We start from the raw sequence: 72,089 nt of genomic DNA, 5'->3' as shown, positions 1-72,089 counted from the left end.
AAAAATCGAATGGACCCATTTTGTGGAGCCAATATATAATCTTATCATAGTACAGTAGAAGAAGGGCTGTAAAGCTACAACCCTTTCGGTTCTAGGAAACACAACATTATCCAGATATATTTGTTTTAAAGTTCCTTAACATATGCACAACTACCATAATAGAAATGCTGCAAGAATGATGAATTTTAAATATGAGAAAAGGAAATATTCTAATCATCATTTTTATGGTATGGCAAAGTAGAGAATAGTTCAAACAGATTGGAATCGGAGCAGCTTCTAGCCACCATACGCATTTAACGTATAGTATAATACTATGAATCTACTTGAACATTTCTTCTATCTACTAAATTGTTAGTCGTACCGTATACTTTTCGGGTTGGGTAAACTAGCCGATAATCGTTTTGAGAATAGTAGGAAATTTGCTATCTTTTCAATATTAGTTCTAAATATAGTACATCACAACAAATTACTACTTGATATAATGACGATATCGGAAGAAGAAATGTGATGCTTGAAGGCATTCTATGAAGTAGAATTAAATGCATCAAATAGAAAGGAAATAAGATGACAACATGGTAGTATACATATATCAGAGAATTTTTATTCAATGTTATAACCAGTTCATAAGGAGTATAGCAGTGCAATCATGATGTAGAATAGTTCATACAGCTGTCACTTGACGTGGTAGTATCATTAGAGTAAAGGCTACATATTTTTTAGCCAATAATATTCTCGACAGCTTATGACGTCTTTAAAATAACTCGATTAGTAACACATGAGCACTAGGATGAGTGGAATGGAAAAATATCTTTAGGGTATCAATAGACATCTATTTTTATATTATATATGAATCATAAATGAAAGTATTTTTTTTAAATGTTATTAGTACTATTATTGTTATTTTTTTATTTTAATAATTACTTTTAGTAAAAAGACGATTAGAATATTATTAGATTACAAATTATAGACTATTTTTCTTCTTCTTTCTTTCTATTTTGTTCATGTTGAGCCTAGTAGAGTAATATGCTTGCACAGCAATCTCTACTACCTTCTGTTAATATTATAACTTTCAATACCATCAGGTGGCATAGGTATTTTTTTCAATTTTATGATGCCTTTTTTTCTCCTCGTAAGCCAATTTTGAGTTAAACTATTAACTATATCATTTATATTTATAGCGTGACTGCAATAACTTATTGGTAGTAGATAATAACTTCATCTAAATTCTATTTTTCATAATAGCCATGATGTCATCCATTTTTAAGGCTATGCCTCTTGCTAAGAAAATGAGAATTCATCCTATTACTTTAGTTCAGTATGTTGTATTCTAATCCTAGTACAGTAGTTATAGAATGGTTCTTCATTGGAAAAAAATTAAAATCGAAACAATACTTGTTTATCTCCAATCAATATCACAACTAATCTCAGTATTTTATAGTATCCAAAGAGCACTAAAAGTGGAAAGAAATAGCTAGTCTAGGTCTTATGTAGATGTATTTTTTAAAAAGAGCAAAACACTGATTGCTCAACAATAAGATGCTACAAGAGAATTCTATTCTTGCCTTAAAAAGCAATATGGTGTCCAATTACATAGGTATTATTAAACAAAATAAAATGGATATCAAGTTACAATGATGAAAAGAAAGGGCTGTAAACCCTTTCAGTCTAAAAGTAAGTCATACCAACTCAATATTACTGGCTTGATAGTTGAGATAGTATTGTTTGTGCTAATTGTCATATTCCTTGACAACGACTAGATTATGTTTCCTATTTACAAGCAGATGATGAACAAGGAAGATAGTGTTCAAAGATGCCAAAATAGAATCAATGGATGCGTTTAATTGCCATTAGCGTAGGCGTCCTTCTCCAAGTAATATTGTCTAATATAGTCATTGTCCTTAAAAGATGACTTATGCTCATGGCCAATTTCCAGTAAATTGTGAAGTAACTTGTTGTCATATTATCTTTCTAGTTATTGATAACAGAATTGTCAACAGCGAGGTGTCAATTCATTACTCTTTTCTTCTTTCTAGTCTAGCGTCGTCTATGGTCATTAAATATCTTCCGTAGAAGAGTAAAATGTTAATTTCCGTATGCGTATGATATCGACACTAGCAGGGCGATTTCAATACATGAATGAGGTCATTTCCAAGTTCCTAGTCGTCATTATAAATTATACTTGGTCAATATCAATTAGTTATTTGATTTATTGAAATAGAAGATAACATTCTCGTCTTATAAATTATTTTTAAGTTGATGATGGTAGTTATTCGCTTAAGATGATAATGTTTTTCAAGCCTACTAGCTTAAGTTTAGGTTGATTAACATTCATATCAAAGAGTAAATAAGCAATATCATGCTCTACTTCATCCAGTTGCGTCTAAAACTACAAATTCTTTCTATTTCCAACGTTTTATGTGCATAATTGATTGTTTTTTACGAAATGAAAGTAATTCAATTGAGTAATATGTTAGTACATATGATAAAATAATTAGATAGAAACTCATTTTATTTTATTTATTTATTTTATGAATAAATCTCTTGATTGTTCAGGTTGTCTAAGTAGAGTCTACGCGCTGTATTATTTCAAGTAATCATATGAATAAACACCATCAATACGACATATTCTCTATTATGTCATAAATGATTTGAAGAATGATTCATTAATGTTACTTTCGATCCGTACGGTATATAGAATAAGCTATGAATTACCTTTACTTATTATATAATGTTACTTGTACATCGAATTTATTTACTTTTGCCTGAGATTGGTTATCTATATATAAATCCATAGTATTAATTGGTCATTGCCCTGGCTAGAATGAAATTATTCCATTAGTATTATGCAATATTGATATATTGATATGGGGGGGGGAACAAGCAAAAAGTTCCAAGAGATCTACCGAAATAACATCATACTAATTAAATCTATTGATAATGTAATTTTATGGTAAAATATCATAAATACCTATTGATTAGTTATTTCATCATTATACGACATTGTTTCTAAAGCATGAATATTACGGGTATATTGCGATCATGTATCGCATGATTAATTCTCAATGAGATGTTTTAGCGCTTTACTCTAATTAAAATTACAATAACATGTGAAACTCCTTCAAGCAATATGTTCGTTATGATTAAGATGACTTTGTTGATTGTTCAAATAGGGCAAGCATCTCATAAATTTTATTTTTTTAAATGTGATAGTACTATATGAGAAATGGTGGATACGTATTTATGCACAGAAATACAGTAGTATCGTCACATAAATACAAAAGAATAGGCTACCTATGTTTACTAATATGAAAATAATAGTCTGTTGACCTCTAAGAATCGCTATTCATAGGCAAACTTTGATATACGATAGTACCATTATCAATATAAAATGTTCTAATATTACATTAACAATGTATGAATTACATCGATCATCAGCTGTTTTCATCGTTACTCCTGCCAATATACCATCAATGAAGAGTAACCACTAACTACTTTTATTGATATTGCTTCATTATAACTGCGATAATATAAAAATGTACGTTCCGTTATCGTTTAAATTGGTTAACTTATTTGTTGTTACTTACGCAGAAAATGAAAAAGTATACCGTCTATATTATCCTTTAATGACTGATGAAGAATTGGTGTTTACATTTTTATTGATTTTCGTCGCTACTGTTCTCGACATCTTGTAAAAAAACGTTGTCTATAGAACAGCTAATGAATTATTAAATTGAAAGAATAGATAATTAGTTAATTGATTCTTTCTATGCTTAATTTTACTCAAGTATCGTTGGTGCGGCAACGTTCAATTGTCCATATTCAGTTAGTTAATAGCAGTTTGATCTATTATTCATTTATTTAGTTCTGTAAATGCGATTGTTGTTGACTGACTTATTAATCAGCAAGTGCCGACATATTATTAATAGACCTTGCTTATTAATACAAGTAGCAATCGATTCAATAGTCAATGATGACTTTATTCTACTTGCTATCCGATAGATTATATTGAATGAAAGAGTGTCGCATATGGTTCATAGAAGTTGCATATGCATATTACAGTATATAAGCAATAACAGTGGTTCATTTTAAAGTTGATTTTTTATAAAATAGGACAGTGATATCGTGTCTGACTGTATCTCTATTAGAAGCAATCCGATAACATTAGATCATTCTCGCAAGAACTATGCTGATAACAGCAACATTGAACTAATTATAAATCAACAAAATTGTTACGTTAATAAAATAGTTACGTGTATGATCATAGAAGAGCTTTCACTTACCACCACTGACTACAGCTATAACTTATACGGCTAGTACCAAAACAACAAGGATTCATAAATGTAGATATAAAGGGAAATAATGATTCATTTCTTAAATGAGATTAAATTACATTTACGTTAAATTATACTTATAGCAATGACTCTGATTTATGTTTTAATTAACGATCCAATGAAATTTTCTTTTTTTTTTCCATCAAAGATACAAAGAATATCCTGATCTAGATTTTTCCTCTGTTGGTAGTATTTTTATAAATTTGCTTGTTTATTTTCTATACTTCATTGAGTGCATAGATTGCCATAATTAATAGGATAAATTTGTATAAAAAGTATGCCCTGATTGTAGTCCATTAACTTTCATATAATCAAAGTCATGTTCACTTTTTTCTATTTACTCGGTTTGTAACGAAGTTAGTAGTGTTGATTCCTAAAATTTTATCTTAGCGATCTTAACATGGATAATCTGTAGCATTAATGAATAATATTCTGTTGAATTACGATAAAAGGAGTGAAAGAAAACATATGATCAGTTAGCCCTTAATAATTTAATGACCTAATAGAAACTGGTAACATGTACTAAATACAATGTCGTTGCGATTATGATATGATTATAATAATTCATTATTGTCCAACTTTTATCATAACAATAAATGATTGTATTATTGTAATCCATATTAACGTCACCGGACGAATTTTTTTATAACTAGTCAATCTATTTATTGTGAAAGAATTAATGAATCATTTTTCTCTGAATATGAATATCGTTGATTGTATCATTTAATTAAAATAGACTATTGCTAATATCCAATAGTCGAGTAAATGATTGTGCGATACTTCATATCATGTATCTTTACATCATACGTACTATTCACTATTTCCCCTGGTTCAATCGAAGGATAATGGATTATTATTATATTCACTTTCACTTTCGTGGTCTTGCTTTAGAATATGGTTAGAGACTTTATCAAGATAGTGCTACAGCAATAAATCGATATTATATTGAGTATAGAGAGGTGTAGTCATGATATTTTACTTTTTAGCCTTAATATGCTTTTAAAAATAGACAAGATCTTATGATCAAAATCAATTTTGATCTATTTACCGCAATAACAACGTAATAAATGAACTGAAAAACAAAAAAATTCAAATTATTTTTTATTAGGAAGGAGAAACTGCCGCATTATTTTATAGATGTCGATTGCATAAAAATCAATAGAATAAGAAAGCTACAATAGCAAATTAAATTACTGTAAAAGTAAAATAGATTTATCTACATATACGTGTGTTTGTATATTTATACGCTACACAGTATATGTTTAGACTTAAATATTGGATATTCTATCTAGTTTTACTGGTTATTGTTTTGACGATTATCACCATGGTAGCAAAATTATCGTCAACTGTGCATCTTTAGTTCTGAAATATAACTAACTGATAAAATACTATCCTGTTGTAATATTCGGCTCTAGCCATAGCATCAATTCAAATCAATACCTTCGTTTTATTTAACAATTGAATAAGCATCCTATCATTATCAGCAATGCTAAAAAAATGACGGTATTTTCCGGCAAGCAAGATAGATGGACTCAGATGATTTACTTCCACAGTGATTTTAAATTCTTTTGATTTTTCTCTCTCAAGTACTGTTATTATCGATATTTCTTTCTTCTCAGTATTCATTGTCTTAGCTAGTAGTATCCTACAACTGCAATCAAGCCATTAATTTATAATATCTGGATAATACCTTCAATATTGACAGAAACTGCTATAAAAATAAATTAATTGATGATTACAAGAATGGTGAGGGTAGTAGCATTTTAACTTTATCGTATATAGTACTGTAGCAAATAGATCGTTCTGTGTGATCAGCACATACTCTTAACAGATGTAATTGATAATAATGAATTCAAATATGTACGGTAGACTTATCATATTTGTTATCCTTAATTAGAAACGCTATCTTCACTTACTCCTCTCTTAATTAGAAATAACAATGGTTATATTACGTCTACATCGACGTAGTACTATTGAAATAGCTTTGTTTTGCATATTATTTATTTCTCTGATAGAAGACTGCAGCTATAACTTTTAATTTTGTTGATGACAATCTGTCTATTGTTAGACACGATTGACTTTTTTATTTTCTCTCAGTTGAAATTTATCCCATTTTCTTCTTAATTTCTTTTTCTAATAAAGGCAAATTTTTTCAAGTAAAGAAAGATATATTAATGTGCGTTATTGTAGCTATTATATTTTACGTAACATTAAGGTAGTACATTATCTTCATTTACATTGTATGGTTTGATAATAATATAATAATAATAGTAATAGCCAATTCTTAGATTTGAGTATAAAATTACTACGTCGTCGGTTTGCAAGCATCATTGCTCAACTGATCTCAGCGTTTCTTATTCGTATCATCTTGACAGCTAGGACCAACTAAGATAGGTATTTTACTAACAGTAAGCAACTTTGCATAGTAATGATATCCTTGACTTGACTTATTTATAGTCATGCTTGTGTATATTATTTTTAGTTCCTATTTTTGGCATGGTAGTAGCTTCTTTCATGTTATTATTGACGCGATCTGCTCGTTTTGCGTTATTATTCCACTGTAAGTTATACATATGTCAAATGCACCAAGTTCGATGCATATGATGTCATTTCCAGCGTCTTGTTACCATTATTGATCACAGGATATATTTCCTCTTATACGCGTATCTACCAGTAGAATATAGTAGAATGATAAACGATTTGATATATTCATCTTGACCATTAATTGATGATTTACAATTCTATGCTACAGTACTGTTTGCTATTCATTCATTGATGCGACTGTTGTATATATACATTTTTAAGTATTCTCTTAACCTATACAAAACATACATGATAAGAGCACATTTGTACCAAGCCTTAGCTATATTTATAATGTAAATTTTGTAATTATTCCTTTGTCAGCAGTAAAGACGCCCACAATATTATTATTTTTAAAAAGCTTGGCATCGTTTTTAGGCTATTTTGCACTGAAATTAACTTTCTATCACTCTGTGTATATCAATATGCAACATTCTATATACGTGTTTGCTTTACATATGCTGCATATCTAGTATTTCTTTAGGTCGATAGCGCTCTATAAGATTGAAAGATACAGTATCACCAAAGAATGGATGATCTCATGTTGCTTCGTTTAGCTAATTGCTGTAGGGATACAGTATAAATTAAGTGAAATATCCTATATGACGTAGTTACTTCTTGTTATTTCAAGATATTCATTGCGTAATAGACAGTTGGACACGTCCACACTTTCTCTTATTCAAAGACACAAAAATACAAATATCACCGTCCATGTCCATCTACTAGTCTAATATACATAATTATTCTGTTTTGATGCCACTGGCCAATGAATGATTGCTACGTATTACTCACATGTGCAAGTTATTTGCACACTAGATCAAAAACAAGCCTTTGACCTACCATTGAGACATCGAGTTTGGGATAGTAATAGATCTGATCTCTATAAATTTTTATTATTTTACTGACACGATCCATTACATCGTACCGTAGACATGGAGTTGTTGAACGTGTATTGATAGCGTCGTCATGACAAAGTAGAGTGGAGGAGGAACGAGTATCTATAATGGAATTAAAAATAGTAACCTCCGCTATCTCGACCATTTGGCATGCTAATCATTTATCTCATCAAGAGATAGAATATTACGTATATTTGCTATTTTTATAGTGTTGTTTCATTTTACTAAATCAATATGATTTGCATTAGGCGAATTGGAAATCAATTAAATTCCGACCTTATTACAGGAAACGTAAATTGCTATAGGTCTAGTCATTTTCCATCTAAGCAAGTTAAAAAAAATTGACCTGTTTGGCAATACGTTGCTCTACTAACACCTAGAATAGCAAGAATAGGGATATAATAGTATAGATCAACATTGTATAATGAGTTTGTGACGTTATTAAGCTATCATTAAACCGAAAGATAATCACTGGTATTGCTATATTTGCCTTTCATGTAAAAATATATCACAAACTTGAAGGTATTCTCAGTAATATGGGTTCCCGATTTACTGCGTAGATTGCTTTTGCTCGGTAATACAGCGGTATAAAATGTAAAACAGTGCGATGACCATTGGTTGGAAGGAAAGTTAAAATTACACGTATGTAACTCTATTAACCAGTGTTGTACTGTATATTAGTTGAACGAGCTCACTAAGCTGTCTAAACTTTTGCTACTCATTAACTTAAGAGATGAGGTCCATGATCGACATGCGACAATTAGAAGCTTTCAATAAGAACAAAAATAAGTTCAATCACTGCAATGTGCAGTGAACTCGGATATCAGTATCCACTTTTGGTAAATCAATAATTAATTTCTGTGTTTTTAAATCGCAAATTATACTAATTAATGATACAGAGTCAAAGTAATCACTAATCACAAATTGGGAGGCTATGCAGTAATTATTATCCTGTCCACTGTCGTTATGGATTCAGTAGTGAGGTTCTATTCATTTTTTTACAATTTCATCAATAATATTGTATGGAGACAAATACTGTACTGTAGAGTTTATTACTGCATGGATGTTGATAAAAGAATTACAGCATAAAAAGTTAGTTGTTGATCGATTTGTAAAAAGTGTCATCAGTGAATTCTTCATTACTGTTTTGATTGGCGATAGCTATTTATGTGCTGATGCATTTTTACTTCCAGCGGAGCTACAACATCTAGGCAGAAAAACGTACACATAGATCTACTCTGAGCACTGCTGTGTAGCACGGTGCTGTAGCGTTCGATTGCACTAAATGAAATGCAAGTTCATATCATAGTTTAGTTCATTCACGGCAGAAAGATCCATTTAGTTATAGCGAATCACGAATCGATTGAACAATCACGATACGAATTGGACGCGCACGCTGCATACTTCACAGACATGTTTCACGAGAAGAAAACCTCTGCTCTACTGTCATAGTGTACAGTACAGTATGTAGACTGTACATTATACAAATTCTGTCAACGGATTCTTGTAATTTAACTCTTCCTCTATCGATTGACTTGTACTGTATTTTATTGAAAATCGACAGAAATTTCATTGTTTTATTTTCAAAGTTTTTCGGGATTGGGACAAACTGTACAGTACTGTACTGCAAAACTGAAAGTACAGTACAATACAGTACTGTAGAGTATGGATACTGCCGAATACTGTACTGTACAGTAAAGGCAGGGGGACTTATACTGTAAATAGAAAGAGAAAAGTTTTTTTTCTTCAAAAGTCCTCCGTATAACGACCGTAGTCTTTATTCTATTTCCTCCGTATGATAGGGATAGACCAAGGTTTGAAGGAGGACAGTTTTATGGCTGTTGACAGTATTGTACCGTATCAAGCATCATGACGCTTTAGCTGTTTACCTATCAGAATCTTCTATACTTTCCCTAACCACAGAGTATTTTTTTCTTGGATACCTTGATAACACAAGGTGCATTGAGTTGACTAAACTGTAAAAAAAGACAATGAAAGAAATTTTCTAATTATGGCGTATATTGTCATCACACGATCCCTAGTGACCGGACCTGTAAACTATGATAGACAGTAATTTGAAGAGAGTAACTCATGCTGATTGCTATGATGTTACAACAAGCAAAGAAGAAGAAGAAAAAAATAATAAATCCATGTCGGGAAATAGAAGTATGAGTAGAGTTCAAGGGTGATGGTTATCACGGAAAGTGGAATATACAATTAGTCAGTTGATGGATTAGAATAGTCTACTAGAATAGTGCGATGGTGATATTTTGGCGTATTGTGGATAATGGTAGTCTACTATTGGGCTCATTGATTTCTTTCTTTGATAAACTGTTGCTGATAAAGGGGAAGCAGTAGGCTAGAAGGCGGATAAAACAGTCCATGAAGTGGTCTACTTATAGTCAATTAGGTCTACGTCTTGGGCGTTGAGAATAGAATTAAGGGAAAAATGCAATTCTGTTGATTGATTGAAAGAAGAAGCGATACAGTAGTTGAATTGTACCATATGCATCATCCTTAGGACGTCAATCGGCTGGGGTGGGGGGAATGATGACATTGGATCAGTAGCCCCTGCAGGCTAATACCTACTACGTACACACGCTACTAGGAAAAGTCATTGATTGATTTGACTGCTTTCAGTCTCAGGAAAAAAGTATTGACTATGTAATGATAACGAATTGTATCGTCAAATGATGGAGCTTTGTTCATGTTGATTCTCTTTTTATTTGCTTCATTGCTCTTGCTATCGTTCATTCATTGAACTTAGAAAAAAATGGTAAATCTCTTTCATCATTGTAATTTGAATTGATTCCTATTTTTGCCCGTTTATTGTCTGCTTGGCTGAGTGTTATGTATTGCATTTCCTTGACGTCGATACTATGCTCTACTGATGCCACCAACGCATTTCATAATACCTCAAGTGGGTAGTAAACAGCCTGGCTACAATCAATCGGTTTACGTTTTCATTATCATGATTGTAATTAAGTTTTCAATTTCAGTAATTACGTCATTACGTCAATCGGCACGTGCCACCGCCCAGGACGCGTCAACGAAAGGATCCGTCGCTCGCTTGTAGTACAGTACACTGTACTGTACAGCACAGTCGGGCCCAACTGATTGCTTGCATTGTACAGTAATTTGTACTGTACTGTACAGTACCAAAGTTACTTTTAGTCGTTGTTGACTATTGTTGCTTGTTTGTCGGTAATCTATACAATACATTAGTATGAACAATCGTCAAGGGAGTAGGTGTTTTGTTGCTTATTCAGTCAACAATAGATGCCATGGGTATATAGTAACTACCATCGGCTGCAGCAGATATAAATATGTATGTTTACAATCGGATGGCTCCATTACTTTGGAGACAAAATACTACTAGGAGCAACAAAATCGGAACTAAACCAATTTTGACCCATCGCTTCAAGTCCTACATTGATTGCTATCGTTTGATTTCGAAAATTAATTCATCCAAACCAGTTATCGATTGCTAGACTTTCATTTCTCCACCTTATTAATTAATTAATTAATTAGTACAAGCCCTCCCTTGTTCAAAACATCGATCGATCGACCGACAGCAACAAGAATTGTTCCAATACATTCTACGTACACTGTAAGTACATCATCGCATAAGAACCAGTTCAGATTCAAGATAGGAACATCAAGAAAGTGCAGTACTAAAGTGGGCTTAGTTGACTTTGACAGCCTCTATTGGGTGCACTAATTCGATCTCATTTTCTGTTCTACCGCTGCCTTGGCACTACCGTCGATTACACACAGCATTTGGTACAAGTGACTTCATCATTTGACCAGGTATACAACAACGTATTCGTTATATTATTATTTTCCAAGACGAAAATGAATGCTATCGGTCAATTCTATTTGAGTATTGTTGACTACTGAAAGTAGGATCCCAACAACTATTTCTTTATAATGTACTATATGATAGGATGAGTGGAGTATTAGCTTGATAGGCAAATTTCATTTCCATTGGATCGTACTCTTCTGCCATTGGATGCAGTTGTCTATGTATATGAATGTAGACGAGTAGAATCGATTCAATTACGTCTACCACTTGATAGTAGCTCAATGCAGAATGATTTTGTACATACAGTACATACTGTAGGCGATAATAACGATGATCATGGTGATATCCTATTTATTTTGAACTTCATCATTTTTTGCAGTTCTCTTTCCCTAATTTATTGATTGATATCATTCATTATTATTATTATTTATACTGTACATCGACGAGTGTGTTGTAGTTAACTGTACGTCCAACCTAGCAGGTTTGTTACAGAACTTGTGTATTGCTTGACGTGCAACGTATCTTTAGTGATGATAGTTTAAATTTTTTGAAACTGTCAGTAATTATCATGTTATTAACTTAATAACAACAGTCGAGTAAAAATTGTATTTCTCATCTTACACAACAACACGGTGGTATCGCACTGTACACAAGAGATCCTTTGGTCTCTACTCTCTCTACTAATCCTGTACTGTATGGAGAAAAGAGAGACTACTCTACTCTACTTCTGACTATCGCGTTATCCCAGTTACTGTGATACTATCGGCCATCATCATCAGTCTCTTCTCTGTCTAGACTAGAATGCCAGTTGCAGTCCTACTGCATACCACAAACTCTAGCCTAATGACTACAGTAGTGGTACTGTATCAAGTCATCACTTACTCTCGCCCACACCTTTTTACGCTACATTTTACTATCATCTCCAAATGCCGGATCTTGATGTCATAGACAAGCCTACGGATGCACGAATTTTCTATTGTAGGGCGTAAACATGGTAGTTGGCCTGCCATTCATTCCATCAACACATAATAAAAGCATCAAATGAAATGAATGCATCCAAAGTGCATCTACTCTAGACAGTAGTACAGTATAGTTACTAACCAATTATTTATTTATTTCAATTCTGGCGTACATCTACGCCTACGGTCATGATTTTACTTTAAAATTGCATCCAGGCAGCGTATCTTGCAAAATAACACTTACAAGGTGCCGATGTTGTCAATGCTTTACTAAAGGCGTCTTGGATGGTATTGACAGCATAGCTCAATTTTACCAATAGCTTGCAAAATAATAACGAACCCATTCCATCGCCTAGACGCCCTATCTACAGACAACTATTCACAAAGTAGACGGACAGGGTAAATAGATTGATCATCGATCTTGACTTCAAAACCATCGCTTAGACAAATATCTTACTATGATGTTAATATACAGTATGTGTACAATACTTTACTCCAGTCAAATGGATAGCCCTTTACCCCCCAAAAAATAAAAAAAAAATAAATGAAAAATAATGCTATTATTGTCTAGAATTTTAAATACTATAAATAATCTCGTAATCTACTAGAACACGATATCGCATTAAAAGTTACAAATCGGTGTGGTGATGACTCATAGGTAGATACAAATTGACATCCTTTATCGTATGTGCTGTTTATCGATTGCTGATAACGTGTATTGTATATCGAGTTTGTACGATAATCTTATCTAGGTATCATTGATAGTAGTATACAAGGTAATATTGGCTAACGAAATTGATAATCAGGCTACAGCCGCCGATCATCTTGTTATTAAAACATGCAAAAAAAAAAATGAATTTTTTGCTCTGAAATACTGTCGATAGTACGCTAATAAGATAATAGTAATCGTTACTATCGTTATCATGGTCTATCGTTTTCTACAATATACTGTGCAAGTTTTCATTTTCAAAAATGCCGAATTCAATTTTGATCAATTGTATTTATTATTATTTTTTTCTTTTTAACTTAAGTTAATTATACAGTATAATTACAATACGTTAAATTCAAGACATGCTTATATTAACTAGTTAGGCAAAGTTTTACCTTATACATACACCTTGTAAACTTGATCGGACTTGCTAACAGCTATAATTACCTTCACTTTAATTGATAATAATATAATAATTTTGACATCGTATGAAATTCAATATCCATTTCAGACTGGATAATTAGTGTTGTTGTTGTTGTTGCTGCTGCTACTACTACGACTACCGTTGGTCAAAAAAGAAAGCAAGAGAGATTGATCCAGTCCTCACGTCGATAGCTTCAATTCAGCCTGTTAAACCAAATTTAAACCTGACTATTACAACCAACATGATTGATCCAACAAGCAGTGAAACCAGCAGTTGTAGCGCTGCTACTCCTGCAGCCGATATTTCATCTACATCGACAGATGCTTTACCCAGATATAAGAAAAATAAATGTAATCAAAAGATACGTCTGGTTATTTTATCCACTTCTGGAGCACGACTACCATTCCACGTCAGTTGTCGTGAAACTGTAGATGATTTAAAAGGAAGAATTGCTTCACGCATTGGCTTGCCTATCGATAAAATCTCCCTCGTCTACAAGGAAAGGTAAGCCCGATATCACAGCAACCTATATTATCATCAATATTCTAGTAAAGTAAAAGAAAATTGAATGTTATAGATTCAGTTTTTATCATTTTATTACTTTACTGCTTGTTTAAAAGTTTTTTTCAATGGATGATCAACATTTTAACACTTTGTAACATAGAGCTAACTATCTATCCCATCTATCGATATCTTAACAATAATTAGAAATCTGACAAAAGGATTACTGTTAGCAAATGGTGTCGGTTCTGGATCATCAATAAAGTTATTAACAACTATAGAAACTGGTTTCAAGGTAAGTCTGAGGGTTTCTTTTATTTGAAGAATTCGTTTTGGACTTCTTGCACTTGTACCGATAAATATTGCCTTACGTACGTTAGCACACAATCATACAAAATTGATTTAAACAAAGTATCTACGCCATCGGTGGCTACCTGGAAACTATAATATACGATGTAGTGGATCAAATATTTTTGTCATGTAAATAGTAATAGTGAACTAAGGTGTTAACCATGAAATAGAGCGTCAGTCTAGACGTGGATGGGATTTGTATACGAAATTCACTCTTTCCCTATCAATTCTTCATTCAGTCATTTTTGAATAATATGCCATAATACGAGTTGAATTCATTTTAAATTTAGTCAACTCCATATAATTTCTACATTTAAATTAAATTGAATATGTGCCCTAACTTAACAATTACGTGAAGCAAAGTAGTATTGATAGCAACTACTGCTGGAGTACAGTTGATTGTTGAAGAGATTATTGCTAGTAGTTTTTATGAACGTAAAATGTTGGTACAGTCTTGTAGATTCAATTGGGTATACGAGTATTTCATATACCATCTAGTTGTACTTTACATTTATTCGAACATGATCGACCAAAGCTGTATCCCGTAGTAAGTTATAATTATTTCATCAATTGGAATGTATCTTTCTACAGTATAACACCGTAGAATTTGATCGAATCAACGTACCGATACATTGAGATAACCTCCTAGATTAATTACAATAATTACAATTTGCTCTCTTGAAAATGCTTATAATTTCATTGTTGCTTTTTTTTTTGTAAAATAGTATGATATTGCTGCTTGGTTAAATTTTTTCAACTTAATTGAAAAACATTCTAATTATAAAATTAATCTACCCAGGGTACAGTGCAATCTCCCATCTCTCACTAATTTGTTGTCAACTAGAATAAAATGACCAATATGCTAGCATGCTTGCTTTACCAGATATGATCATATACTCGTCATGCAAAATGATAGCTTAAAACGTTCTGCACCTTTTCTGCTGTAGTTCATAAATGCGTTCTATTGCTTTCATTCTTTTTGGTACCTTCACACTAGCAGAATTTTAATAGTCATCATTCAAATTGCGTATTACCTAGTTGTATGGTATTAATATGATCATTTTTTTATTAAACGATTAGAATTGGCACAGCCCTTGTAGTACAACACCAGTAAGAAGCCTGGATTGCTTATCAGATGCACAAGTAAGTAATCGTATAATCTAATATTATCCTATCATCTTTTATTTGCTGGACAACATTGAAATACAGTGTTGTTGTTCGAGATTTCATTCATAAACCATAGTATTAATGTAACCTTATCATAGCCGCATCTTTGATCATTTTATTTAATGACAGGGTTGTACTGTGAAATGAGAGTCAAATTTGCAATCTATTTTGAGATTTTTATGCAATCTTACATCTTGTTTTTTGTTTTCATGTCATTGTTAGTCGGGTTTCCTTCTTTCCTCCGGCTCGTTTTAAAGTTATTCTATTTTAGTCATGCTCTTTGTTTTCTATGTATTTATTCTTTGCTCTTTCACACATTTTTGATACCTCCATATTCGAGAACAGAACGCATCTATCTCGACCACCACGAAACCTACCTAGTTGTCAATGTATAAAAATATCTGCTTTATTATTGTCTGTTGTTGAAATACGGGGGGGGGGAGAATTTTATTCTTTGGTATATCAAATCAATAATTTACCCTTCCTTCATCCTGTATTGTTGCAATCATTTCCCTACTTCAACATTTTTAATTGCTACGCTAGTTTTTATAGTAATACCTTTTTGATATTGAATCTACTTATACGATATCAAATTTGTAAGATAACAAATGGAGTTTTTTCCATACTGCAAATTGTCATCATTTGCAATAATACTAATAATTTTTCTATAATTGACAATATTGGCAATATTTACTTCAAGTCAAGAATAGGGTATTACGTTAGAAAGATATATTAGTTAATTGCTCATTGATATAATATTATAGCAAGATTGTCCATTTCCTCTTTACTGTTATATCCAGGTTGAAACAATGTTTCTTTCTTAGAGTCAAATATTGTAATCTTTATCTATTTTTAGTTAGTTCTCGTGAGTAATTACGCAAAATTATGAAGTCATAGAATGTTATTATGTCTCTTTTGCATGTATTTCCTTCTAGTGCACGCTACTGTAGAATGCAATTTGCTATTATTTTGCAAGTTATAATCAAGCTTCATTGCCTATCTGTCTGCATGACTGAAATAAGATATTGATCGATTGACCATTTTCATTTTTAGTGTAGATATTTCAAGGATGATAGATATAATAATTATTATCAAAGTAGATTAAGTGTTTTTTTAGATAGTCATAAAATAAATATCGCGATATAATGTTGTCGCATGAAATTCTCGTAAACTCTAGCTGACCAAAAAGTACAGATTAAATTATAGCGCCTGTCAACTGGCGGCTAAGTTTATGATGGATTAGAATAGTTCTTGTTAAAAATAAACACCTCGGGAAAAAATAATGGGCGGTGTTGACTAACAAAATCTATGGTGATCACTTTTTTCTGTATCTTTCATCTCCACCTCCTCCTCCTCCTCCACCCATCAACTATATCAATAGATGGTTTTTAAATTAGATGTAGGCAGCTTAGTTCACCTTTACATGAACTTTATAAGTTACCACCCCCATACTACTGTTATTTTTTACTCTGCACTCTATAACTTTTCTCGCCAAGTTGCACCTAGCTAGTATCGGTTTCATGCATTAACAATATTGGTAACAATATTTTTACAGGTCTGATGTTGCACAAAAACTAAGTACATTAATATGATATTACCGTTACTATTTTATGTTATCATTTTTTATGTTATTCCCAAAGTAATTAAAATTTAACTATCTTATTCATACGTCAGAACTAAAGCCATTCATTCATTCTTACCCTCACCTATTCAAAGTTAGTCCATATTTACCAACAAATTACAATATTTTAGTTTTAGTTTTATAAAGTATAAAATATTTACCTTAAACGGTAATTTTCTTTTTCTTAGAAACATGATAATTAATACATACATAATGTAGCTATATTGATTCATGACTTATTCATTCCGTATACCATTTTGTATACGTGCAATAGCTATAGCTTTGTTCATATAAGACATATTATAGTTTAAAATTGACTGCCTTATCCTAATATCATTTTCCTACATATCGTATGTATTTTAGTTACTAATTCATCAACATGATGAATAAAACATTATTGGCTTACAACATGATCACAGTACAGTACCTAGAGCTGTAGTTGTCAATAGAATTTGTAACGCTTATTATCGTACCCAAACCTAGCTAGATCTCGAAATTACATGTACTTTCAATATAGCGTCTGCCATTTTTACGATATCAGTTATACTAGCACAGTATGGGTCATGACATTGTTATTTTTGATGTTATACGGTAAATCGCAACTTGTGCATATACATAAAAGTCTATGTAAAGATTATTACAATATTTTTCTCTTGAGGTTTCAATAACATTCATCAGCGATTGTATTGAGTAGGAAAAAATTATTATTTGAATCTATACATCAGCCGTTAGTGTCTGGTTTAATTTTAAGATGAAGGTGACTGCAGAGACATGCTACGCAAGATTGAAATAGTCAATGGCAGTATTAATTAATTAATGATTACTGGTAATTTTAATTTTTCACGCAAATCTTTGTCTCAGTGGCTTTTCTTAATGCATGATGACAACTTTATTAGGTCGTAGGGAGGAAGTAATTGATTGCATAATCAAATAATTGGCAAATGATAGGTACCCTTTCATTTGCCACTGTATTATTCTTTTCACTTATAGCCAACCCTTTCATAGCATCAAATTCCATGCGATAATAGTCTAGATTTTCAGCAATTTATTATACGTAGTTTATGATATTGTTACTTTTAAATTTTGCCTTTCAACTTTCAGTTCCTATCCTTTTCTTTCGCCTGTTATTGCGTCCTTCGCTTAGTGAAAATTTTCACATAGTGGAACAATGATGATAGTCGATAAAATTTTGATGCATATGTATTACTTGTGGTATTGTTTAGATTTTCAAGATTGAATCAACTTCTTGACTCTTATTAATTGATTTGGTTCAATATTTTTCTTATTGTCCTATTATATCTATTGCATAAAATTTTACTTTTCCATATATTGGCGGTTTGATACTGTTACTAAATTATCTTGTTGATATCTTAAGAGCTATCATTTTAAAAGGGTAAAACTATGACATGGTAGATATTTAATTTTTTATCAAAATACCACACAAATGCCAACGTATATTACAGTATGTAGGCTAGATTTAATTTAATGCATTCGATTGTAAATCAAATGAGGGATAACACAGAATTATAACTTGTTAATGGTCATGATAGGTACATAACGCGTCTTTGACAATTTACTGTAGCAGGTACTAAACTAAGGTACAAGTACAAAAGTCATTTTTTATTTTATTTTAGAAATTATTTACACTGTTCTTTCATTTACAATAGCCCCACAAGACATAGTAGGAGATGGTGATTTCGTCACTTCCTATCATTGCTAGTGTTACAGTATTAATACCCTCAATTTGGATAGACTATCATTGTAGTTGCCGTGATAGTCCATACTGATAATTTATCATGATTGAATTGAACAGTAAAGGGTTTCCACTGTCGGAGTAATATCACGCACGCTCTTTCTTTACTTTCTCTGCACTCGCCCTAAACAAATTTAATCGGACGTTGTCCATTTTCCATTCTACTATTGTCTGATAAATTTTCACTTTACAGATAGTACTATTAATATGACGATTTAGTTTATAGGCACTGTACGTCATTTATATTGCAGCATGTAGGATAACCTTAATGCGAATGTTACATTGTATTATCAGTACATATAACTTCGGACGACAGTTGATTGAGTGCACTAAGGTATCGGTTAATAATTATCTTTTACTTATGGTAATTTAATAGAATCATCAAATATATAAATCCTAGATTTAGTACAGTGTGTAATGCACATACTGTATAAGTTTTCTCAACAAATCTCAAACTAATCATAGTTTCTACAGTATACTGTACATTTTTAATGAATTACATGCAGTATGTAGAAGTGTCTGTATATAGAAAACAAAGTAACATGAATAGTATATCATGAACGTTATCTTTATTCATTTACATTTTCAAGCAGTTTCTGTCAACTTCATAATCATGCATGAGTCATACCAGATGAACGAAGCTGGTTATTAATGATTTCTTTCTCTGTCATGAGAATATTGATGCTTTTATCAGAAATTAGTCAATTTAGAATGTATTCAAATAATAGAGGAAAAAGATGATACCCCTTTCATTATGACATAAGTTTCAGAACTATTAGAATTACGAGCCATTATATCTAATTTCATTGTTGTTATACAAGACCATTCCATAGATATTATTTTATGCGTCATTTGATCGCTACTCTTTAAATAGTTATCGTTGCAGAACGTAATGATAAATACTCGATCAATATGAAAGCATTATCCTGATTGTAAAAGAAATTATACATTTTCATAAAGGATAAAATAACTTATTTTATTACTGTACAATGATGCAATATAGTTGCAAATTACTTCTCGTCATACCAACACATCCGTAATAGAATTTACATAGCAATCGATGTAGACAAATGCGTCTGAGAGTTGTCTTTGCTTATTCGAATGGTATTCATTGTAACCAATCTGTAATATTTGTTTACTCATCAGCATCATCATCGTCAAGATGAGGAAGTCGCAGTATCAATAATAATTTTCAATGGATCTTCCTATTTTGCACGTGTATCATGAGAATCAAATATTGTATTGAACCGTTACAATTTCTAACTCCTTTTTTTATTCAATCAATATTTAAAAAAGTGATTCTAAGACTTGAGTTTGCTTTACTATTCCCCCCCCCCGTTTTATCATCTTTTGCTGCCAATTAAGTGCGATAAAGGGATAATAATTTACATTATGGTAATTTTTGCTAGCGTTCGTATCATAATTGATTTAATTCTTGGTCATACTCCTAGCTTTAATATGTTACTACTTCCTTGACGTGCGTTGTTTATACACGACAAAGTGACTCATTTTTAAACTAAAAAAATTGCAGTTTATTAGCCTTCAATAAAGTTTAATGTCATTAAGACAAATTTCATTTGTAGTAGTTGCTACAGGTAGTCAACTAACCTTGTTTTACGTAAAATCTAATATACAGTAGGATAGGTTCACTCATTCATGTATTATCATTGCGTTATACATATTGATCAAGAAGTATCATTTCGATACTGTTGAAATCATATAAATAATGTACGTGACTCTAATTATCTATTATCATAAAGCAGGTAAAATAATTAATTTGACTTAATTACGACATGACTATAATATAATATAAAGGGCTTTTATATGTACTTACTCATCCATGTAATTGCATAGTTGAATCCATTGTAGATCGTTATGCACCTGGATAAATTGAAATGATGGATTCATAGTTAATTTAATAGGAAGTGATACCTAAATATGTTTGATTGAGCATTGTCTATATTTATGTATATGGTATAAAGTAATAAGTTCTTCCTCCTATGATTTCTTTTATACGTTATAGATCATTTTATTTTCGTTATAGCATTATGGGGTGAGGATTACCGTGTACGTTATCATTATAAGAGTCCCAGATTATAACGTTTACTTACCATATTTAAAAAAGTATTCACTTAAATGTAATAAAAAATGGTTATCTTAGGCTAATCTTAACACTTAGTGACAGTCTTTATAAACGATCGTCTAGACTGTAATCTGTATATTAGAAGGCGTTTCAGGCATTATATTGGGTATTTTACAAAGATAACAAAATATCAAATTGTAGACAATAAGAATCAAATTTTTAATGACTAAGGCTTTCAGTTATATTATTGGTAATTCACATACAATAAATTCCTAATGTTATTAACGACGTGAATTTTGAACATGTGGTTATAGGTCGAAGCCTTTTTGTGCGGTAGGAAATTATTGACATTGCCAGTCCAACTGGAAGGTCGCTTAGTTTTGGTACAAATACAGTTATCTTCCATCCCACGCGTTTGTTCGAGGCATATGACAGCAGGTAAATTTGATTGCCTACGCATTGATGTGTAAACTGGCGTTACTTGGCAATAAGTTATATTAGTCATACTTTTGCTTTCTATATCAAAATATAAACCCTGTAAGTTTATTGTATTATATTGGAAGTAATTATTTTTACTAAAATATGGTGCTGTATATCGTGCGATAATGGCCGTCACATAAGGCATTATTGTTTAATCTCTATTCTCAATTTAGTGGCATGATTAAGCATTATTGCAAAAATATATTGCATTACTACTTTACTGATTAATTTTGTTATAGTCTAAACGATATTTTATGTTTTGCATAAGTTTAGATGACGATAAAATATGAATTACTAAAGAAAAATTGATATTTTATCGTGCTGAAATCCATATTACAGTGCATATTTACTCATTAAGTGTTAGTAGGTCGTTTTAATATTGGGGTAGTATTGTAAAGTAACCTACATTTATAGTATATGGTCATCATGTAATTTGCAGTACATGGACCGTCATTAGGCTTGCTAGTGCGTAATTTTTCAGCAGCGTTTATTGATCACAGATTTACTAAATGAATTTTAACACTTATTTTTTGTCTACAGAATGCAATGAGAAAATAGTTCATGAGCTTAGCAAAGTTAAGGATGATGTGATGCCCTCATCCAGTAATACGAACATATATATCAAAAAGAAAGATAATGGAATTTATGCTGGTAAATTTTCCGGTAGATTTAAATCGTGCTGTTTTGATAACAGAGGATGCCTGAGGCGTGATGCTACAACCGTTCGCCATATTCTCAACGATTTGATTGCAGCAACAATGAAACAGCAAGGTCATACGTTGTTCGATAAGAACAATTCTTGCAATTCTACAGCTAATGAGACAGTTAACAATCATGGAATACCAATATGCAATAACAATATCGACAAATCGAAACATCAAAACGAAATAACTCGAACAAAAATGACAGAATTAAGAAAGATACTAAAAGAACGAGATCAACGCCGTCGTCGCTTTAACAAGTATAAAAATCCTTTGGCTAAAAGATGCTGCTAAAATATTTGTAGCGTATGATACAAAAACTTAATTAGAAAAGGTCCATACAAAGTCATATTTTATTCATAAATATATGATGGTAATTTGATTATTCAACAGCGGATTAATTGATAAGTATGAAAGCTACGATTTGAAAAGTAGAATGATCGACACTTTTCCAGATATCTAGCGATCTACCCTGTGCTATCTCTTAATTAAATAATTCATATACTATCAGGATAGTAAGAACGCCGTATTCTATCTCTACAGCCATGATAACTGATAGTATGGAAAATAATTACTTAGTGGATGGCATTTTTTGTTCTCGTCTTGTGACGGTATAGTAAAGTAATTTGATATTATCACTCTGTGTTTATATGATTCTGTATGTGTAATTTTAGATCAATGATTGTTAATCATTTTTAGTGCTATTTCTACATTAGATATTGGTTAATTCAATTGAGTTAAACCGATTTAATGGAGATAATATTATCAGTATTATTAATTATGAACACTTGTCTATCGTTAATACCAGAATGTTTTGAAAATTTTCGTCTACGTTATTATTTTGCTCTTTAAGTAATTAATCTATGCTGATAAAACTTGTTTTACAGTACTCAATTTTGCCAATAATTTTAATAAGTTTACAAGCCAACTGGTATAGAAGTTTATTTATGTTGCTGTCATTGAAGTGACGTTATCAATCTGACATCATATCGTATTCTTAAGTTAAAATATGATGTACAATCATGTTATACTGCTGGTATGCAGTACAGTGTCTCCTATGTTTTTTATTATATATGGGATAAATTTCTCCTAGTTTAAATATTAAAATTGTCGAAGCCTACATGGAACTTTATTACTCTCCTGAGTGGTACTATTGTTGCATTAGCTTTGAAAAGTTTCGATGTCCTTATTTTATAGAAGATAAACTGTTCATATCTGATGATATGAATATGTAGTATTTTAGCACTTGTACTAACTTAGTTATTCTATTCTCCATGCATTTCATAAATGAAGAAATGATGTAATAAATTGAGTCATATTGAAATTATGTTGTCAATTGAATGATAACTTGACTGAATAGGTTGATGATAAAGTACTGTATAGAGAATTTGTAAAGAAAGAATTACAGTGTTGCGAATCCAATAGTCAGATAGACGCTAGATTCTACTTGTAACTGGGGGAGCTTTCATTGATGAATCGTAGCTCAACACTATTAACCATACAGTAAAGTAATAATATTATTAATGCAAGAATTGAGGCCCGATTGCTAAATGCAATCTTTTATTGAACAATACTCACATCATATTATGATTAAAGAGTACCGTGGAAAAGTATCACTTTCAAAAATACAGTACTGTAGTTATGCCTTATTTATCGTCTCAAGGCGAGCACCCCATAGCAGATCTGATGTCAAGAAATTTGTATACCGTAATAGTATATTAGTCAAGGTTGCTGCAAAAGGAAGGAGCTTGGCGAATGAATTAGTATTGTGGCGCATTGAAACCTTCAAAATACAGTAGTTCAATACTATTGGACTCGTAGACCGTGATTTATTGTTAGGGTTTATTCTGGCTAGTGATTTACCATTCCGAAGGATTGTTAGCAGAAACAAAATCTACTCTCAGGCTGTAGCTTGTTGTAAGGGAATCATGGAGTGCAAGATCCTCCTACTATCAAATTCTTGTTTGAATATCGACTGCTCGAAACCACACTACTCGGAAACAGGTACCAAGGCATAGTTCCGTAACATAAATCATGACTGTAGCCGTACTGACTCTGCGGCGATGGCCCATGATGCTGCACGGTAGACGATAGAGTGCAAGAATGACAATATTACAATACTTTATACTGTGAATACGATACAAAGTACTATATCTTGTACTCAAGTCCGGATCAAAGCTTAACCAATCAAATAATTTAACTTGCCCGCCATTCCTAATTGCGGACCTGATCGCAAGCATTAACTGGATCCCACTATTTCAATGATCTGGACTGTGATTGGTTAGCCTCGATCCACCCAGGATGTAATAAATAGCTGCAGCGAGCAGTTTCCAATCACATCTTCGTCTGTTTGACTATTGAAGTATAAACACACCAAGTAATTCATTTGAAACATGCCTGCCAAAGCTAGCAAGAAGGGAGAAAAGAAGGCCGGAAAAGCCAAGGCCACCGCCGCAGCTTCTGAAAAGAAGAAGCGTGCAAAGAAAAGAAAGGAAAGCTATTCCATCTACATCTACAAAGTTTTGAAACAAGTTCACCCCGACACTGGAATCTCCAGCAAGGCCATGAGCATCATGAACTCTTTCGTTCAAGATATCTTCGAACGTATCGCCAATGAAGCTTCCCGCTTGGCTCAATACAACAAGCGTTCTACCGTTACCAGCAGGGAAATTCAGACCGCTGTTCGTCTTCTCTTGCCCGGTGAATTGGCTAAGCACGCCGTCAGCGAAGGTACCAAAGCTGTCACCAAATACACCAGCAGCAAGTAAATTCATGGACTACTAAATCCACTACTCTATAATTCGAATGTTTAGCATTTGAGTCTACCAACGGCTTTTTTAAAAGCCATAAATTTATAAAGAAAATTTATCCGAAACCTTGTACATTGTTTATTTGTGAGATGTGCTCTCTTTGCTCCAGTGCTCGAAGTACTGTAGATGATTGCCACGTAGCATTGAAGATTGACTGTAATGGCGATTACATTAGTATTGTATTGCGATATCTTATCGACTTGCTACGGAATACTGTATAAACTTTAGAAGTTGTATTCGAATCTTCAACATTGAACGTTAATCCTCGTATATCGTATTCTAGTACTTTATGATCTACGAAGTAAATATTCTCAACTTCAGACTGGTTTCGAATTATTTAACACATTGTGTATTTTATTTTGACTAAAAGTGTAATTGAGATCCTAAACAAGTGCATTGCATGTATAGTATAGCACCAAGGACTATTCTTAGATGTAAAGAGTGTCCGTAGTCCCGAGTGAACTTGGTGATGTTATATTAATCACCTTAGATAAGTTTCCGAAATTAGACTTTACCATGACAATATACAGTACTAGTAGTACATACTAACGGTCACGATGTAATATACTGTACTCCAGTATCTAGTTCGGTATAAGCTGTTGGACATCGTTTACGTCTACAACACTGCATATTAACCGTACTCAGTCTATAGTAAAGCCAGTAGTTATTAAGCTTGAACTCTGCGATCAGATCCTCGAATATTCAATAATACAGTACAGTAATTTATAGTTATGGTGTGGCGTTACGTAAAATGGATGCACTAGACAAAGTAATTTCTAAAATTACATTTATGCCAATAATTACTGTACAGTATAATAGTTTTTATTATAACATGGGTTATTCTTATTTCGTATTGTGCATAGATAGCTGACATTAAGCAGAACGAATATACATCGTACAACGTCTTTCATTGACATAAGAACTTAATTTCAGTTACATATCGCAAGTTCTATAATATGAGTATAGGTCTGTTTATCATTAAGTTACGCTTAGTGGAACGTGTATAACTGTCTTTAAATCATCTAATTTTAATTACTACCGGTATCGGAGGATACGATTAAAAAAATAAAAACTTTGTTCATTAAAACGATAACTCAGGTAGCATTAAGATTTTTAGAGTATGCATGCACACATTCTACAAAACAGTCCAGCTGTGATGGCTCAACGTTTGGATATATGCCGTGCCCCAAATTGGCAATATAGCGTTGTGTACCAAACTCTGCTATCATTTTCCCTATGAGCTTTTCTAGTTCAACCTAAAAGGATAATTCGAAGAATTAGATACCAATTGTGCCATTGAGTTACCAGAGATACGTCACTAAAAGTTACTTGCCTTATTAGCATACAATGCACAAGGATCAAGGTTGCCCTGAATTGTCGATTGTCCGCCAATTTTATTTCTGGAAATGAAATAGCAATTAGCTCTGTAGATTGATAGCATCTTATTGACTATGCTGAATTTAAATTAACCGATAATTAATTGGCTATAAACATCACCTCGATATCTGTGCGGATAAATATACAGTACAATAATTCACTTTTACCTTATAACAATATTATATTATGTAGAAAGATTTTTAAATGAAATTTTATGCCCTAACAGTCTCTCCCATCATAGACGAAAAATTTACTATAGCGAGTAGCTGGTTGGACGACACTAGAATATAGCACCTCTCTAGCTGCATTATGAAGTAACATATGTACTATGGAACGGATAGACTGTGCAATTACCTTGCTTCCTTTGGATCAATAGTCCAATCGACACTAATCACATCATAATCAGTACTAGCTAATTCTTGTAAGGCATAATGGGCTCCTCGCGCAAATACAATCTGTAAGATTGATAAACAGATATTTTAACTTTTCATTGCTACAAACCCAATCAGGCGTTTGTAAAATTGAAATACCATGGGCACAGGATCTATTTTAGCATCAACGAGTTCCCTCTTAACGTTTTTACAGATATCGCGCAAATACTGCAAAGAATATTTATTAAATAAATCTCTCCCAAGGTATCCCGCATGGGATTCGAATACTTGAAGAAGCTTTAATAAAGAGAAACTTTAAATCAGTATAAAGATAGGTAAACGATAGCGTTATTTATGCAGTATTCCCTAACAAGTTCTTCGGATGTTAGTTTTGTTAAATTTTTCACCTGCGCTCCAGCTTTAACCTGACCAACTAAAAATTTGACGGTGATGTCGACAAGCAATCGAAGGAGTTGATGACTTTCATCTTCATATCGATAAAGCCACTGTTTTGCCTTCGACATGGTTTGGCTTCCGCCTCCTTCGATCATGTATGCCATTAAAGTCCACTATAAATAAGGTATTGTTTTAACACACTCGTGTAGGAGTATAGAAATATTGCAAGTAGAGTATACAAGATTTCTTACTGGTCCTCCAGCAAATCCAATCAGAGGTACTCGACCTTCGAGTTTATGTCTTGTTAGCGTGATAGCATCATATACGTAGCCAAGCTTATCATCTACATCAACATCGTGCTCCAATTCCTGCGTAGAACATATTACAACGGTTACAGTTAATTCAGTATTAAATCAGTAGTTATTAATCCATAGTACAGTTGTCTTGGATACCTTCAGATCTTTGGGATGCTCTAATGGCCTGATAAAAGTAGGACCCTGTAAAATGTAACAGCACTCAGAATTATAACGAAAATCTTGTTATATAATTACTGTAAACACAGGTTGTTATAATTGAAGTTTTAAATTTATTTTTTAGTTTGTCACCTTGCCTGGAATCATTTCCACATCCATTCCCAGAGCCTGTATTATTGAATGAAGGAAAAAAAGTTAATTAATTAAGGTCTCATTATAGTAGTATACATCATATGTAACATGGTGTATCATTTGTTTTAGCTAAACCGTGATATAATATTTCACGAAATTAAAGGTATTAATTACCTGAGGTATAACCAGAATGTCCGAAAAGATAATAGAAGCATCCAAATTAAATCGTCTAATTGGCTAATAAAATTTTTATATCTCAGTAATTAGATCATCTTTGATATCTAGGTCTATGTTTATGTAAATGAAAGCATATCTCATACAATGAGTATCTTTAGCGATACACAAGTGCATAATTATTATGTGATGAGATACTACTGTCATCGAAAATTAAAATACTTTATGTAAGGAGCTACTAGGTAAACTTTGGCCCGTGATGTGTCGGTCAACTTCATAATGTAAGCGTATACTACAGCATCAATTAGCATACAAAATATTTTGATGATCTCACGTCTGCTAAAGTAGAGTATTAATCGGCTGATATTCACGTATAGGATTTAATAAACAGCGGTACTTCAATGATGGTAGCTAATTGCATAATTGAAGAAAAATATGCAATTTACAATCTATGGCTACAGTTGTAATAACTTGACACTGAGAGATTTACGTAGATCAATTGAGGCCTATAAATACAAATAACCAAATAGGAAGTTTGTTTGATTCAAAGCCCGTCGTAATTGGTAAATAATATTTATGCCGCAGCCTGTAGTTCACCGTCATTGGTGACTTATCCATAATATCGTGCTTTTTGCCTTGGGTAAGTTTAGTTCACAAATGTGTTTGGCTTCTTTCGCATTCCAGCTGAACCGTAGGAAGGGAGTACAACCTGATAACAGTCAGATCAGTTTACAGTACATGTAGACAAGTTTACAACGATCTTGAATATCTAATCTGAACATTATGGCATAATGATTAATAAAAGCTCTTCTCTGCAAACTTAACATTTCAAGGGTAAATAGGCAAGAGAGTTCAAGAGAATGTGTAGCACGATATAACTGGGCTACTTTCGATTCTTTATTAACTATAGGTGCGATTATACGTAATTATCCAGGGATGCTGTTATAAGTAGCTCATGGCCAAAGTGTAAGCAAGCTAATGAAATTAGCAATAGGGTCTACCTGCAGTGTAACTTCGCAAGCCAAGGATGGAGTTCTACATAAGGTGAAGAATTCATGCTTGCTCCTAACCTCCCTAAATTCTAAAATGAGACAAAATACGATTATTATCCTTTAAAAATGATACATCATGTAAATCCGGAATGTACAGTAGTGATGCTCCCATGAAGAATCTACATTTGGAAGTTAGTTTGTGCCCCAACACACGAAACCGTTTTACCTTATGGCTAAAAGTGCTCTGGAAGACTACAGTACATGATATCAGAAGAAAAACAGATCCTGCTTTAAAGCCTACACTAGAGACATTATCGCACTAATAAATTGATTTCATTGAATTTCATCAATCGTTCCAGCGGCGTTTCATTCTAATTTTACAAAGTTTAACATCACTCACTAGTCAACAGTATAATATTTTAAGCTTGCCGGACATTTTATACTCTGGTCAACTGCACAAAGTCAATTTCAAGATGGTAATTTTGCAATTTTATTGCAGTAAATTCATTATTATGTAGTGTATACCTGGTAAATAGCGGCCAGCCTGCCTCATTGCCCATACCGGGATCATTTCTGTATACTCGCCACGAGCAGCTCTTAAGATGAGGTCATTCTTTAATGGAGGAAAGTTATCTCGGTCTTTGCATAATTCTGTATCAGAAGTCATAACGATTCTATGGCATAAGCTTAGAATTCAGAGTTCTCTATCAATTGTAGCTATACACTACAGTAAATAATAAATTCGATTTGAACTTGGATGTGGTTTTAGCTGTACGATAAGCTGGTAGACTCTATTAATAACAGTGTCAATTTTGTTCAAATCCTTTCCACAGCTGCAGTTACTCTGTCTACACTCAGTGTGCAGTAACGTAATCCTGATGCTGTAGTGACAGAATCCCATTGGGTATCTCAAGTACCGTATTTTTACAGTACAGTATACAGTAGTAAGTATAGTGCACCGTATGTTACTGTACTGTATGTACTGTAGACTGTGGATCGGTATAAGCTATATTGCCACACTGGCAAAATAGCATTGAGCAAAGTTGCTGAAATTCAAGAATTTGATATAAATTTGTAATTTCTGTGTTTACCTGACTCTCTAAAAGTAGCAAACATTTAAGAATGAAACGGTGCGAGTGTACATCGAAATGTCCATGAAATAACAGGGTCTATATTACAAGTTTAACACTGTGAGAAAGATGATATCCACAGCTTGCACTAAAAGTAATGAAACCATTTTTTACATTTCAAATTGTCATTACTCTTTCCAAATTTGATTACTACTGTAGACGTTAACAATTTTACGCTTTTTTTATATATATGCATTCAATCAAAGGTTATATGGTTTGCCTTTAAAGTCCATAGTGAATTACTAACGCGGGTCCACAGTACACTGCAATGCCTAACTTAAAGGGCATATGCTTACGTGCTGTGTAATTTCATCGGAATGCCAAATTGTTCAATGCGAACTTGCTCGTTAATAATATAGACTTTATTGCAGTATTAATATGACTGCATTGTATAGTACAATAATTAGAATTACTGGGAAAATGATATGCTTTCTGTGAATATTGCAGTCCTAAAATTTTATTGATTCCTTTCATATAGAAACAAATTAGCAGACGTTTGGTTTTACACTGTACTTGATATCGAATTCAGTCGTTTAATATGTAGAATTCCATACTGTACACTATACAGTACTGTGTAAGCTTTCGAAACATTAGTGTTAGGTAGTCAGCTGCTTTGGAACTTGCATTTGTTGCCCATGTGCACTACCTTAAAATGATTCAATTACGTTCGATATTTATTAATACTGTATAATGAATGATTCATGTTAATTTTTTATTTACTAACATTATGACAACTTAGTAAATAAATCAAATTTTGTTTATAGCAACAAATTCTAAGCTAAAGGAATTCTTATAGGAAATAAACAAGTGCATTTCATTAATCGACAAAACTGTAATGATCACCATTGAGTAAAATATACGAGTATATGCGTTGGTGGAAATCCTTTAAATATCTAAAAGAACGACCCAGTAGTAGATATCGAAGACAATGATCAGATAGATAGATAAGCACTTTACCATCGGCAGCTTGCTGCATCGAAAACATTCATTACGCGTATATCAAACCTAGATGTACAGTATACCGGACACAGCAACGCGCTAAAAGCATTCATAATTAAAAGTTAATCTGATTTCATTTAAGAAAATCTTATATCCTGTCATAAAAATGCCTCAGATATAAATGGTTCGTTAGTTGTTGATTATCTAGATTGAAATTTTGTTACGTTATCGTAGCATTATCAAGGATTTAGGTTATACGTCTTTTCAAGATGATATTGCTACGGTAGAGTAATGAATGTGAGCATTATGAAAATCGTTTTTTATTATTATTTGTAACAGGCATCGAAGGATAATCTCTCACTACTGCTTGTAGAGTATATACTGTACGCAATTTAAAGGCTTATCAAGTTGTATTTATAGTGACTAAACTGAATTGTGCGATAATAAACCTACTGTATTCCGTATAAGGATTCATGATTATTATAGTTCTATTTACAGACTGTAGATTAAATTCACAGTTAATTATATATTAATCTTAATCATATTGATATAATAGTATAAAGCCGATTCATTAACTATTCTAAATAGCAATTGATGTTGTAAAAAAAAGATGTTATATAAAGCCGATTCATTAACTATTCTAAATAGCAATTGATGTTGTTCACTATTTTATTGTATGTCGATAGACCAAGTTTACAGTACTGTATGAGAAATAATATGTGATTTTAATCTCTCATGTGTCACATAAACGTATAAAGCGATAGTTTATTCGTTAATAGATAGCAAATAATATAAAGTCGATTCATTAACTATTCTGAATAGCAATTGATGTTGTTCATTATTTTATTGTATGTCGATAGACCAAGTTTACAGTACTGTATGAGAAATAATATGTGATTTTAATCTCTCATGTGTCACATAAACGTATAAAGCGATAGTTTATTCGTTATTAGATAGCAAATTCTTTGCTAATTATAATCGATATACGTATAATGGCTACTGCATGGCCAATCTAAATTTCGCATCTCTATCACAATCATTCAGAAAATGAGCCTCTGAATACAGTAGATATCCTGATCAGTATACCGCTGTACAATAATAATAGTTATAATGCTGTACTTGTAAGGTATTGTGTAGGGAAAAAGTGAAAAGCAAACTTTAATGCTTGATATTTTTTATTTTATCTCTACGGACGATCATGTGTTACACGTATGCCGGCATGGGCAATTTTTGTAACACAGTGAATGATGGCAATTGTTGAAACTACTACGTGTAGCGTTGAGTTTGGATCAAGCGCAAACTCATTAGCCAAAAAAGATCCAATTTTTCGCACCATTTGAAAGCAGTAATTCTGATTGAATTTACAGTATACTGGTAGCTACAGTACAGTATATCCCCTTTCCTCCAACAAAGAAAAAGCAAAATTGAAAACGATGAAAGGCAAAATTGCACGGCTCTTCCAAATTCTTGGCCTACACGACACTAGTATAGTTTATAAACAAGTTGAACTGTAAATCAACTCCAATAGGATTACAACATTTCATCATTGAGAAGATCATTTTGCTTGGTAGAATAGAAAATTACTGTAATCATAAGTCGCATTCTAACACTAATCACAACACTTTACAATATTCAGTATGTGGGTAGTTTGCCTTTTTAACGCTCGATTCATTGGCTTGGTCGCTGTTTCACAGCTAGATTGAAGCGCATACTGTGACTGTATTTACTGACTTCACTTGTGCAATGGTGTGTTCCACCACCAGCGACGTCAGCCAACTAAACGCCGCCGAAGAGAATTCAAATTTCACAATTGTATTGTATTGCATTGTCATTCTCCACTTTTGACAGTTAGGTAAAAAGCCGTTTGAAAAATACTGTAGGCTACACTACTTTGTACTGGAGTCCATTGTTGAATGGCTGGGTTACGCCAGTACAATGCACTGTACTCTACAGTACTGTAGGAGAGTCCAGGTGACGTACTGTAGTTTGTCGCTACAGGGTGATGGGTCACTATGCAATACTATGGATGTCACAAAATGTTCTATAGTACAAAGTTCGCTGAAAACAGCCTCTGCGATCATAGTAATACTGTAGACTAAATCGACTAAACCAAGGCGTCAAACTCGGATACACACTCACCTCGTCTCAAGATTGATCAAATCATTCTTCATGTCCTTGATTCAAAAAATCAACAGTTTATTTCCTACCATTTAAACTTTCAATATTCAATTGCTATGCCCAAGAAAAAGCGAAGCCAAAGTAGTCGCCCGGTAAGAGGAATACATAAATGATTGCAAGAAAAAATAGAATAATTCAACTAGTTCTTGATGGTTAATTTATCATCAAAATGAGGCAAATTGAATTTCACCATAAGAGGCTGGACAAGTGGATGGTATTTCTTAGTGCTTATTGTAGGCCTAGATACTTGTTGTTGATAATTATTTGATGATGACTCTTGCCTTCATTGAAGCTGAATATCTTAGTAAAGGCAGTAATAAGAACTCCATTTTAAATCCATAAGAAAAATTGACGATGATATCTCGTTTTCATTGCACTAAGTACAATTTCAAATAGAAAGTAGATTAGACGATAGTATTCTCCATGGCTCAAAACTTAGTAACTGTACGGTAGTGTACTTTTCCTGTCGGTTACAACAGTGCTCTTAAACTGCTTCCGCTCACTTCTCTATCCGGATACTTTTAAGAAATGACGACTTTAAAATAGAAATAGTAACATAGAGAAGATTTTCTCTTCCAGAGATTGAGATTAATTGGATACAAACTTATCCAAATTTACTCTGGAGGTCTTTCATCATTCTTTTGTAACGTTGAGCCCTTCAAGAATTCTTTGCTATTCAGCAATCATCTATGCTACTGTACCGTACTGCACTGGTCGACGTCATCATTATACCTCACTTTCCTTGTATTGACTATATTTACTATAGAATAAATGAACTTGAAGAGGATATTTTATATTTGTTTACTATCATTTTAATATGATTATATACCATTCTTGATGACAGATTTCGATAATTTAATAGTCCTATCATCCTGTATTCACATCAGTCTGTAGAATATACTAGTATTCGTACAGGTAGTAAAATAGCGGCGATAATTTAAGAACTTGATTTGCTACAGAAGGATTGACATGTAGATGTTATCATCACCCTCATTGATTACAGTAGTCACTCATAGCTATTGATCGGAAGCTTAATATCCTTCGCCATCTCCAAAGTGAAGTGTTGGATAGAGATTCCAAAATAGAATTATTGAAATTAATCTGAAAGTAACATTTATGAGACTTACTACAACTTGACGTATTGACTGATTGATTAGATATACTGTAGTTTATTAATGAGGTAATTTCGTTTGATCCTCATTAGACTTGAGCATGTACTCGTACACTGCTGATGGCATGACGTAATAAGAATAATTAGAATATCGAATTCGTCGTAGGCTTTATCATGCGCTACTAGATAGTCTATGGCTGTACATAACTACTGCCATGGACTTTTAGATGTACCTGCGATTGCACCTGAAAAGATGCTAATAATAGGCTCTGGACTACGCATATATTATTTGTATGGAAAGAAATTGCAATACTGTATTACAGGGACGTGCATTAGAGGCTTTTTGATAGAGCACTAGAAGGCATTGTGTAGCAGATTTTATCTACAATTATTATATCCCAATATCTGTATCAAACCCTTGTAGTCTTATTATATCAATGATATCAAGAATTCTTATTGACAATAATAAGTAAAACGATGTAATCCTTTACCATAATATACAATAGATTCTACAGATCTTTGGCATAGTTGAAGTTAGAGATAGAATTTTATATATAGAAATCCTTAATTTTGTATATTACTATTTTTTAGTCACGTTTCGATCATGTAGGCCCTTTATCATTAGGATTGCCAGAAAAATTGCGAAAATTGCTAAATGCTAAGTAAGTTTTCTTCATCTGTATCATGTTAATGCGTGTTTTATTTCCACAGTATCATACTAGAAATTTGCTCGAAATTACTTTTTTTGGGCATTAATATACACTGAATTCTGAATATGGACAATAATATTGAGATTGAGTAAATGATAACCTTAATTTAATCAGCTCTCAACCCAAACGTCTGAAAAAAGCAGTCCGGCGTGATGATGCTGGCTTTGAATTCTTCGAAGATTATTTGGATTCAAGTATGTGCCATGTCGTAATAAAAAATCTTTACTTCGTTGATTAAAATCTAACATTATAATACGTGTATGAATAAGGCAGCTGGAACATAATTTAAAATTCACATCTAGTGACTTATGCATTCAATATTCTATAATACGTATGATTGATTCATAATTTCTCACCAGCAGTTCTCTAGTTCTTAATCAATTCTATCGTTCCTTATCCTTGATGTCTATGTATGAAGAATTGGAGCTTAGTATATCGCTTACTATTTTTAATTCTTTACGATTTTGCTATAAAGTACAAGAAAGTTCAATAGACGATTCAGTCCTGTCCAATGCAACTCCTAAAAGTAGTAAATTGAAGTCTCAAATACTGCCTGATTTAACAACAACTCCTAAGCATCAAAGTGACCCGGGATTACGTGACAGCCATATCGATTTCATAGAAGATAATATCACCGTTACTCCTACTCGCGATAATGAAAAGAATAGTAGAGCTCAAAGTACGCCCAAAACGACGAATATTATGAAGAGTAAGCCTTATAAATTATTATCTTTTTACGATTATTTCTTTACTGTGCTACTATATGGTGTACACTCTACAACTGCTGTACATAAAGACATTCCATACTTAAAATTAACTATTAAATATAACTATTTGTTAAATGTAGTTTAATTTTTAAAGCTGAGTAAAACTACTGTATACTGTACAATTATAGTATTTCTAAAGACTATGCACCTTGAACTAATACATGTACTTACTGACAATCTGTACGTATTTCTGTAGGAATTGAAGACAACGACAAATTCACAAGCTTACGGTTAGCTACTTAAGCTAATATTTAGTAATGATACACGATCTCTGCATACTTTATATCCTATTGGCACTGTAGTATTTCGTAGCAATGTTCTAGTAATAAATAGAAAAAAGATCCGAATCCTGTATTTTACTCAAATTTAGTTACGCGGAGAGATGTACTCGCTAATATGGATCATTCAATGCTATGGTTGAAGTACAGTAGTATTATATGTAACCTGTGCAGATTCTAATGGAATTCTTATTTAATCCTTTTTAAAGGACTTATAATGATATTAGCTTTTCCTCTTGTGACGAGGATGGGCAGAACAATACTTTATCAAATGAAGCACCTTCACCTATTGTAGAAATTGAGGAAGATAGACCTTGCAACGAAAGTATGACTGAAGAAGTCGATGTTATAGACGAAATACCTGTTAATAGTAATGAAAGTATAGAAATTGAGCATATTAGCGACAACATTACACACGATGAAGTTGTTAATGTGGACATTGCCGAAAACAATATTTCTGTACACCCTGCTGCAACTGCCGAAATTACCGTAGATAACAATATCGACGACGGTATGCATTGTATGAGACAGTTTGAATTGAGATAGATGATTTACGTATTTGATACTAAAATCGTGATATATAAACATTGCTGAATATGGAGCTTATCAATATCATTACTGATACTGTATTACAGAGAAAGAAAATAATATGGAATGTTCAGTGGAAGTTTCACCAGATGTAGAAGATAGTACTAGAAAAGCCAAACGACATAAATTTGCCATACCATTATCTAATTCGAGTGTATTTACCAATGAGTCTGTTGTAATATCATCAGAATTAGATAAGAAGAACATTAATCGATCATCTCATATCTCGACAGGGCCTAAGAAATCATTTGGTTAGATACTATATTAATTTAATTTGTGTATCGTATTGCAGTAGGTTAAAATATCAATTTATGATGCCTTGCTTTTAGATTTAGCCAAAAAAGTATTTATAAAGCCTCAAAAAATCAGTAAGTAATTTATTACCTGGCACCTTTTCCTCATTGCTATGCTGTGTGAAAAATTACTAACGTTTTCATTCGATGCATTAGTCGAACCTAAAAATGAAAGAACTCCTGGTGTTCGTAGAAGTAATCGCAAGAGAGTACGCACGTTAGAATACTGGCGTGGCGAAAGGATTCAATATAAAGCTAATACGTCTGGTACGATAGTACGCATAAATATGTGTCTGATTTTCAGTTAGAATATGTTACAATTGATGCTAACTCATCGAATGCTATACCATTGGCAGGACTACAAATTGGAGGAGTTATAAGCCCTCATGTATCAAAGAAAATACGCCATAATGGTGTTGGAATAAGAAAAATGGGCGAAGGAGGAGTCTTATCCGATGAATATGGTTCGCCTTATTTTAAGCAATATTTTTGTTAGGTTAAAATTTGTCATATTTTGTCATTATGTCTCAGCTTTTTTTTAACTCATTCTTTCATAGACTGTGATATCAAGACAGAGTCCAGCGAAGATGAGGTGATCTATTCAAAAATACATTTGCTGTTATATTAATATTAAATATTTTTCACTATTATACTAAGAGATGGGTCAAATTAACCTCTTTCCTTTATTCTTCAGATTGAAAGTTTAGACGATTATGAAACCACAGCAACACCATCGGGTGTGGTTTTTAATTCTTCGCAAAGTAAAGAAGTGCTTACAAGTGAGTTATATGTACTTCCTGACAGAATTACAGAAAGAAGTTTACTGAATAACGCCTTAGGTTCTGGGCATACCCCTCCATTCTCACCTTTATTAAGGCGATTGTATGATATTTGCATTTACAGCTGTTGTAGCAACCGAGTCGATGCTAACATTAAAAAACCCTGCTGGTGAGGTAGCCACTGAAAATGATCCTTTGAAGATGGCTAAGGTTTGGACGAATGATCGAGGAGCAATTGGCCTTTTAGAAATAGCACCGGAAAAGGAAAAGGGAACACAGTTTGTTCGAAAAGATCGTATGGTAAGTATATAGTGTATATAGTAAGTAGGCATCAGCTTTAGGATCAAATGTTATTACATGATGAATTACTTTTTCTTTTATTACAGTACTTCGTGATCTTAAAAGGAAAGCTAGCAGTTGATATCGGTCGAAAGAAGACGATATTAAATGAAAGAAGTTTCTTTTTTGTACCTGAAGGTTAGTTGTTTGTAATTGTCGGTATAAATATTTCAATGTTGATATTTGAGTTACATGATTTGATATAGACTTAACTAGGATTTTTAAACTTTTCAATACTGAATCTTGCATAGGTAACACTTACAATATAAAGAATATTTCCAAAAAGAAGCCGGCTACAGTTGCGTTCATGCAGTTAAAGGGAATGGAGACGCCAGCTGTCTAAAAACTCAATATGGTTTGGTAATGTTTGTAAAATATGAAATCAAGAGATCTTTGTTCTTTTACTCTTGATATTTAGCGCCGTAACAAATGTTTTTACAATACCGGTACGAATAGCTATCGCATTTTTATATGCATCCTATATCTTCCCATGTTACCTCTGTATACAGTAATTTATCTACCTGTGTAATCCGCACTGAAATTTTGTTAAATGCGTTTTGCTTTTAAAAAGAGAATCTGTTAGCGTTGATAATGGTTATACAATTCTGTGAACTGATCGCATCATTACCGTGACTACCAATTCGGACACGGTGTACTGTAAATATTGCGATTTTGAATACTTTGATATACTTGAAATATTTTATATAATTTCACCATCAACTTTTAAAGCAATTAAATTAATTAATAAAATTTGAAAAAGTTAATGTAGCTTCAATGCCTAAGAATTAATGATTAACAATTTACGAAAATCGTATGAGCACGCTAGCTATTTCTATATGTATAATATAACTGACAGCTACTACTGCAAGCTGATAATTTTCACAGTGAGGGTAGAAAGAAATTCCTAATGTTAGTGATCTATTCTCGTTATTGAATAGTTGTACTGTAGTAAATATAAACGATAATGAAGTTCAAAAATATATATTAGGAAAGAATTGTGTATCTCTAATATCTGTTATGGATTAATTGGCGAAGCTACGAATTGGATCGACCGTATAGTAGCAACCTCCATTATTTCATGAGTAACTGATCAGTTCTGATTAAAACAGATTCACACACGCGTAGCATGGCTAAGTATTGGTCTTCAAAAATATGCCTGTACCTACTGTACTTGCTAAAATATCAGCCCATGATATTACGCTGGTATTGACAAATTTGTAATAGAAGCTTTTTGAGATTCTTCAGGTATTTATTGAAGTTGAAGCTAAATGTTCGTTAAAATTGTATCTTAAATTTGTACTTTGGTAAGCCTTCATTACAAAATTTTACATCGATAACATTAATTAATTAGTAGCCTTGATAATTTCTTCATAGCATTCGGCGGCTGCTTGCGCTTCTGCTTTAGCTTCATCTGATGATGCCGATGTAACCTGTTGGTTAGCTTTCTCTAAACCTTCTCTCGCGGCCTAGATTGTCACATGTTAGAGTAGAAACGATAAGAATTGTGACTGTTGGTGAAAGTCGGATACAACTTGACATATTTATAGATAGAACTTCGTTCCTAAGGGCCTGCTATTTACTGACACTGACGTAATAAATGTGATAGCAATAGGGATAGCATTGACTTTGTAAACCTAGTCAGTTTAGTCGATATTGTCACAATTTTATCAACAATTTATCCTATTAAGCTATTAACTCTTTCTATATTCATTATGAAAAAAGGAAATTAGTTTTAACTTAATGGAAATTTTTAAGTAATAGGTTTATAGCGTAATACACGTACAATCTGATTTCAGTATACTTTATGTTAACAATTAGCTAAGTAGAAACAAGTTGAAAAAGGATTGTATACGCGTGTATGTCTGTATACTACTGTAGTTGAGCATCTAAGTACAGTAATAGGTTTACACAGTAATACAACATGATTTCAGTATACTTTACGTTAACACAATTCGTCAAGCACAAATAGGTTGAAAAAGGATTCTATACCGGTGTATGTCTATATACTACTGTACCTGAGCATCTAGCTGATCTAATGGACAAGCTTCTTCAGCAAGAATTTGAACAGTTGAATCTGCATTGACGGAAATGTTACCGCTGCTTGCTATATTGGATAAAAGAAGTAAAACGCATTCAATTTATCATTTGATAACAACATCGAATTTAAATTTGTGTCTATCTGTACTACGTAATCCACTAGTATCCGATACAGTCAATCTATGCCGACAAATGCCATCCATCTCCAGTTTTTAAGTACTGTGTTAACTTTTAGTCTATCGAATTACTAGTACTACCGTATAAAGGTAAAATAGACGCTACATTCTTCGTGAGTAAGCAATGTCATCTTGCCTATCTGTTCTATCTAGTACAGTAAATCAAGTATGTTTATGAGTCGATATTGTTTGCTAATAGAAAGTTACCGAAATACTTGGAAGTCGTTCCATCTTCTTCATATACAGTTACAATTCCAGGCTTGATAACGGCAATAGTAGGAACATGACTAGGTAAGATACCAAAGTTACCACTAAATGAAGGTACATCAACTTGTTTGACGTTTTGTTTGCTATAGAAGGCCTAATGAAAAGGAAATAAGAATGTTGAATAACGCCATACGGAGTCGATTAAGCCGCCATATTGAAAGAGCTAGCGAAGAAACGTTGTTCAATTGATTACCTGATTGGGAGAAGCAAATGTTAACAGCAATTGGCTAGCTGGTGCTGCATCAGCATAATTCCTACTCTGTTGTAACACTACACGTCCATTAAATCGGACTAATTGCCTTGTTAAGCGAGCCGATAGCATGTTTCCTTGTCTTTAATCTTGCAATCCTACCTCGACGCCAGTCTAAGTAACTGTGAAAACGCAGTCGCGTAGCCGCTTGATGCGAGGGGTAAAAATGGTCAAAAAGCTTCGATCTAGGTGCATCTTGGCGTCTGCGACAGGACTACTCATACAGCCGATCCTGAGATAGGTATTAGTAAGAGTCTTGAAAGGCTGAAATTTTTTCCTATTGGATGATTGCATCATGGACTGCCTTACCGCTAGTACATTCAATACTGTAGTACTTAGCAACAAAAGTAATGTCGCAAGATGTATTGAATACACTGTTATAAGGGTGACACTACTTTCACTCGCCAGTCTACAGTGCAAAAAAAAAAGATTTGAAATAATGTCACGTGTAGCGACCACTTTCAACTGTAAGTAAGGTGGCATCGTTTTTGCCAGTAGAACAAACATCACAGATACAGCGCATTCATTGTTACGATTTATATAACATAGACTGTAGTGGCAGCGCAAATACGACACAACCTTGTTAACCGACATTATCCTACCAAAACTAATGTCACTGTGTGAATTCCTTGCCCCTTTTACAGTATATTGTACTGTAATGGTTTGTACTGTGTCGCAAGAGAGATACTCCATAGCGTAAACCCACGATATATAACATGCTCTACTATCGCTATACGTTTTTTTGCAAGAATGCTAACACACAGTCTATAGTTTCGTGTACTAAACTAACTTTTCTATCATACTAATCAACACATTTTGCCCAAGCAGCTTGATGGAGTGGCAATGGCGTTCGAAGAACATTGATTAAAATTCATTAATCAAGAGCGTATTCAGGGCAATCTCGGATAGATTATTGTTATAACCTGTTATAGCTTTATTCATCACTTCATTCAGGACTATCTATGGCTAATGATATCTCTCGTGGCCTGTAAATTTACTCCCTATAGTATCTTCTACAAGATAGTCAAGACAAGAACCATCCGTTGTTGCTGACACGAAGATTATATCATTGCAGCAGCACTCCTCGCCAGTGAATTATTCAATTAGGCTAAACTGGTAATACTTCAAAAGCGGCATCTAGCTCGAATAGAACATTCTATTACAGCGTATTGCATCTGTGCGAATATCTCGGTAGGGTAGTAATTCTTGACGATAGCCTATATTATCTGTTCAAATTTAACTTTTGGACACAAAGCAATGATGTTATTCCATCGATTGTTTTTATTCACTATAATTTGTGGCTTGCCTCAACAATCTATTGCTGACGATGAATTGAAAGTACCATCATTAGACAACGACTTCGATACTATCAATCAGCAATTAGTTGAATCACAGGTGAAAAATAAACCAATTTGGGATAATTTAGATAATGAATTTGATGGTATTGCTGATTATACAGCTAAAGGAGATAAATTTGCACATGTTGCTGTCAAAAATTTAGAGCTCAAAGGTTCACCTGAAAATGATGTCAAAAATAATGTCAAGGCAATCAACGATCAATCAACAAAGATCTCAAGAAATAGGCAACAGGATTCTACTTCAAATGATCTTAAAAATAATAACTTCAAAGCAACTAACCATCAACCAATCAAGCTGGAAGGAAATAGACATGCAGATGCTAATCATTTAGATAATAAATTAAACATTATTGACGATCAATCCATCAAATCAGATTTAAATATAGACTCACCTTCACGTAATCGTAATCCACTAAACAAGCAAGCAGCTCTCAATCAATATTTGCATTCAAATTATTATCAAACTTTTGTTAAACGCCTAATAAATGTTCTTAAAAAAATAAATACTACGAATGAAGAGGTTACACTATCAGTTTCCATCAAAACATCGGAAATTCTATCACTCGAAATGCTAATTGACGATATCAGTAACCTAGATCGTGTTGATGAAATTATGAATATTATCGTCGACAGGACACAACCACAATCATTCTCATTTGTTAATGTAGACTCCGGTTTTATGCTTGACTCTTACGTAAAGTCTGAAGTTGTATTGCTGATAGTTCTTGCAGCAATATTTTCAACTATCCTCCTTCTTTGTCGTGGTAATTATATATCATTAGTAGTTTACTTTATTGTTTTTGGCCTCATACTCAGTTGGCCTTGGGAATGGCTACGATTATATAAAGAAGCTATAGGTAAAAGTTTACTGAATTCACGCCTAGAGACTGAGTGCCGAAGATATCGCGAAGCAGAGCTAAAACGATCCTTTGCAGGCACTATCGGAAAGTATATGTATGAATTTTTATTCGTTTCCAGTGATCCCTGCGCCGATAATATGAAATACGTAATGAAAGATGCTCTTCTTGATGTCACACCTAACAAGGTACTGGTACCTAGACATTGCTCTACAGTTATTACTTTAAATCCTAATCCAGTAGCATATTTCTGCAACAGGTTCTTGCAAATGCTCAGCATAATGACTCATTGTTCTCGACTGCTAATTCTGCCCCGTAATTAATAAATTATTATCACCCTACCTTTACCTATCTACAGTATACCGGTACTTTTAGTCAAAACATCTTAAATATTTATTTCAAAATGATTGCTAGTTCTATGGTACTGTGCACATGCTATAAATGATGTCCACAAAATAACAAATCCCATTTCAAGGACTCTTGCTCTGTCCTAGGACTTTAGCAAGCAGAGTTGATTTAATTAAATTATTCCGAAACTACTCTATTTGCTGGTCTAAGGTCAAGTATTTACAACGGAATATTTAGAATTGTCATTTATTGAGTAATTACTCTAAATTCATTAAATAATTTCTATATGTTAACACACCGCATGATGGTATTAAATGTCTACAATTCTCGAACGCTCAAATATATTACCCCTGCTTATTACGTGCGTAGTAATCTATCAGATTTCCTGTATTAATGATAATATATACCGTAATTATAATTGTAACTATACTTGATAACGTCAGTTAACTCTATTTGCCTCTTTTTTTATCGTTGCTATCTGTACGATAGGCATTGTGGTCTTGTATATGGGGATCTACATTTGAGTACTTTCGAATCTTGATTGAATTGATGGGTGAATCATTTTCGCCACTGCTAGGAAAAATTCCACCTCTATGGCAGCCAGTAATAGCAATAGTTTTCATTTTTGTTATTATTGTAGTCTCACTACTTCCGATTGCATGCATTGTAATTGCTATACGGATGCTTACTAATATAAAAAGAAATAGCCATATCGAGCTACCTGATCCGATTAAGAAGCAATTGAACTCAATGGAGGCAGAACTTGAAAAGCAAAATAAGAAACTTCAAATACAATCAGTGAGTAAATTACTTATATCTAGTGCGTCCTAGCTCTTTTATTATTAACATCTTTCTTTTCTTTTATAGCAAATGTTAATCAAAATTGATCGGAAAGCATCTGATACAATATTGACGGTATGTAATAAATGCAATTCATATTCGCCTCAAGTAAGCTATAGATATATTATTATGGATATATTCCGTTTTTAAAATTAAATTTCGTCGCAGGTAAAGAATTCTCCAGTGCAAAAAAACGATTATATCGACTTAAGTAAATCACAAACTGATTGGGAAGCAGAGCAAAAATGCGGCACATTTGAAATAATAAGGACTATTTCTAGTGATGAGTAATACTGCTATATCATACCTAAACGTGTAGCAAAAGCATTGATATTACTGTTGATACTGCAACCTGGAAACTTTATGTAATGCAGTATATTGATGTATCGAATTTGTTCGCTTCCCCTTTTAATGCAATTGTTTAATTTAAGGTATAAACAAGTGTGATAAGATACGCTCTTCGAGGCCAAAATTTATATTGTAAATACCACTCCTTAGTTAATCACAAATCTAGACTTCTGCGTTAGGTGTTTGTAAGTTTTTTGGAATATTCATGTACGGTTCTTACAAAAAAATCTAATTGCGCTGGTTCAGCGTCTGGATAAATTCCATGTCCTAAATTAGCAATGTAACGTTGAGCGCCAAATTTTTTAACCATCTTTTGTATTTTTTCTTCGAGTTCAGTCTATAAAGTAAAATAGAAATATGAATTTAGCAGCGCTGATAACTTATCAGCGGACTGACGCTAAGTAGTTTATTCAAACGTAATATCGTTTCTTCTATATGTCTTAATAGTTATCTGCATACAACATATGCAATAAATAGTAAATTGAAATTATAACTAACCTTGCTAGCATACAAAGTACATGGATCAAGATTGCCTTGAATTGTTACTTCATGGCCTATTTTATTTCTGTTGATTATATCAAAAAAGCTTCAATGTAATTTTGATTATAAAAATAACGAATTGTTTGGATCTCTGTCTCAAAGTAATCTTTATTATTACTTGGCGTACTTGTATACCCGTTTATTTAGGCTTTAATTAATTTCGAGTATCTGATATAATCTAAAATATTCTTTAAATTTATGTTCTATGCGATATATGAAATATACAGTGCAGTCATAAAATGCTTGATATCTCCATCCGACTACTGCTATAGTAAAATAAATCTTATATTTTACCTTGCTACTTCAGGATCAATTGTCCAATCCATACCAACTACGTCATAACCAATGTTAGATAACTGATGAAGCGCATAATGCGCTCCCTTGGCAAACACAATCTGAAACATGCAATAGCGAACTTTATGACTTTTTAAATTTTTTATCTGTATTGTCAAAGCCTAATAAGTAACTACATACCATAGGCACAACCTCAAGTTTAGCTGCTTCCAAGTTGTGCTTTACTTTTTGACATATTTGCTGCAAATAAGTTAGGGAGTATTTATCAAACATATCTGGACCGAGGATTCCGGCATGGGATTCAAAAACCTGAAGAAGCTACGGAAGGAATTTAAGCTTTCATCTTAAATTTGGACTAAATAATGTAAAATTATCATTGTATCATGTACTACCTGCGCTCCAGCCTTGACTTGGCCAACAAGATACTCTACAATTACATCGACTAGAAGGCGAAGGAGCTGATGACTTGCTTCTTCATAGCGATATAGCCACTTTTTTGCCTTAGACATTGTAGAACTACCACCGCCTTCTATCATATACGCCATTAATGTCCACTACAACATAAACTAGCAATTGTTACTAGGATGAATCTAAATATTACTAATCACTCATTAATATCGATAGAAGAGTAGATATAGTTGTCTTACAGGTCCTCCAGCAAATCCAATCAATGGCACTTGACCTTTGAGTTTATGTCTAGTTAATGTAATAGCGTCAAAGACATAGCCAAGTCTCTCATCCACGTCTATATTCCTATCTAATTCCTAAGATATGAGTAAATATTGAGTAATACCACATGTCATTTAGTTACGATAGTTTAATATTTCTAAATTATAGTTTATATTAAGTTACAACTTGTTTGCTGAACAATTTGCTGTTAATAGAATAGAAACTTGAAATAGATCAAAAATAAAAAAACCTTTAAATCGTCTGGAGATTCGAGTGGACTTGTAAAAATGGGGCCCTACATATCCATGCATACGACAGTATAAATAATTAATTGTATGTAACTACTCTGATTACGGTACTTATACGAATTATAATTGAAAGTAAAATAGGACATTTTGCCTCCCTTACTTTGCCAGGTATCATTTCAATATTCATCCCTAAAGCCTAAGATACGTAACATCAGGCTGTTATTACTGATTTACTTATGTTTAATCAATTAGAGAAACTATCAATTTGGATTTTCTATATATTGAGATTACTACATATAACAGCCTAACAGCCATAGATGTCATGATAGTTCTTTATTATACTACACTAAGATAGAATGGTATTACCTGAGGAACTACTAGAATGTCCGAAAAGATAATGGCAGCATCTAAGTTAAATCTCCTGATTGGCTAATAAAGGAAGAAAGCCATGGAATTTTGTTACATAGTTGCTTAATTAACTCGGCAATGATCGATTGCTATGTTTTATTTCTCTGTGCTAATTCAACATATGCACTATGAAGTCTCTATAATCTTGCACCTACGAATCTACAATTTGTTAAAATGAATACTACTATAGATATTGACATTAAATAAACATTCTCATAAATCTACTATAGAAATTTCACGATGAATATTTTAACGTTGCACATAATGTATTGTATCGCGATTGGAGTTGCATAAAATAGAGCAAAGCCCTTTCCATTTACCTGTAAAGTAACTTCGCATGCCAAAGATGGAGTTCTACAAACAGTGAAAAAGTCATTTTGACTCCTGACTTCTCTAAACTCTAGTCAAAATATATAAACGCTATTAAGCATCAGAAGGTAATGAAATCAAACCCTTTAATAAGTTACGGTAGTAATTTGGCTACATATATATCAACCAAACATTGCTGATGATGATTAACTAATCACTGAAAATTCGTTAATATTAAGATTTCGAATATGTTTATTCCAAGTAATAAATGGAAAAGTCTTTATCGCAAGATTTTGTGACAAAATTCTTAGTTTTAGCTCTATATCGTATATACATTATCGTTTGTGACAACTATTTATTGAATCTTCCCCTGTACTATGAACATAAATAGAATATTAAACTCTGTGATGGTATGGAAAAGATTAGTCTCTTTCTTCAGATTATATTATTAATCTCTTCAAATAAGGCAAGTAACTGTTAATAAGAATCCAAGCTAATGTTTACTATGCTACTTTGCATAGCAAAAAGTATCAAATATCTTAAAACATGACGCGATAAAAGCTAATGAAGATATCAACGTAGAACTCCACATAATAACAGTAGTTAGTATTCGATATTGCATGCTTCGTAAACATTCTCACCAGGTAAATAGCGACCCGCTTGCCTCATCGTCCACACGGGAATAACTTCGGTATGTTGGCCACGGGCTACACGTAAAATAAGATCATTTTTGAGTGGAGGGTAGTGATCGCGAACTTTACATAAATCTTGATCCGAAATCATGATATAATCCAAGTTGTTATGGTATAAATTGATCTAAAAAGTAAACCTATAGTAGATATTCCAAGTGATTAAAGGCTGATATTGAAAAGTTAATGAAGTTGGTCTAATTGTTACTACACAATGTTGCGTTAGCGTTTCTTTATAAGGACTATATTGGTAGATCTGCTTTTTTATTGAATAATAACTTTAAGGGAAGCGATCGAAATTGGTTACGAATAAGTTAGCAGTACTTTCAGATGTTAATTTCAAACTATCAAAGGAGAAGAACAGCGATTGTAACGGATGAAAGTCGATTACATTGATTTTAGTTCGTTATATTTGTATCATAATGTTTTGCTTGATTAATGAGAAGTTAATAAGTGGTACTTCGAGTGCACTATACTTTAAATTATTAAGAGAAAGAAGGGCAGCAATTATAACCTATGACTAAGTTCCTTTCAGTTAAGACTAGCCGGTGGAGTTATTTCTCCTACTTACTTAACATTTTCCTGCCTAAGTACCGTACTATAGCAAATAATTAACATCAATACAATCAAAGCCAGTCTGTAACATCATTATCTAGGCTGCATTCACAGTACTTCTTGATATTTTCTATCAAAATATTCTTAACACTGATATAAGTTCACCTATACATATATGTAGTATTTTGACGTTATTCTTAATTAGTGGTGTCGCCATGTCTCTGCGGTACTCTGCTAGAATATAATATTGCCATTACCACCACGATTTTCTTACTACTACAACAATAACTTTTTGTTTTGGAGTAGACAGACCACATAGGGAGTACAAATTGCCTTCTTTATAATATCGGAAATGGAAGCACCAAATTTGACTGTGCTTCGGACAAATTAGAATATGGGCGTTTACGACTGGTATAGCAACATCTCGCGTTTGTTAACTTTCTACATATCCTAAATATTCTCATATGTTTCTAGTGGATTAATGTATAGCTTATATAAGCGATTAGATTGAGTTATATGGATGTTTATGTCAATATTTCATATATTATAAGCCTTTTTGCAAGTTACTATTACATGAATAGCTTTAATAAAGAGATAGCTTAAATTATTGTGAAGTGATATATTGCTAGTAGCATAAATACAAAATATCCTGAAGTAAGTTCTGCTATTCAAATATATGTAAATATCTCAGTAAATAATAGTTCATTTAGCGTGAAATCATTATCGGTATAAGCATATTCTATAAAGTGATGTAGTCAATAGATACGTATAGATATTGTGGAGCACCATTTAGTGGTGATCATTATTTAAACAGGGAACGAATCAATATCCTATCTAACTCAATAGTCTGATGTCTAAAACCAGTGGTAAATAATGCCATTACTATATATCCCCAATCAATCAGTATAGATACTGTTGCAAAACTACTATCGACTTACAAGACCCATTATTCTAGACAGAGGCTCCGTTGCATAACTTTTATCGAATACCAATCCTTACCCAATATTTACGGTTAAAAAACAAACTGTATCAAAATAAGTATTTATCGAGAATTAACTAAGAGCAGCTGCTATTGCATTTAATTCAGTAGCTTAATGCATTATTAAATACTCAGCATAGGCTAATTGTTTGAGTCTAGACAAACCCAGGCATAGTATCAAAAATAGTAAAACTATTTCTTTAAATCAACACTCCTGAAAAACAAGTATCAAGCATATGCCTTTTGATCTTTTGCTACGGTATGTAATGAACAGCATACATTAAAAATTTTGTTATACATATAGAGATGTCATCAGCTTCTGTATAGCAACCACTCTAAGTTTAATCGATTTTCAAACGTATACATAAGCATTTATTACCTAAATTCCTTATTATTAGAATTGGCATGACATAAAGTATCATATTATGATAATTTAAACTATACATCTTAACGTTTCTTAAATGTATCGAATAAAATATTGATAGTACTCTCAGACATAGGAGAAATAAATTATGACGATAAGAGTTCAGCAACTATAGCTGTAGCATCTCGATCCATTTCGTGTTGTATACCTACATAAATTTTACTGGCTAAATCTTTAAGATCGTATAGGACCAGTTCTCCATATAAATATATCCCCATTCCCTGTTAAAAGAATAATTTAGTATTGCAACGCCTTACTTTGGCAAACAGTTATAACAAATTTAGTTATAAGCGTAGAGATTGACTTACCTGATCTTCTATTAGCAAGTTTTCGATGTTTTTGTATCCATTGATGTATCTAGAATAATTAATAAATGAAACATGCAGTTAATATAGCGTGTATAAACTATTTGAACTAATACATAAATGACTATAAAAAGAGATTTTACCTATGTTTAATGACTAGTTCGCACCATCTATGACGAATCTAGTATTACAATAAAAGAAAATCAGTACTACAAAGCAAAAAACAACACCAAAAGTGAATAGAGATTAAGTAGATACTTCTGGGTTTGCATTTTCAAGATGATAATACTGGCAAAGTTTCTTTAATGTCGTTATAGTTAAACACTCAATTTCTAATAGCATTTCAAGAAGCAAGATAATCTGCTTGGTTGATAACTTTAAAAAAGACATTATAAAAAACATATTAGTATTGTGGCAGCTATAAATATTTTTAAAATTTATAGAAGTGGACGTCGGTGAAATCCATTCTGCTACAATCTAGTAATAATCTTGTTCGAATAGAAACATAGCTATGTCTTTCCATGATTATGAATTATTAAGGTGCTTTTATATATTACTTACATTGGCTATAGATGGTAAGTTATCGGCTAAGGCTTTTCGACGTTTTCGGCTGCCACGATAGATACGACGAGGTTTTCGTCTGTTATATTCATTTAATCTAATCCACCTTTTATACTGAAAATTTCAAAGATTTACAATTGTAAACTCTTATGTAATTAAATATCCGTAAGCATTAACGGCAGTTCTAGGTACAATGCAGAATAATTATGAGATAGATACCTCGTCATGAACTTGCAAATAAAGTTTATTTCCCATACATTCAAAATTTTGAAGATTTATTTGCTACAACAAAGTAGTTCACCTAATCAGGACTTTGTAATCCTAAAATATAGTTCTTAAGCGTATGTGTTCTAAATTGTAATAAATTTACTTCTGGAAGTCCAGCATTGTCTAGCCATTCTTTAATAGTAGCACGTATAGTAACTTCCTGATTTCTAAAGTACAGTTTAAAATATAACTTTGTTAATAACATTATGTTCATATTAGTTTTAAATTAGTATTACAGGTAATGCGACGATTAGTTAACCTCAACTTGGGAAAGAAATCGAAGTAATGGTCAAAAACTTCCTAAAAAATATAAAAAATTAAGAACCAGGATAAATTAATCGAAAACTCATTAACCAATCCATATTAGTACACGATAGAAACTGCCAGATTAAGTTGTTCACGTTCTATAAATTACCTTGCAATTAACATGTTGAAAACAGTATTTATTTACGAAAGAACGTATATAGTCATCAAATTGATTATGTCCAACAATTTTTGACAGATAATAGAGTAGAAAATATCCCTAGCAAAACCAATCAAGAACTTTAATAACTTGAAATTATTTTCGGATGAAGCGATTCTTAAAAATTGGAGTATTAGGTGAGCTCGAATTTTAAAAGCGTAAGATAGGGCCTAAGCTTTGGCTTAGGGTGTACGTATGAACGGCCAATATTAGAAAGATGACAACATTAGATGACTATGAGGAAATTAACTTTGTTGAAAGCTCTCTAAAAATGTATATCTTTATTAAAAATTTGAGTTATTAATAGGATAAGTAATAGTATTATTCCTGCTATACCTTTAGGTAATGCACTTGCAGAAATGATTTAACAGGTTCCAATGCGCTCTTTATGATACCAGTTACGGAATCTAAAGGTTCCAATAGATAAATCTTAACGTCATTGCAAATTGCATTTTGAAGTGATACGCTAGACTGAACTTTAGTTCTATACCTATACCTTTTCCATTCATCATTGTTGTTTTGGGTCTAAAGATTTTGAAATCAAGAGTTTTTGAAATCAAGAGTTTATTATCATACGCTATGCATCTGCTAAATGACTGCACAGTCAATTGAAGTTACGTATATCTCTAACAAGTAATAACCATTTACCGTAATTCTTGAAGTGATAAATCCGTATTTTCAAGTTCAGATTTCAGACTGCGATATCTCAAATTACAACATATTTCGATATAGTTTAAAGTATGTTGCTCGGACATCTTTGTATAGCATGGGACCAAATCGTAGTAATATGTTAGTATTTATACGTACCGTATGGTTGGCAGACTTAATAAATTTAAACCAACTTATAAAAGCTAATTGAAGTAGAGAGCGCGTAGGAGTATATGATAGGTCATACGCACCAAACATGCTTTACAATGAACTCTGTCTTCTAGATATGTTGCAAAGCCTTCACTAAACCATTCTTCAGTCCAATCTGTTGGACCAATAAGAATTCCGAACCAGAAATGACAAATTTCATGAGCTAATCGATAGCTAAGGCATTCTTCACCAGGAAGCAATGACGGAGACACCATAATCAAGCAAGGACTGAAATAAGAGCATCTAATCAAAATTACAATATAACATATAAAATACAAAGCTCTATGTAAATTCAAACACATAGTAAATTAACGTTGACCATGATTGGATTAAAATGTAGAAGATTTAGTTATGCACCCTAACAATGTATATATAGTAATATCTAAAATTCTAATGTAAAAATAATAGTTTATGGTTGGAGTGTATACCTTGCTAATCCAAGACATCCAAAACATCTCGGTAAGACAACTATATCTAACTTATCGAAGGGATAGCTTAGTAGCATCGTTTGTGCAGTAACTAAGTATTTAGCAGCTGAGTCTAGTAGTTTCTCATATGCAATATCAATTAATATGGGAGCTGAGTAAATTCTGCAGATTATTGGATTGTTTTCAGGGGTGTATTTTTGATGCGAATTAGAATTTAGAGCTTGATCATTGTAGTTTATGTTTGGCCGGTCCACAACCTTGATCAAACTTGATGCAAACGAACCAACAGCTAAAGCGATGACAGAACAGGGCACTGGCAAAAGCATGATGTGATGAAACATCGTATAATCTATAAAGTAATTATAAGTACGTGTATGAATGAAGTTATTATCATGACAATTAATCAATATACATGTATGTATATTAGTGAGAGTACAAACCTTCTGCTTGTTCACTCCATACGTTATTGCTACTCATCACCACAGTATAGTTTGACTTTACTTTTACACTTGCCTGCCACGTAGCAATTATTGTAGGATGATCTTGGCATGGAAAAAGTGATCTATTGTTGAAAGCTGCACCTTGGCTAAAGACACAAGGACTACCAAGGTTTGCGTAACATTAGGGATTAACACTGGATTAATTTACAGTTATACCCTGTCGATATCTATTCTACAATACATGACGATAATAGAGTGTCTGCATGACCTATTCTACATGTATTTAGTATAAGGTAATTTAGATTACCCTTCGTTCTGATCCTTAGCCCATGTTAATGATCCACCTTGAGGGTTGGTTTCATAATTAATGCAAATACATCGAGGCTGCCAAGGTTGTCTTTCATGTAAATTGTATCCACAGTCTGTCTTGGGCATTATATTTATAGACCATTTTGTTACGTGATAATTGAGCCGTATTTTCAATTTGGCATCGTTCGACAATCGATATAACTTATTAAATTGATCTGAGTTCATTTGACGACGCTGATAGCACGGTATAGGAGAACATAGGTGATCGATAATGGTTGTGGGATAGTCATGAATTTCCCAAACGGATTCAATCTTGATATCTTTACAATCCAAAGAAATGCTCTGTAATGGGACATTGAGAGCTTTCAATTTGCTAGTTTCTTGCAATACAAGAATTACCGAAGCATGGATAATACGACTATCAAAATCAATTTCCAAATTTAATACATAATGATGGATTAATATCTGATCAACGTTAGATGATAATGGCAAATCCTTTCCCAAATCTTGACTGTTGTCAGCCATTTTTGCAATTCTATACGATCAAATTGTCGTTTAGCAATGCGGCAGTCATGCCGTACTAATCAATGTATAACTACTTGCGTTTTGCTGTATGCAAACTTTATCTATCCTCTACATTATCTTCCTAAGAGATACTCAATTCTTTATCATGGCATTCGAGGTAGTTCGTCGATCGCTTGCTTAACTTTCCCATTTACTAGAGATTAAAATAATTGCTGCACAATAACTGAATCCAATCTTATGCATCCTGCACCAGAGTGAGAGCAACGCCTCCTATTAGCATTTACTTATGTAAACAGTAGCACCGTGCTAAATAGCTACTGTATCAGTAGCTCGTGACTTAGTCTATAGAGTTTACTTATAGTACACATTTGATGCTTTCGTATAACTACATCGATTGGATCTCTACTGCATACCAAGTAAGGTGTATTGCTCATTCTAGAAGCTGTAAGCTACATAATATTATTATTATTCAAATCAGTAGTTCGCGACTTAGTAGTAGATAGACTTTTACTTATAGTGCACATATGATACTTTAGAATAACTACATCGATCGGATCTCTTCTGCACATCAAGTAAGGTGTATTGCTCGTTCCAGAGGCTGTAGCTGTATTTAAATCAGTAGTTCGCGATTTCGTTGGTAGACTTACTTACAGTACACATTTGATATTTTAGTATAACTACATTGATTGGATCTCTACTGCCATGGACTTACTAGATGCATCTTGATATATCTAGTAGTCTATGCTACTACATACCATGTGATGTGTACTGCTCATTCTAGAGGCGGTAAGCTTTAAAATATTAGTATTCGAAATGGATCCAGAGTAAACTTTGTGCATCGTAGTTCGTTTCTACGTCTTAGATTATGTTTTTGTATCATGATGATGACCTCAGAGTGTGCAGCTGGGCTTCTTATCTATAGAATTACTTTTCTCCATGTTGATGCCATTATACCGTACTGCATATTTGCAGAAAATAATAACAAATGGTAAAACTAGTTTATAAATCAATTCATTAATTAAGATGGCACTGAAATGATGATAATATTGTACAGCTCAAGCCAGCAGCGATAGTGTGGACGCTCAAACATAGCTTATAGTTCATAGTAGAAGACCTTGCTTTGATAAAGCTGTCTGACCACTATAGAATGAACCATCGACTATTTAGAGAACTCCGCATGCGCACAGGTAGCGTGTTTCTTGAACTCATGTTGTCAAGACAACAGACGATACTACTAGGGAGTCCTTGCATTAATAGACGAAGAAGATAACTTAGCGTTGATTAAATCTCTCCTATTTCTGATTACATACATCAATCTGATTTGATAGTGCCAGAAAGGACGACAATTTTTACTAACTCTGCTGGTAATTACAGTGATAGTAACATTCATTCCAAGGCTTATCAAATACATAGGACCTCGTCTAGTAGGACTAATAAAATGACGGAAAATAATACAAATAGCCAGAAAGGCGAAGGTTTGTACGGCAATCCTATCGGATTTGCAGCCGAAATGAAAAAGCTAGTCAATAAGTCAGAGTATAGGTAAGTCTACTGATCCTTAATAAATTGTTGATAACACTTAATGCTCTATGATAATTATAATTACAATTTCATGATAACACAATGCCAAAATATGTTAGTATTAGTAATAGAAATAGAACGATATTTAGTCGTGATTTCATAATCATGGCGATAGCTAGTTTACTCGATTATTTATCTTTCAGTTACTAGCTCATGTCTGTAATTAGAGTTAAATACTGTACAGTGTATAATATATCCATATTAGCGATAGAAACTACTGCTGTCTCCATCATTTTGTAAATGAAATTATAGAATTTCTGTAATGTTTGCATTAAGTTTTCTTAGTTTCCAAGATATGCAGATGTATTAACATCGGAATTCTAGAATTGCATATTCACTCCAATCTCTTGCTTTATGCATTCTATTTCTAAGTGTAGGATTTGTTGTATAATTTTATATTTAATCAATTTTGTTCATATTATTTCATAGTGATATCAAGTTTATAGTTGGGGATACCAAACAAATGATATATGCGCATAGAAGCATTTTATCTGCAAGGTAAAACCATTTATCAATAAGCTTGGTAACTTGATCTTTTTATCGTTCATTATCAAATTATTACAAATATGATAGTTTATTCAGTTCTAAAATTTGTTCGTAACTAAACTGTATCGTAATTTTTCATATTTAACAGTACTTTAAATCTTAAATATCTAAGTATTATCTGCTATCTGTTATGCTTTTTCATAGATGTGACGTATTTGATACCATGTTTCACGATAATTCCGTAGCCATTGAAAATAACGATGTTCCTTACATCCTATCAGATGTACAACCTGATTCCTTTTTAGCTGTGTTAGAGTTTATTTATACCAATTGCTGCTCTTTAACTGATAAAAACGTAAGAAACTTACAGTTGATACAAGCATTAAATTCAGATAATGAAATACAATATTTGTAAGGTTTACTTATTTTTTAAAATAGTTATAATGATTAGGTATCTATTTATAAATATAATGGTAGATGTGACGTTTACTACCTTATATTTCTAATACTAATGCGTTGCAACTCAATTTATGAAGGTTGTTGACGTATTAGCATCAGCCATTGAATACGGCTTGCGTGATTTGGCAAAGGTAAGTACAGCCTTAGCTGGGACAAACTTAATCCTTGTAAGACATAGTGTTTGCCTTCCTTTGTCATGTAATATCATCGATAATATTAAATCTATTCTAGATATGTGTTAATTTCATGAGCGATTCCATCACTATTGACAATGCATGTGAAACTATGCAGGTAAGCAGATACTATACTTAATGACAGGATGGGTAACATGACTACGCTTACATTAAGTAACCTATAGTATATATTGAGCATATTAATATATAATAAATACGATATCGCTTTAGTCTGCAGTCACTTATGGCCAAGCCGAACTTCAAAAGAAATGCCTAAGTTTTATCGAATCCAATACTAAGGTACACTGTAATTACATACTGTAAAGATAATAGCTTTTGCATGCTATGTATTTTCAACCTGAATCTACCTTAATACCATGCAGCAATGAGGAATCCTACCTAAAATGAATCTTGAACTCAATAATCAGTAAAATATTCTTAAAATAGGCTGTATTCAAGACCAAAGGATTCCATGAGATGTCAGATGAAGCTTTAGCTGTGGCTCTTGCAAGTAATAATCTGAATATTGATGAAGTAGATATTATTAAAGCTGTTCGAGAATGGGCAACCGTTAATTCTGTAAGTCAGCTTTGCTGCTAACAATTAGACATAGTAAACAATGCTCTTATAAAGTCGTTAGTAATTAACTCGTTTATAGATTAACATAACATATACAGTCCAAGAATGAAATTTGATCTTAGTTCATTTATACCACACATTTACTAGGTGGTCTTGGATAAGAAGGTATCTGAAGTAGCTTTTGGCATAATCAAACATATAAGACTGCCATTGCTGACTCCAGAAGAACTAACCGTAGTAGAAGCTGATAATAAAGCGGATCGTTTAATACCGGTAAGGAATTGCTTGATGAACAACAGCAGATTAAACTATAGTCTTTTTCAATGAAAGTGTTAAACTATGGTATGTATTTCTTAACTTATTTCTTGTTATACTAATCATAATATTATGTCTTAATTTAGATTGAACATATTTCCTATGCTTGGCGATATCATGCTCTAAAGAAGAAGGAAGCAGGCAATCCTTTAACGACAAAACGTTCAGGAACGAAGCCTCGGCCAAATTATTCTTAAAATGAAATAAAGCTCTGATGCTGTTTAAAAATAAATTTCGTATTCTAGAGGCTATATCTATTTTATAGTAACAACTATGATTACGTACAGTAGGTCAAATCTTGACGTTCTAATATTTTACTGTCTAATAGAGAAAGCTTGAGCTTTGTACATAAATAACAATATTTCCCAACTTGTTTCTGACACAATATTAGGGACTTGATTGACCTGCCAGTATATCTATTTTTTAGAGTATAAGTATAATAAGGCAGGATCATAATAGTGTAAAGTGCAATTGTTCCGTTAGATTTATCCAATATTTATCATAGGTACAAGGTCTTATGCATTTGTTTATTCTATACTGTATTACGTAGTTGTGAATGTAAATGAAACATTTAGATCCCAGGATTTATTAGCTCTTTGACTATTTCTCATATATTCTTCGCAGACATTCTGCGAACGATACCAATTGCATTTGCTACAAATACAAAATACTTTTGAAATCATCCATATGCCTACATTCTTTAAACTGTAATATACTTCCAAGGTTACCAAAATGATCGATTCATCACAGACTACTTGTCAATTATACGGTATACGGTATATTATATTTTAACAACGTCTTAACTGGTAGAATTAATTATGTATTACATTTTATAACGGTGAATTTTTATACTTGTTAACCTAATTGCCTTAATTTAATTAATAGAAATGCCATAAAATAAAATGCAATTAATAATTTATTGCATATATATCATTAAATGTTTCAAAATACTCGAAAGTTGTAAGTTTATAATCCATTGTTAGATCCTATAGACGTATTTTGCCATTATCATCTTTCAGATGATCGTTCACTTATCTGTCTAGGATTATCTTTCGATTATACTACGATTATTAGAAGCGGGCGATATTTGTGGATTTATTGGTGTTAAATCATCAATTCTGAGATAAAAACTAAACAGTTGAAGTAACTCCTAATCGAATAAGATCCATAAACTAAAACGAAATTATAAACTCGAAATCAGCTATCAATTTAAAGAGGTCGCTATTATCTTTTAGTGCGGTAATTATCTACTCTTCAGTTCAAGAATCCTCTTTATTTTGCATATTAGAGATCATAGTTTGTATCGCTATATCGTTTAAAATCTTTTATGCTGGACTTAAAGTGTGCACATATGGTCTAGATAATGAATCAGAAGAATGCAGTGTGAGAATTGAAGGTATTTTAGAATGCTTGTGTAATTCGAGGGATGTCTACTTTGAGTTCGTCTATCCTGTTTAGCTTACTAATCAATACGCTCATTCTGCTCCAGTCTCTAGCTATTAACATATTTAAAGTTTAGTCTTAATCTAATCGCTTTTTATGTAATGGGATTTATTAGATTTAATTTTATAATGAGGAATATAAGGAATCTGTCTAGAGAGTTAATCATCTTACGCATACAATACTTACGGTAATCATTATGCTTCATCTTACATGTTAGCCAATTAATCTATTTATGTAGGCACAAGCATCAAAGTTTATTTTAAGCTGAGTGAGATTATAAAATCCATTTAGCAAGAAAGGCGATTGAAATGATTGACATTTGAATCATATCAGAAGATAGACAACATCACAATAACAACATAATTAATTTAAATATAGATCTGCTGATTTAGCCACTATAAGAAAGCGCTTAGCTTTGTCAAACTTCCAGCTCAGAATATAAATATGCATTAGCGGTGGCGGTTTCATCTTTAAACGTTTTTAATTTGTTTATCAATATTAACATTTCTAACCTACTTTCTTACCGATCTTATATGCTAAAAAATTAAAATTATCATCGTATAAAATTTATCGTATGTTAAGTTAAATTGGTACTGCATATGTGTTCGTTAATTTAAGAAACTCATTCTGCTTCATTATCCAATTACATAAATTATGCATTTAGTAACCCTAAGCATTTCGTTTCTGCTTCAACTTGTTCTGGAGTAAATTTCGTATTTTATGTTTTAAGTAAAGCTATTTTATCGTGGTTATTTTGTTACAAAGTGATATATTAAAAAAATACGGAAGGAATAAATTTACATGGGATGAGTAATGCTATCGATAGGAAAGAAAGAAATCAATATTGACTTAAAAGTAGGAGTGGAAAAAAGCCGACTAATATCCAAAATAAATGCAATACTGCATGCTATACTATACAGAGGTCATCTTGATTTTGCTGCTACAGAGTGGTGCTTTTAATAGCACAAAATATGGTAACTGTTTCATATTTTATTACCTAACAAGGCAAGATTGAATATCTGACAACTCTAAACTCAGATCTTGAGACTTTCTTCCAAGATATTACTATCATCGTATAACTAGAAATAGATTTCTTATCGTAAAATGTTATTAGTATGAACGAGATTAATGCCAACGTGGCAAATTAGAGGGTGGATATCAAGTATTTATAAACCATGTACCACATTAACAAATTATAGATAAACCGCACAACACTGGTTTATACGCTTAAATCCGAAATCTATGACGGAAATATGCCCATCGGCATATAGGCTAATATGTGCTATTGCAGTTTATCAATCAGCTTACGAGGTTATGATATCGATTAGATCATTCAAATAGACCATTGTGAAAATTTTGACCTTATCTGTAATAATCTTAAAACATTAGGAGTCGTACTATGACCAAAATCAACCCCAAACACCCGAATTGATATTTAGACTCGCTACTACATCAAAAAGACCGCTTCTATTATTTCGCTGATTCATATTTTTTTATAAAGATCGAGTGCCCCTGTTTACAGATAGAATAACAGTTAACATTTTTCAAGAAGTACTTTAAAAATATCATCGGTTATTCTGTTCTGTTACTTTACACTGAGGTTATAGGAATAGATATCTGCCGTTTTCTCAGTCATTAATCGTATAAGATATAAATACCATCATTATGGTACCTAGATGTAGCAATTATCAGCCTAAAGACCACGTTGCAATATTATACTATTTCTCTGTATTTACTGTGGTAGTCATGTTAGGCAGCAGTTTTATGTAGAAATAACTTTTACAATACAGTAAAAAAAAAGATGCGGTAAAGGTTGAAATTAGTGTAAAGAGTGAAAATGTAAAGTTATCAGGTTTTATGACGAAATAAGACCATAAAGCACCAGTTGCATCGATGATATTAAATTGCTCCATTCAAACTATATAAGTGGTAGTTTTATGCAGTAGAAAATCCATATTTTAGGAAGTATTCGAAATATGAAGACTTCGCAAGATTTGAATTTAAGAAATATTAAGACACCATTAGAGTTCCCTTGATAATATTATCATTCGGCCTCGACTAAGATTTACTAATAAAATGACAGTACCGTTCTATCAATTCTACTGTACTTGATTTAATTACTACCTTCATACTATTTTCAAATATTGCACGTTGGAATACATCTAAAGTTGCTCAATATCTTACCAAGTAACACCTTTCAATGCTTATATGCAACCTTTATTGATCTCATCTACCACTTTATATCTCATAATAATAGTAGAGAAGAAATTGGGCTTGATTAAACAAGCCTGTGTTTATTACAGCACATGATGTAATCCAAGTAATTTTTTTAGAAAACACGCGAATAGTATTTATTTGTCATTTTAGACTATGCTGTATATATTAATACAAATCATCTGACGAAGCTAAAAGCTATGACTCTGATAATGTTGAATAATAGCTATTGTCCAAAGAGAAGAAAAATTTAGAAAAACATCATGTTGTTAAAATGATGTATTGTCTATCTTAAGCAATAGCAACAATAACTGGTAGAAATAAATAAAAGGTGGCATAATTTAGAGGATTAATGTGACATCATCAGTCATTGATAGCCAGGAGCAGATTAATTGACAGAATAGATCGATAATATCATATAATCAAGTTTCTTGTATCCATAATTCATGGTAGGCGAATAAATTGGGTGTTGGTCAGCTTAATTCTTTCATGGCTTTGTCCTTGAACATCTAATAAAACAGTTTGTAAGTACATTTGTAAAATATGATGCTAATACGCTATGACCAAATTCAATAACAACCAATGCAGTTATTCCTTACTAAGAATGAAGTTGTTGTTCACCAAGATGAACAACAACTGTTGTCATTACCATCTATCTTATGCTTGTTGTAAATCTTAGAATTGAAAGAAATTGCCCCCAAATTTTTTTTATTCATCCATACATTAGTTGAGCAAAACCTGATACGATTTAGGGATAGTAATGACTCTCTACCATCATGCATAAAGTAGATTAATCTCTTAATTAAAGATATAGGGTAAAATGAGCTACAATAAAAATAAATTTGATCATTATCTATCGATTAGCCTGGCTAATAAAAAATTTAATGCAGGAAGTAAATAACATAATGATTATCGTTTCTGCTAATACTGTATTATGACTAAATGATAGGAAAACAGTAAATATTCAAATTTTTTACAACACTTGAAATTTATTATTTGCAGAACAATCCATTGAGTGTTTCATCAGTGGACTTATCGTTCAGTTTTAGCTCATCTTTATCGATATAATACTGTCTTAGGCTGGCGTCAAATTAATTTTTATGATGAATGTTAAAACATGTTGTCAATCTAAAATAATTCTCCGTCATCTATAATAAAATTTTGAAAGTAATAGTCAAATTTGTCTTGCATGAGGTAAAAAGAAGTATGTTAACAGGTTATGTAAATTTAAGATATTGCTCTTAGTCTGAATTTAAACAAGTCAAGCTCTATACTAAATTTGCGATAGTGAGCTCTTTTTCTAAACTTAGAATAGTTCATAACGATGGAGGTAAATATCGTATCAAGTGGCAGCAAAGTACAGATACACTTGAAGGCAGGCGGACGATGCTTACAGATGTTTAGTATCTACATAAACAATCAGTATTATTAAAATTGTGGGACACAACGGCACCAAAAATGGTATCATCGTATTCATAATGATGGAGAAAATGGCAGCTTAGGCGCAGCCATATCTTCATTCTTTGATAAATAATTTAAGTGATTAAATTGCAATCTGTATCATTAGGAGAGCCTTATCATTCCTATTTAAATGGAAAAAATGTCATTTTGACGTTTCATTATAAATCTTATAGTGATATTATCCATTTGCCGGGATTGACGATTAAAATGACGCACAATATGTTATTATACTCGTTTGTCCTGACAAAAAAGAATTCGATTCAGAATAAACTTGAAATGATCTCAATTTTTAGATATAAAAGGAGATTAATTAAGGCCATAAGAAATAATTTACCAGATTAAATATTGATAGGATAGGATAGTTATAGGGTGGGATATCTGGAGCTATGACATTATTTCCTTTTATTAAAATTGCTAGCATTATTTTACGCTTATTAGGAATCAATAATTAATTTCTAATTGATGTCACGAAAGAATTTGTTATTTAAATAATACTCAATTCTATAGAGGGTAAAGAGAGATTCATCAATTTTGCAACGACTATATAAAATAGAATAGTTATTTCTATCGTTTCTCACATAGTTCAATCTTACGTCATAGCTATATAAGAATATGATGTAACTTTTTAAAATCAATTATTTGTCTTAAATACTTATTGTACCTTCCTGTAATAAACTATTGCATTAATTTAAGTTGTTAGATGGGATAATCGCCCAATTATTGTTGAAAACTGGGTAGCTTAACCATGAAAAAATTGCTATAAATTTTGAATGCTTCCATTTTTCATTTGAGGAATATTAATAACAGGAGTAAAATTCTTATACACTATCAGTCTACGATGAAACTGGGAAATTTTAACTTATTTAAAAAAATAATTTTTTTCCATTAAACTCTGTAAGAAATTATAAAATAGCAAATTAATGGGCTTGAAAACTTGTATCAGTCATGCTGTGTGTAGATTATCAACATTATGCCATCCAACTGCAAACGAAAATTCTTTCTCATCCCTTTATTAAATTCTGTAGGAAGTTGTGAAATGATAAAATTAATCAAGCTGAACGATTCATTAAATCATATTCTGTTCCCACCATCAATATTGTATTAGCTTATTTTAATCTTGGATAACATTGAATCATTGTAATTGTTAACCAATTATCCCACGTAGTTTTTCTATTCTAAGTCCTATCGTATCTTAACCTGATAGATAAATTCTATGCTAGGTATAAAGCATCTGCAAATAGTATACATTTTTTTCTGCATGTACTATTACTTCTACCACTGATACTACCTTCTATTCAGCTGCTATCTTTACAATGATTGTGCTGATCAATTTCAACTTTTAACACAACATAATATTGCTGTCACTGTATCATGATAGACTATCTAGAGATAGCTTGAACCAATGATTATGCAAGCTTAGGTGTACGAAATCTCTTCCTAACGAAATGTAGCTATCTGAAATGAGACGATAATAGATGCCAACCTTTTTATAGCATGAATCGCGGTATTTAACAATGACTACGTTAGAAGAGGATTATCACTAACTTTATAAAGTCAACATAGCAGCAATTTTACAAGCTGATTTCTACTCAACTTCTTAGATATACCGACAGTTAGCCTTCATAGTACTACTACTCATCGTTGTTTCGCTAGCGGATGTTAAATAAAACATATGTGGGAGGACTTTGACCGACATATATGTCATGATCCATGTGCAAAAATGAAGTATAAGACAATCACTATCATCATGTTGGAAACGTGATTAGTTGTATTCAATTGATGGCAAGAAATATTTGCTGTTATCATTTACTTTCTGTAGATAGTCTTGCTGCCTTTAAGCGTATTGATCATGTTGGATATAGGCTTGCAATACTATTAGACTGTTAATTAGACGGTAATTTTTTAGCCAATAATGCTAGAAAAGAAATAGACTACTGTACTCTAATTTTCTAATTACTACACGCTCTAGTTAAGATGGAATTCAGGTCTTTGGCCATGGCCCATTAGAGAAGTCATATAGCATTTACAAGTAAGTATTTTCAAGATTTGAATATATTGCAAATTCGATATTATCCAACTCAATGTTGTAACTAATAATATGATAAGGAGATGAGTCAACTGCCTAGCAAAAGTTAGAACTAATTATACTCTTCTTGCATTGATTACCGGCAAACTATGAAGAACGCTAACACAAAATAAGGTGAAGATTTGTCAACAAGATGCCATTACACAAACATCACGTTCCTCAATAATGGAACAATCAATCAATAAAGGGTAAAAATAATGATGGCTATAGAGTAAACTATTGATGCTTAGTTGCTTTGCATAGAATGGTACCTAGCAACCAATTAGAAGAATATGCTGATTAGTAATGTTATGGCTAATAAAAGATTATGTCAACGATCAATCAATGGTTTGCAGATGTCAATTATAGACTCAGCATCCGTGTTGTAAACCTTCCTCATGCTATTATTTGCTATCTGATTTATTCATCTTGCTAGTATTGTTTGACATAACTTTCCAGCTGTTGACAAAAGCTAAAAAATAAATAGCATAAAAGTTAAGGACTTCCCCAACCAGTATAAAATAGTAGCGGATAAGCATTTCTATCCATCATCATTTTATGCTATAAGAGTGAGATATAAGTACCAGCATAGAATTGGTTCAATGCTAGTTTGTCAATTTTCTTCCTTCAGGCCATGTTGTAATGTAGCTATTCACTGTTTCTATTCTCTTCAAATCTATCTATTAAAGAACTGCCCAACTCTTGACTTGAAGTAGGAGATCGAATTAATACATCATTGGATCTTTTTGATCACGTTCTCATTTGATAAATTGTACTTTCACCTTACTGGCGATTAAAGTTGTACAACAACGATTTAAAACTGCCTAAAGCTAACGCTAACAACGCGTCAAGGTAAAGTGAAGTGTTCAAAGTTATTTACACTAATTAAAAGCTCCCGAATTTGAAGGTTGAAAATTTACAATAAATTGTTCTCGTAGAAAAAGGACCATTCGATTCATTAATTGCGTGTTCTACGAACGATTTAGTCCTTCCGGTAAAGAAATCTTCAACTTGGATACACCATCAGATCATACTTTTTGTAAGTTGGATCCGTTTCTTCCTCTTTGAAACATATATCATTAAATATCAGTAGAATATCGTCTTATAGTCTAGTGCATAGTATATTATCCAAAATTGTTCTCTGTCTAGTCACCTACTATAGAATTATGGTAATCCAAAAATACGCTATTACGCATTTTGATTCGTCAGCAAAAAAGCGACAGCACGTATCCAAGCATTAACATTAAGGAAGTAGTCTGTTAATATGGTTGTAAAGTTTAAGATATGATGAACTGTCTAGGTTTGCATCTAGCTATTCTATATTTTTTCTTTAATTGACTACATTTTTAAGTTAATCACCGTTTCGACACTAAATCCATGCGTTAGTCAACCACTACCAGCGTGGATTTCTACCTTGCGTAGATAATTCTAGTGCATAATCCTTACTTTCTATATCGGTGAGCATTTGAGAAAATGCTGCAAAGTAGCCATATCGATCGGGTTTGTGTTACCATTTTATAATGTGAATTTCATCGATATAAATAGAATGTACAATATAGCACATTCTATCAATACAATTAGCAATAGTCTGTAGTTAATTACAGTTAAATACTTGACAATTCCGGTAAAAATTGATAGTATCCTAGGATTGAGCTTCACCAAGATGGTGCCTATCACATGATACTATTCTGTTAAGTCATGATGATAGTAAATTTCCCTTTCGATCGCTGCTATCGGATATTATCTTAGCCTATTAGTGAGTAGGTTGAGTTCAATTTGAATATTCTCACTTACTATCTATTGGCTGAAGAATTTTATGACTCATGAAATAGTTAACACCCCATTTTTATGTCATAAAATAAATGCGGTTAAGAGCTTTTGTTTAATTCCGACTGTACTACAGTAATTCATCTCCAACGCTGCTAATTCGCATATTTTTGCTACTATAACTCTAAAATAGATGTTTTATGATTTTATGACTTTAATTTGCCCTTCTTCAAATACAAGTCATTTATTGACAAACTTTACTTCAAGTAATAGAAAGAAATAATTAGTCGTCATTAGCGAAAATCCTCCATTGACTCTATAGTCATTGTACTATTTAGGAAAGATTAAAATAACAATTTTTTTAACTTTCTGGCTTTTAGGTTTCATACAGACTCGTTATTATTGCTGTTAGCCATTAATTAGTGTCGCTGTCGCTAGCAAAAATCTAATTGAGTTATTTCTCCGTACAGAGCTTATCCTGTCAAGCTATACAATTCACTAAAGGCAGTCTAAAAAATAACTTTAATATAATTTAAAAAGCTGCTGGTGTATTCTTCATTGTGATGTGACTGCAATCTTATAGTTTTAGTGCAAACATAGTAAAGGAGTGTGATAACTCTTTGCGTCAAAATTTAAAGATTTTCGATGGAGAATTTTCAAGTTAGTATCTGTAATAATCTTGACAGTGATAGCGCAATTAAAGGGAAAAAAGGATAGATGAATATACCCGTTTCTTGTAATCATTTCTAGTCAATCTTGAAATGATAGATCAATTAAAGGGCATATGGTCTCATAAATTATCGAGGCAATTCAGATTAAAAATGCGACTTCATAAAGGTCAAAAATTTATGAATTACGGGTGTTTAGTATTGATGAGATTTTCTTTCTTAATTTCTCATTGATCATTGATGGTCATGGTTCCCGCTAGCTTAGATTATGTCCTATACGTAAAATTAGTATATCTTAAATATGATGAATAGTCCTGTGATAACGTCTAGTACCGTAGAAGTTGGATTAAAAAATCTAGATCAGAGTCTGTTTCATTTCATTTAATGAGAGAATAATAGGAAAAAAAAAGTTGAATACTGAATAAAATCTAGGTAATGGTGTACAGTGAATTGCTTTAATTACACTACAGCTGTTATTAATTTGGTTGGCTTCGATAGAATAGGCTAAACATTAGGATAGTGATCAGGAGTCCTTTTTAGTTTAGGAAGTTTTTCTGTCACCATTTACACTACAATGCTATGACTATGCCTAAACTAGGGCATAAATTGCTAAAAAGAAAGATAATTAGAGACTCTAGGATCTCTAGTGCTAATACTCTTGTAAGTAAAACGATTTCAACCTGAATAGGATATTTATAATTAGATTCTTTAACTAGTAAATAGCTTTGAATAGTTTAATTTAAACCCATGGAATTAAAACAACTATACTTTTATAATTCGGCTACATCTTAATCCAGGTGCTACTAGTACTCCATGGCACAATGGGTAATGTAACATTATTTGAAAATAATGTCTAGCTACCTAATTAAAATTAATGCATCTATTTTTACTTCAATCTTTATAAACAATAATTCTATATCCTATACAGACAGTATGTCATGGAAACTTTGATTAAAATTACTTCATATACAGCTCATTTACTTGGACTTAATTTCCGTTCATTTTCTTCAATGCTTTATATTTTACGTATGATGAGGATTTAATTAATAGAGAATACGCGTACGTCGAGAATTATGCGATCGTACTATACACAAAATAAGGTTAATTTCCGTTTCGTTATTATCAGCATTTATTCATAGGTCCATTCTGTGCTGAACATTTAATTAAGATTGAAAACTTCCTTACTAGTTTCTTGTTGTCTTATAGGTTAATTATTCCGTTCGTATCGAGTTCATTTATAGATTCTAATTTAATCGACATACAGTTATGTTGATATAACGTCAAAGAACCTCACTGTCTACTTTTAATAAATTCCATCTTGTTCATCATCTTCCCGACGTTATCCAACATTGAAGGCCTATTTCTTTGTGAAGTTCTACCGGAACAGATAGAAATAATAGTAAACCTTTTTTCAATTACATTGCTGTCTTATGATAAAGGCTTGATGTTTTCGCTTTATTTTCAATTCTACGAAAATAGTATTTTAGCGAAGCAGAGATGTAATAAGAAATAATTTCGATATGAGTTTCGCATTCGTTTAAGATAAAGATAGATTTTCACATAATAACAGAATCTGAGATTTTTAATTCATTTTATACCAATTTTTTCTTACTCAATTACATTACATACATATACCAGAATATTTTTTATTACAACGATTTATGATCACGAGCTTTTAGTAGAATAAATAGCACTCCATGATATTTAATTTACGTAACTCAATCTATATTATTGAGGTTGTTAGCGGACTTTATTTAATCGATCCATTGATTTATTTATCTATATTCAGAATACAAGTCAAAAAGCTCAACCCCGCAAAAATATAAAGCAAGTGATTCATTTCAAGCAATGATTTGAGTGACCGGAGAGTTGGATAGATAGAATATCCACTATATCCTCTCAATCATCGGCTATCGCTAAGAATAGTACTCGTCAGGAAGGCAGACTGAATCGAAATCACATCATGTCTGATAAACAGTTTGTCAATCAACAATCGGTGCCAGCTGGCTACACTTATGATAATCAAGCAATATGGCCGCAAGACAATCCTAATTTAGTTAATAGCCCTTCTAATCCTCGCAAAAGCAACGGTATTAAAAAGCAATATAGTCAACTGATCAAGAAAAATATTGCTAAGAAATTTATGCAAAGACGTGCAAGTGATATTAGCGATGACAGTATCAATCGACTTCATCATGCGGATCCAGGATTGCATGAAAATGGCCAAGAAAGCGCCGCTGAGCATTCATATAACATTACGTCGGTTACTCATATCCGCGATGAGAGTGGAGCATATAGTATTAGTAGGGTAGAATTAATGAAAACACCCGGTGTATCCATTGGTTTTTATATCCGTAATGGCGATGGATTCGATCGTTTGGATGGAATCTTTGTATCTAGAATTGCTCTAGGTAGTGTTGTCGATGTGAACAATTTAGTTCAAATTGGCGATGAATTACTCAATGTTAATAATGTCAGTGTTGCTGACATGACATTAGATGATGTCGTTGTTTTACTACGTAATCCAACTAAATTATCCTTGACACTAAAACGACGAGTTTCAACATCATGTCGTAATTCGCCTACTGAATTTATCAATCGCCCACAGCATTTAGAAACAAATCGCTACACAAGTTATCATCAACAGCAACAATTATTATCATCATCGAAAGGATTAGATCACAGTGGTAGCAATCATAATCATTATCCACGTCAACAACGACATCGGCATTCTGATCCTCAGCAACCATTTCTATCAAGTCATAATAATTCTCATCAATCCATGTCCAATCATCGTTCAACAACAAACCAACTCTTGGCTCCATCGCGTACAAAAAATAATCGGCGAAGCTCTGATCAATTCCCTGTATCTAGAAAAGGTATACCATCATCGCTAGAAATATTAAATGAAGGTTCCATCATCGATTATGGTGGCACAAATCATTCTAGTAATCGTACTCCAATGATCTCACCTGTTAACACTCGCTTTTATCAAACAGGGAACGATAGTTCGTATTTTTCAGCTACCGAATCCTACGATTCAACCAGTGAAAATTATAATTATAATTCCGATTCTTATCCTAATTCCAATCATGAAGATTCAGATACTCAACAAGATTCTATACCATCACCAAAAAGTAATCGAACCTGGAGAAGCCGTCAGTCGGATAGTCAACGTCGACATGGTGATGATATCAATCAAGCCGACAAGAATATTGCTCACTCGCTATTATCGCTACCATGTAATGAAGATCGCCGCCATTCATCGCCAATACTACCAGCTGCTACATTACCGGATCAACAAGTTATTCGACAAAACTCAGAATCAACATCAGAACGCGATCATGACGATATTGTTATGACTATTTCGTCGCAATCTGAAGCTGATAATAGTTCAATACAAAGTTCAGATGATTCAGTGCGGCCAGATACTTCGATTAGTTCAGACGAAGATGACTCCAGCAAAATGGCCAATAGCTTGGCTCAAAAAATGTCATTGCAATTGAATATCCGTAAACAGCTTACATTACCTATCATCGCTATCGATAGCGATTGTACTGATTCAGGAGCATCAACACCTGTATTAGAAACACCACCATCTAATCGCTCAAGCCCGTCACCTATTGGCGTACCATCTCCTTTAACGATGAGTATCGAAAATCCTCCATCTTCGGATCAACGAGAACGGTCTTATAGCGCTGACGATGATGAAATACCCAATAGTCAAAATGATAAGCCTGTCTTAGATACCAAAAAAATGACATTAACGCCTGGTATAGCTCGTGCTAATCTAGCGAAAAAGGAGAAGAAAAGATTTCGATTTAAAAATACAACTGATTTGCTAGGTGTCCCTCCACCAGTAGGTACACCAGTATTAAATGGTAAAGGGAAGAAAAAGTTCTCAAATAAACGTAATCGTTCTAAATCGCTCTCAGCTATTGTTGGCATGGGATTAGTTGCAGCCCAAGCATCCAGTATGCCATCCGATAATATGCCATCATCGACAAAGACAAAATCGACATATAGTAAAAAGAAGTTGTTTGCTAGCCCGAAATCCTCGCAACGTAAGCAAATATTGGATGTCTCTGGTATGCTGGGCATGTCTGGTAATAGCAATACAACCTCAAGTAATAAGAAATCGCAACGCTGTCCAAGTTATACACAATATGAATTAGATCATGATTTTATTGCTCATTTTAGTGAAGCCAAAGAATTAAGGGTTAGCCCTCCATCAGTGGATGGTAAAGAAGCCTTATTATCAGGTCGTTTAAGTGTCAATCTGTTATGTGGTAAAGATATGACATCAAGTGATAATGGTAATAATAATAATTGCAAACAACGTGATGTCTATTGCATTATTGAAGTAGATGGTGAAATTCAAGCTAAAACTAATAGTAAGCGTGGCACCACTCTATTCGAATGGGATGAATCGTTCGAGATTGATTTAGATTGTTGTCAATATGTCTCATTTAAGTGCTTTGTTGGCAATAGTAAAAGTACAAGATTGCATAATAAATCCTTGTTTGTAAGCGGCAATGTGAACTTTGCTAAATTGATCCATACTTATGGTCCTAATCATCAATTGGCATTACATACTAAGCCTTTCGGTGTCATCTATGCTAAATTTAATTTCGTTGGACAAGAATCAACGTTCCAGCGGCGCCCATCAGCACGAACTGCTGGAGTTTTTGGTGTTGATTTAGCAGCGGTAACACAACGTGAAGGTAATCAAGTACCTCAAATTGTTCAAAAATGTATAGCTGCTATTGAAGAGCGTGGCATGGATACTGTTGGCTTATACCGCTTATGTGGATCAGCTAAAAGGAAGCAAACTTTACGTACAGAATTTGAATTTAATGCCATGTCGGTCAATTTAGCTGATATTGAACGATATCCAGATATTAATGTTTTGACTGGTGTCTTGAAAG

General features: G+C 32.7%; 11 protein-coding genes across 11 annotated transcripts in view; 7 read left to right on the top strand and 4 right to left on the bottom strand.

The window, feature by feature from the left end:
- Positions 1–13,945: 13,945 nt before the first annotated feature.
- TRIADDRAFT_58036 (uncharacterized protein) lies at positions 13,946–16,966 on the top strand (the record flags this gene model as incomplete). The annotated part of the gene is made up of 5 exons (XM_002114300.1): positions 13,946–14,208; positions 14,413–14,500; positions 15,282–15,356; positions 15,637–15,699; positions 16,901–16,966. 5 exons carry the CDS (start codon positions 13,946–13,948, stop codon positions 16,964–16,966), a joined length of 555 nt encoding a protein of 184 aa, XP_002114336.1.
- Positions 16,967–20,823: 3,857 nt separating this feature from the next.
- On the top strand, positions 20,824–22,655 carry TRIADDRAFT_58035 (uncharacterized protein; the record flags this gene model as incomplete). Its single annotated transcript, XM_002114299.1, has 4 exons — positions 20,824–20,860; positions 21,121–21,164; positions 21,495–21,618; positions 22,201–22,655. The coding sequence occupies 4 exons, from the start codon at positions 20,824–20,826 to the stop codon at positions 22,653–22,655; spliced, it is 660 nt and encodes a 219-aa protein (XP_002114335.1).
- A 2,099-nt stretch (positions 22,656–24,754) lies between these two features.
- On the top strand, positions 24,755–25,129 carry TRIADDRAFT_27729 (expressed hypothetical protein; the record flags this gene model as incomplete). Its single annotated transcript, XM_002114298.1, has 1 exon — positions 24,755–25,129. One exon carries the CDS (start codon positions 24,755–24,757, stop codon positions 25,127–25,129), a length of 375 nt encoding a protein of 124 aa, XP_002114334.1.
- Positions 25,130–26,265: 1,136 nt separating this feature from the next.
- On the bottom strand, positions 26,266–29,753 carry TRIADDRAFT_27704 (uncharacterized protein; the record flags this gene model as incomplete). The annotated part of the gene is made up of 11 exons (XM_002113973.1): positions 26,266–26,417; positions 26,501–26,571; positions 26,903–27,003; positions 27,079–27,216; positions 27,327–27,488; positions 27,567–27,683; positions 27,768–27,812; positions 27,921–27,956; positions 28,095–28,157; positions 29,096–29,175; positions 29,612–29,753. The coding sequence occupies 11 exons, from the start codon at positions 29,751–29,753 to the stop codon at positions 26,266–26,268; spliced, it is 1,107 nt and encodes a 368-aa protein (XP_002114009.1).
- Positions 29,754–33,389: 3,636 nt separating this feature from the next.
- TRIADDRAFT_58032 (uncharacterized protein) lies at positions 33,390–38,541 on the top strand (the record flags this gene model as incomplete). Its single annotated transcript, XM_002114297.1, has 15 exons — positions 33,390–33,425; positions 35,036–35,106; positions 35,269–35,348; positions 35,630–35,863; positions 36,118–36,151; positions 36,409–36,710; positions 36,835–37,038; positions 37,117–37,155; positions 37,237–37,347; positions 37,437–37,544; positions 37,638–37,672; positions 37,775–37,859; positions 37,984–38,159; positions 38,246–38,336; positions 38,450–38,541. The coding sequence occupies 15 exons, from the start codon at positions 33,390–33,392 to the stop codon at positions 38,539–38,541; spliced, it is 1,698 nt and encodes a 565-aa protein (XP_002114333.1).
- Positions 38,542–39,449: 908 nt separating this feature from the next.
- On the bottom strand, positions 39,450–41,000 carry TRIADDRAFT_64074 (expressed hypothetical protein; the record flags this gene model as incomplete). Its single annotated transcript, XM_002113972.1, has 4 exons — positions 39,450–39,664; positions 40,214–40,302; positions 40,619–40,772; positions 40,872–41,000. 4 exons carry the CDS (start codon positions 40,998–41,000, stop codon positions 39,542–39,544), a joined length of 495 nt encoding a protein of 164 aa, XP_002114008.1. The 3' UTR covers positions 39,450–39,541.
- A 1,185-nt stretch (positions 41,001–42,185) lies between these two features.
- On the top strand, positions 42,186–44,622 carry TRIADDRAFT_58030 (uncharacterized protein; the record flags this gene model as incomplete). The annotated part of the gene is made up of 4 exons (XM_002114296.1): positions 42,186–43,331; positions 43,981–44,289; positions 44,359–44,406; positions 44,500–44,622. 4 exons carry the CDS (start codon positions 42,186–42,188, stop codon positions 44,620–44,622), a joined length of 1,626 nt encoding a protein of 541 aa, XP_002114332.1.
- A 232-nt stretch (positions 44,623–44,854) lies between these two features.
- On the bottom strand, positions 44,855–47,930 carry TRIADDRAFT_27497 (uncharacterized protein; the record flags this gene model as incomplete). Its single annotated transcript, XM_002113971.1, has 11 exons — positions 44,855–45,016; positions 45,178–45,244; positions 45,514–45,614; positions 45,694–45,831; positions 45,906–46,067; positions 46,161–46,277; positions 46,433–46,477; positions 46,591–46,626; positions 46,797–46,859; positions 47,159–47,238; positions 47,789–47,930. The coding sequence occupies 11 exons, from the start codon at positions 47,928–47,930 to the stop codon at positions 44,855–44,857; spliced, it is 1,113 nt and encodes a 370-aa protein (XP_002114007.1).
- Positions 47,931–49,880: 1,950 nt separating this feature from the next.
- TRIADDRAFT_58028 (uncharacterized protein) lies at positions 49,881–53,950 on the bottom strand (the record flags this gene model as incomplete). Its single annotated transcript, XM_002113970.1, has 12 exons — positions 49,881–50,015; positions 50,103–50,151; positions 50,243–50,280; positions 50,661–50,774; positions 51,031–51,094; positions 51,187–51,227; positions 51,343–51,450; positions 51,727–51,915; positions 52,290–52,491; positions 52,677–53,025; positions 53,117–53,277; positions 53,424–53,950. The coding sequence occupies 12 exons, from the start codon at positions 53,948–53,950 to the stop codon at positions 49,881–49,883; spliced, it is 1,977 nt and encodes a 658-aa protein (XP_002114006.1).
- A 1,438-nt stretch (positions 53,951–55,388) lies between these two features.
- TRIADDRAFT_58027 (uncharacterized protein) lies at positions 55,389–57,740 on the top strand (the record flags this gene model as incomplete). The annotated part of the gene is made up of 9 exons (XM_002114295.1): positions 55,389–55,492; positions 55,961–56,029; positions 56,222–56,372; positions 56,554–56,607; positions 56,708–56,767; positions 56,881–56,949; positions 57,097–57,228; positions 57,376–57,501; positions 57,630–57,740. 9 exons carry the CDS (start codon positions 55,389–55,391, stop codon positions 57,738–57,740), a joined length of 876 nt encoding a protein of 291 aa, XP_002114331.1.
- Positions 57,741–69,124: 11,384 nt separating this feature from the next.
- The window catches only part of TRIADDRAFT_58026 (uncharacterized protein), a gene marked incomplete at both ends in the record, with an annotated part of 3,468 nt that continues 503 nt past the window's right edge, over positions 69,125–72,089 (top strand). The window contains one exon of the mRNA XM_002114294.1: positions 69,125–72,089. This exon is cut by the window's right edge and continues 503 nt beyond it. Within this exon, the coding sequence (XP_002114330.1) occupies positions 69,125–72,089 (2,965 nt within the window).

The sequence above is a fragment of the Trichoplax adhaerens genome, genomic scaffold (assembly GCF_000150275.1).
Source record: "Trichoplax adhaerens TRIADscaffold_7 genomic scaffold, whole genome shotgun sequence".
Lineage (NCBI taxonomy): Eukaryota > Metazoa > Placozoa > Uniplacotomia > Trichoplacea > Trichoplacidae > Trichoplax > Trichoplax adhaerens.
This window is presented reverse-complemented; position numbering and strand designations above follow the sequence as displayed.